The sequence below is a fragment of the Lycorma delicatula genome, chromosome 9 (assembly GCF_047948215.1).
Source record: "Lycorma delicatula isolate Av1 chromosome 9, ASM4794821v1, whole genome shotgun sequence".
NCBI lineage: Eukaryota > Metazoa > Arthropoda > Insecta > Hemiptera > Fulgoridae > Lycorma > Lycorma delicatula.
Genome location: NC_134463.1, coordinates 49,242,474 through 49,314,562, shown reverse-complemented (window position 1 = coordinate 49,314,562; position 72,089 = coordinate 49,242,474). Strand labels below are relative to the sequence as shown.

The 72,089-nt window shown below is 30.1% G+C and overlaps 1 pseudogene; it reads left to right on the top strand.

Moving 5' to 3' along the window:
* The first annotated feature begins 33,495 nt into the window (after window positions 1–33,495).
* LOC142330654 (NADH-ubiquinone oxidoreductase chain 4-like) lies at window positions 33,496–71,301 on the top strand (annotated as a pseudogene).
* The last annotated feature ends 788 nt before the right edge of the window (window positions 71,302–72,089 follow it).

The following is a 72,089-nucleotide window of genomic DNA, read 5'->3' as shown; positions in this document are numbered from 1 at the left end:
AACACGTTCAAATTGTTATCGCTCACACTCGCTGGCCATCAGCGGTATTTACACCCAGGGCTTGTCCTTCACGTAATGTATCCAATCCATCCCCTTGTTCATTCAAGCTTAATGGTTTCTATTGTCCAAACCTTCTATACACTATTCTAAAAATTCTTTCCATTGTTCATCTTTGTTGTTGTTTTGGATTTTTCTTTTTTAAATTTATTTGTTGGTCTACATCCTTCATTTTTCATTTTTTTCTTCTTCATGCGATTACGATCACTAGAACCTTCTCATGTATCTCAATACAATATTTTGTATTTTAAGAATAAATATTAGCTAGGTTCCCACAAGACACGACGGAGTTGAATTAGTTAATAGTCTTTTTATTTGCAAATAACTTTTTTTTTATTTATGATTATAATAAAGATCCCATCATGATAATTATTAACAATTTGAAAGGAAAATTACATCTTTTCAAGTATCTTCCTTAGACGAACTCTTTTACGGTATATTCCATAACAGCTTTTAGTGTCTACGGTTGTAGTATACTAATTTCTGCCCGAATATTTTGGTGTCCTTGTGAAAGTGTATGAGATTTGTTCACAAATACACTTTCTCTTAGTTGTCCTTATAAAAAGAAATCGGGAACCAAATCTGGAAACCGTGGCGGCCAATCCACTAAATATTCTGGAATTTATTCGTTCACCAAAACTTTTCCGTAAAATTTGCATTGTGGTTTCAGCTTTATGACCAGTGGTTCTTTCGTGATGAGACCACATTCCAGGTCTGTTTTACATTACACTTTTATCCAGTATTGTGGAAATTCAAATCGTAGATCGATATTTTCCAAAGGCTTTAAATATTAATTAATATATATATATTAAAATTAATATTTTATATATAAAATAATGTTGGTTAGTGGAATATTACGAAACCTTTATAGTCAGTTATTTATATCTAACAGTTATATTTAATAGAGAATCGTGTCATTAGAAATCACATGGGGTTTTTCATCCTTTTATTTTTTTAATTATAAAAATAATTTAACAAAACAAATAAACAAAATATGTTACTAAATTTAAAAAAAATTTATTTAAAAAATCTGTGGAGATAATTTTTATTTCTTTGTTATTGTTGTTATGTCCATTTAGCTTTAGTATTCTCTTCCTAAAACTTGAGAAAGGTACTGCGTACCGAAGAGCTTTTATGATTTTGTAAATAGATTTTGTGAAAATTTCATAACATATTTTGTTTATTTCTTTTGCTTTAATATATTTTCATTATGTAACGTCTTCATCTATCGAATATTTTAAAAGTAATTTATTTACATTTTAGATGTTGAGGTAGACTATATTGTCAAATAGACATTAGGTATAAATTTAAACTGTTAATAGTGAGGTTTTATTACTTTTATTCTTGTTTCATAAATAAATATATAAATTTCTCAATAAATAATGTAAAATTTCTTTAGTACGTTTTTAAAGTTCTGTATCTTCTATCATGTTTGGTTTTGTATTTGTATTTCATACGGTATGACGGATTTATTTGAAATCTTTTATTACTTATATAAATTATTTAATTCCTAAATATCTACTGATGATTGTTAAACATCGAAATGAACATTAAATTGTAGGTTTTTACATTTTGCAAACGGTTCTTAAGTAATTTATGTTGTTAATTTACTATTTTGATCGATATGTTTTTATAATTTTGTAAAAATCGACAGTAATGTGGGATTTTTACGTTGTTTAAATTTTGATAATAATTTTTAAACTCCTGTTTGTTTAACGCCAGAACTAAAAGATGTATCTCATTCGAGTTTGAATAATATTTAATACATTATTATCGTACTGTTTGTTTATCATATTATAATTATATAATTTCGTAATATAATTCAGAATTGTATTTTTGTTAAGTGCATAAATTAAGGTTATTACGCTTAGGGCGTAAATGATTATTAATGTAAATTCATAATTAAATATTTTATATTGTTCATATTTGTTAACACATTGGGTTCGGGTTGTCTTGAGCGATTTGATTTGTAAAGAATATGTTGGGAATAAAAGTTAATTTATGATTTATAAACGTATGTTTAAAAATTTCAAACAAAACACAGTATTTATATAACTCTTCCGATAAAACAATTATAATAATAGAAATTGGTACCGATTTAGGATGTTCGGCGTTCTCGCTAAGCGGTTCGTTCTTGGATGTACGCGGTTCTTGATATTGAAGATTAAACAACTATACAAAATACGGTTGAAATTTTATTAATATCACCGAATGAATTGTGTTATATACTATACTTAAATTTTTTACATTAGTTATAAATTACTGAACAAGATAATTCAAGATTTATTGTATATAGAGGGCGTTCAAAATGTCGTAATTGTTTAAAAATATAAAAACTTTTCTTTTAAAATATACATTTAGCTAAATTTGTACTATTTACATCGTATTTATTCTAAATAATTATATAAAAATATAGTATCACTATTCTTTCGTAAATGTAAAATTTTACTTTTTCTTAGTCTACGGTTCTCATCATAAAGAATTATATATTGATTAAAAACTACATCAAAAAAACTTTTTTGTGTCCATCTTCATCTTACATACAAAACTGCCTTATTCCGTCCTAACATTATTTACCAGTCACTATTTTATTTGTCATTTTTCACCAATAAATTTTTGTTTTACTTTTATTTAGTTCCACCCTCATCTGATTTCGGAGATACTGTTTGTTTAAATTATTTTAATAATATATTGCATTATAAATGACAATCTGTATATATGCATTTTCAATAATCTAACCATTTTCGTAATGTAAATTATTATAGTAGCCTAATGGTGCAAATATGTCATCATTTCTTTTACGAGCGTAAGTTTGTTTTAGCATAATAAATCAATGAATATGTACTCTTTAGAACCTTTAAAAATTTTCCAGGTTAAAATATGATAAATTTGTTGAAAAATTAGGGCTTGCAGTGAAAAATATTTCGATTTTTTTTTGTGCGAAACAAATGCTAAATGAAGCAAACTAGAATCATGATGACAGTTACAATTTATCAGTAGCTTTTTAGGTGGTGGATGGAATGTTTAACAATAAAAAAAAAAATCATTTTATTTACATACGTCGCCATATATTTGACTTATTGTTTTAAAAATTGCATTAGAAATAATGAAATGAAATTTGTATTGCGTATTTACTTCTCTGAGATATAACCATTGAATTTTTTCATGATTCAAATGAATAATATTTTTTTTTTATAATTAAATTTTATTTTCCAACTTATTAGGTCTGTAGTAAAGGTAAACTGAAAATAAATACAAAAATAAAACATTATTTATAAAAAAATTAAGTGTAATAAAAAAAGTTTTTTCTTCAAAAATATAATAACCACATGACGCTTCCAATAAATCGGACTTTCCTTTTCCGAATTAATCTCCTATATTTAATATGATTTAGGCAATTTATTAATTTATCAGTAGAATAGGCTTGAATTTTATCAACTAATATTTCGATTTTATCATAAATATAATATAGATACTAATTTTTTTTAAAAAAATAATCACTTTTATATACACAAAAATGAAATAGTTGAAAAAAATTTGCTTGGGTAGCTAATTTTTTATCTTTAAATTCTAGAAAAATAACTTAAGACAGTAGTGAGTCTTCTAAATTTGTACTTAGTGAAAATCTTTATTCTAAGAGGATTTTTATATTTAAAAAGTAATTTAAATATATTTCGTAAGACCTCATCATTTTATACTAATTACGACAGAAGTCAACAGCCTGTTAAGAGCACCTGCCTTTAAGTACCACGGTGAATTGTCATTGCTCAGTGTACCAGATTGAATTTCAGATGTGAGATGGTATTCTATCTTTTAGCCATGGCCTTTAAATTCGCCCTAGTTTTCTTTGCTTATTGACTTTTATAATGCAAAAGGAAAAAACAATTAAATAATTAATTTTTTAAATTCTGACTACGATTTAACGGATGGATAACAGATCTTTTATTTATTTTATTTTTGTAGATATTTAAGATCATGTTAAACATTGAAATTAAACGAAAATAAAATATATTCTAATAAAATTCGAATTTATATGAAAACATGAATAAATTTTATTAATAAATCTATTTAAAATTAAATAAAATACGAGTAAGTTTAGTCGCCATAGAGGAGGAGTAACCAAATTATTATAATCCTCATAAACCTTATAGACCTCCCTATTAATAAGATTATACAAATGTATAAAATTCATATTTTTTTCTAAAGTAATTACTACACGGTTTAATTATGAAGTTGGTTTGTAGCGTTTATAAAGTACATGATATTATTAAAATAAACTGATTTGAAATAAAATTTTAGAAAGAAAAAATATAAAATGTTAGTGAACGGAATAGACTTAATAAAAAAAAATTCTTGCGAAAGAAAACCGGCTTTTAGTTATTTTATTTTGTTTTTTTTTTCCACGCTCAAACACATACCCAGTTATCATAACTCTCAGAGTATTTAACGCTAGCTAAATACGCCGAACAATATCTCTAACAATAGATCCCCCTGATAAAGAAACGTCAACGTTCCAACTTGCAGCATCATAACGAACCATACTTCTAATATTTCCCACTCTGTTTTTTTTCGATTTTAAATTGAGCCTAACATCAACCAATCTTCATCATTTGCATGCGCAATGTCAGATACACAACTACAGCATATCTAAATTTGAATGAAATTGATCGAGCAGTTTTAGAGATTCTCAAGCCACAGAATTTTTTGTACATAGGTCTATAAATAAATATGTATTATATATATATATATATATATATATATATATATACAGGGTCATTCACGGGAACCGGATGATTTTAAAATAATCATAAAAAATTGAATATTTACTTTAAAAAAGTTTTATTGGTACTGAAACACTTGTTAAATCAAAGCATTTGTTACTTACTCATGAACGAAAAATTATGTCCGGCAAGTGATGTCCATTTTGGGCAATACATTGTTGTAGCCTTTCACGGTAACTGGCATCAATTCTTTGCAGCATGTCTACATCAATCTGGGTGATGTGATGACGAATTGCGATGTTTAGGTCCTCCAATGTACGCGGTTTATTGGCGTACACACTCGATTTTAGAAACCCCCACAGAAAAAAATCACAACTACTCAAGTCGGGGGACCGAGGGGGCCAAGGAATGTCGCCGAATCTGGAAACGATCCGTCCCGGAAACAAGTTACGGAGAACAGCCATCGTTGCCCTCGCTGTGTGTGCTGTAGCTCCATCCTGCTGGAATAACAGATTTTGAAAATCGATTCCCCGGTTTCAACTCAGGGATGAAAAACGTATTCAACATCGCAATGTAACGATCGGCTGTTACAGTTACGGCAGCGTCATTTTCTTCAAAAAAATATGGTCCAATAACACCGACACCATTCCTATTGTACACCAGACAGTCACCTTTGGGCTATGAAGTGGTCTCTCGTGAAGCTGATGTGGGTTTCTTTCTGCTTGTTCAAACAAAATTCTGTTTGTTGACGAAGCCATTCAGATGAAAACGTGCTTCGTCACTCATTAACAATAACAAATTTTCATTTTCTTCAAAAACGGTAAGCATTTGTCGACAAAATTGTAATCGCTGCGTGAAATCTTGCTCGTTTAACTGCTGCCGACGGCTATCTTGTAAGGATGAAAATGCAGGTCTGTATGCAGAATTCGTCTAACCGTACTTGTGCTCATTTGAAGCGCTGCTGAATGCCTCTGAATAGAGCGGCGTGGGCTTCTGACAATGGGTTCCCTTACTCGTTCGATGTTCTCCGTAGTGCTAGCAGTTCGTCGGGGACCCGCTGGTTTTTTCTTCAATATTGAACCGCTTGCTCAAAGGTTGTTTACCCATCGCAATATTGTATTACGAGAAGGGACGCTTGCATTACGATGGTTATTAAACTGACGGCGGAAATCTCGCTGAACAGCAGTTACGGATTCGTCATTTCGCACAAAACTGTCATACGCGTACAGGCGCTGGTCTAGCGTCCACGGCTCCATCTCAACGACTAAGATGTAAATGCTATCAACAAAGGAAACGTCAGACACCAGCGACGTGCCCCTCCCACCACGAACGCCGGAGTACAACCCACTTCAAAAACATCCGGTTCCCGTGAATGACCCTGTATATATATATATAAGGAAACTACAATTTAAGTGAATGATATAATTTTATTTCTCGTATCTCAAAAGGTAAAGAAAGTCACTTTCACTCTCCTTCCCGGTAAAAAAGTCTGTAAAAAACTTTACCTTGAAGTTTTTATAGTAAAAACATTTTTAACGAGAAACTAACAAAATATTTATTCCAATGTTTTCAGACGTCTTTTTCAAATTTACTGAATGACATGGTGTTCTCATTTTTTCATCAGCTGATGTTAATCCTGGTATTGTTTTTTAATTTTAATTAGCGATATATAGTTTAGAATTTGTATATATTTGAAACTGAATCTAGTTTGACTAATACAGAACATTGTACAGTCAGAACATTTTAATTTATACACCTCTGAAACATTGTGTTTATTTAATGACTAGCAGACCCGGCAATGCTTTGCTATTGCAAGATTTGAGTGTATATATATATATATATACATATATATATATATATATATATATATATATATATATATATATAGATTAATGAACACAATTGAAAGTTTGATGAAACATTAACAAAATGAAGATTATGGAACTTCACAAAATTTAACCTCCCTTTTTCCCTTTTCTCTCTTTTCATTTTCCTGTTTTAAATGGAATCGTAAAATGTTTAGTATAGCGTGTTTTGCATTAACGTCCAACAGATAGCGCTGTTTTTAAAAAAAAAAGCATGTTTGTACTTGTCACAGGTGTGACTTCTTAGGCATATTAAAAACACGCGCGTATTCGAATGCAACGTTGTGTCAAAATTTCAAAACAATTGGTGAAGAACTTTAAATTTTAATTTTTATTTGTATAGATTGTGGTCCGAGTGTAATGATTATTTTGTTTGTTCTAAAGAGTTCCTTGTATCTGGGTTCAAATTATTTTATAATTTGTATGGGTGTTTTATATTTTAAAATTAATCTCATTGTTGACCGTCATGGATAAACATTTTGTAAACTTTAAGGTTTTATTTTAAGTCAAGTTTGACCCGATTTATTGCTCCCTTGAATGAAGAGATACTTAACTGAATGGGGTCCAAACGATACTTAATTTCTTCCTGCAAGCTCACTAGGATGTCAGTTGTAATAGTTGTTGTTGATGTAAGTATTTTCTCCTGACGGTAGACAGTGTTTAAAAAATCCTCTTTTTGGAGCTTATTTTCTTCACTATTGATGCTTAAATAAAACAAAATAAGCAATATCTGAATTTTGTGGTGGCTACACGATCGGTTTTTCTCTTCTAATCTATATTTATAAAAATAAGTAAAGTTATAAAAAGAATAATACCAGTTGTTGTAGAGCGAAGAAAGTTGAAAGATTGTATTCTTCCGATATTTTCTTGTAACATTGGTTCAATAAGAAGACCATTCATAGAGAGATGCATCTGCATCTCTCTATGAATGATAATGGTAATGCTTACCATCTGGTAAGCATTAATATTCATAGAAAAATCAAGCCAGCTATATTTTAACCCTAACGGCTTCTTGATACTGACCCTGGCCATCATTATTTTATCAATGGCTATAACATTCTACAGGTGTATATATATATAATATACAAAAATCACGGCTTCCTGTATGCCCTGATTCAGAAATTTTGTATTAATATCTGAAGACTTCCAATATTATGCCAGTGATAATATTACATCATCAATCAATCACTAAGAATTGCTCTTTCGCAGTGTCTTTCTTATTAAAAAACACTTCCTTCTTCTTTTTAACCATTGATTTATAAACCTATCTGATCGAGTGGATAATCTTTCATTAAACAGTATTGATTGATTTTGTTTTAATAAGCTAGATTCCTACTGTGTTATCTACTGCTGACACCTTAATATATACTTTTCTTTTTCTGTTTAACCTGCGGAACCACCATAAGGTGGTTCCACAAGTTCATCATTCATCATTCATCATTCATCCTTCATAGGATGAATGATGATGATATGTATGAATGAAGTGTGTAGTCTTGTACAGTCTCAGGTTGACCATTCCTGGGATGTATGGTTAATTGAAACCGAACTACCAAAGAACGCCGGGTATCCACGATCTAGTATTAAATATATGAAGACCAAGCCTAAAGGGCTCGAGTCCTTTTGATCATCATTTGGGCCAATTTAATGAAAGACATATGAAAATATGTCGTTTGTTGGTAAATCAATTTCAAAAACATACGGACAAACAATTTTGAAACCACTAAAATTGTTCGAATAAATGTGATGTTTTTGTGTCTAAACGACATTATCAGTTTTTAAAACATGTAATACATTCATAAAAATTAGATGTAAAAGTAATTTTTCTGAAAATTATTTGTAAGCTATAGTACATAAAAACGGTTGATTAGATAAACGGTAGACCAGGATATTGAGAGACTAACAAACTTAAAAATTTCTTATAAGTACAATTTAATACTCTAAAAAATAGAACATAAAAGTAATAATGATAGTGAATATATGACAAACAAAAAGTAATAAAAATAAGGTCAAGATTTGTTTAAAGGCAGTTTAAATATAAAAACAGAATACAGTCTAATTTATTAAAAATATTACAATTGCCGCTAATATTAATACGCGATATTGCATTAACAAGATGAGATTAGACAAATCTAAAGTGCATACAATTCCATTTGCTGCATATATTATTACTTTTCCTGCTTACAATAGAACTAACCTACATTTTATGACTGAATTAATTACTGTCACTTTTACTACTCTTTACCAGTAACTACCGAACAACTTCCTATATGCAACCACTGTTCACATTGGAATATTGAACGTACTCTTTAATCATTTTTACCAAACGCATATACTTTAAGGTCATCACACAATCGCATCAAACAGGCCTACTCGCGGATCTACTCCAAACACGGTTTCGCAGCATTCCTCGCTTTATCTACTAACTGTTCCCGCCGGTCCTGGCAGTATTTACATCCCTTCTTTCTTTTTCTGTTTAGCCTGTGGAATCACTGTAAAGGTGTTACTTCAAAGGACGAATGAGGATGATATGTATGAATGGAAATAAAGCGCAGTCTTGTACAGTCTCAGTCGACCATTCCTTAGATGTGTGGTTAATTGATCCCAACCATCAAAGTACACCGGTATCCACGATCTACGTGTAGTATTCAAATCCGTACAAAAGTAACTGCCTTAGCCAGGATTTAAAACTTAGAACTCTCGACTTCGAAATCAGTTAATTTCCGATGGCGAGTTCACCGTTAGACCAATGCGATGGATTAATATTTACATCCTCCGGCCTGTAGAACCAGTACCCATCTCATTTCTTATCTACTGAAGAGTAATAACTATCACCGTCCATGCCCTTACGTTTTCCCATAAATTCTTATTCCCGTCCGGTAACCTTCTGACAACAGCTGTTGTCCGACCACAATAACACGTAGGTGCTGTTGTGTGTATTACAAAGAACAGATTATTAAATGGACTGTTTATCTGAGAAAGTTAAAAAGTTAAAAAATAAATGAAAGTTAAAAATTAAATTTTTGTAGTTTTGTTTTTTGTTGAATATAAGCAAGTTAATCTGTATCATATATTTTTTTAATTCTGATAATTATTCAGAATTCTAGTATTTGAAGTTATAGTAAAACATTAATAGCAACAGAAAAATTATTTGATGAAAAGTATATTGTTACTTTTAGGTTAGTTTTATTTAAAAAAATGTAAAAGATAAAATTATAGACGAATAAAGCAAAGTATACGTACACAATAATAAGAAAACAGTATAATTTTTTGAAGGAACTAAAAAATTTACAAGGCAAATTTAAAAGAAATATCTTTGCCAGGTAGCTGCTGAGTACATAAAAATATTAAATTGTTTTATTTATATCGTATGGTTTAATAATAGTAAAAAAATTATAGCTTGAAGATAGTAAAGAAAATCTTACTGTAAATAAATTTAGTGGAAGAATAAAGACTTTAAATTAACTTATATATCCCTCTTTCCATAGTTAAGAACATACTTTAAATTAGATTTGCGTAATAATTATAAATTATTTTTAAAATTCAAAAGATTAAAAGAACAACTTTTAGTTTGAGATCATGGCAAATTAGATTTCTTCAGTAATTTAATTTTTCATTTTTATTAACGGTATCAATAAACAAAATATTAAATTAAGACTTTTATTAATTTCTTTACCCGTATAAATCTTTTACACAAAGCAATTGAAAATTAACATACCCTCGAAAATCTATACATACCATAAGAGTACAAAGAAGTTTTTACCATCATATTCTTATCCTATTTTTTCCAAATTAATAATTGTAGGAATACTGCTTAGAATATTAAAGATTTATTTAAATACGAGCTTTGTACCTTAGGCACATATTTCATCGGGGAATAAATTGTGCGTCAATAGAAGTTGAAATATCTAACTCGCAAGTCATGATTGATGCTTAGTCGATTCAAGTATTGAAAAAAAAAACAATACATCAAAGAGATGAAAAGTATATTTATCAATGGCTATTCATTAGTTAGATGTACGCCATAACTTTTTATTAAAAAAATATGCTTCTGTACATCTGAATATATATACACAATGAATATATATAAAATTAAAATTCTTTCAGCCCAGTTTGCGATTTACGGTAGTTCCGTAGAACTAATAAAAATTAAGAAGATAAACTGATTTGTTTTAAACACCAGTAATATTTACATAGGCTTTTATTTAGTTTGTAACAAACAAAGACTAAAAATATTAAATGCAATAAACTCAATTCACGACTGCCGGTTTTTCGGTGCTCGTAACAATGTACCTCATAATGCTAAACGACACACCTTTAAAATCCTATTGGTTAGTTGAATTTTATCACAACCAATCATTTTCGATAAATTGTGTGGAATAAATTATTTTTATGTTTTTACAACAGGATTTTGATATCGCTTCCTACTTATACGATGGAGGTCTCACCATTTTATATATCATGGAATCAAAAATTTCATTTATGCCTTGAAATAATAGATAAAACAATTAAAAATAAATTTTCCATAGAACTTGTTTTATCATTTTTTTACTTCCTTGTACGAAGTAAATGAGGTATTATGATTGCGAAAAATTTCGGTTTACAAATTTCAGTTATATCTACAAATATTTTAAAAGAAATTGAAATGTTGTGAGCGTATGTATCCGGACAGTCGGTTTGTCTATGTATGTAATCTGCTAGTAATAATTCATGTCTTGATATAAGATATTCACTCTTAAAATCAAGGTTATTTGAATTCTGTCACAAACAATAATTTTTGATAAGCTGCATGATAAAGTGTTACAACAGAAATTAGATGTCGTTGTTTTAATGTTGGAACTGACGGGCACCTTCGGAAGGACTGCAAAAAGGAAGCTAAACTTTCTCTATGCAACACTCGCCGGTATTCACTTGGTGGTCGGGGCTGCAGGGTCAGCAGCAAAATATGAGTCTCGTCGTCTTTGCTTGTGGAGAGCCTAAGGTTGGGATACCTCGTTCATCCTCTGAAGAATTATCTAAACGGTAGTTACCGGAGGCTAAACAAGAAAAAGAAAGAAAGGAGGGTTGGTGGAGCCGCTTAGGTGTCTCACTCTCGTTGAATGGACGGGAACTGCCTTGTATCATGGGAGGGCCAAGTAAGACCGTAGTCCAGGTTGGGGATCCCTTTGGGATTCCCCATTTGAGGCGTGGCTTCAAGACCGGAGACCCGGTTGGAGATCCCTTGGGGTATCCTCATTAGAGGCATGACGTATAATTAAAAGATCGGGTCCCGACTATCTGGGGAGAACTTTAGTTCCCGACAAGATAGTTTGAGGCGATGGCATCCTCTGAAGCTGAGTAAACGCGTAATTGCGAATCCAGCTTTGCGGGAGGGGAGGATAAACCAATAATGTACTCAAAAAAAAATGTTTTTTTTAATTAGATATCACGTCCTACGTATGTAAACAGTGTTCCTCCGTCATCTGTACCTTGGAATATTAAATTTCACTTAACCGTTAAATAACTAAAAAATAATAACATAGTGCTTCTATCATGATTAATTGTTTTATATGTATGTTAAATTATTTTATTAGTTATAAAACATATTCAAATATTATGTATACATTTATGAAAAATAAAAGATTTTATTCATTCTTATTTATTAAATATTTTTAAAGTAATTAAAATATATATTGGACCTAAGATTATTGTCCATTTCGTGACTGTCAGCTAGTTTTGCAAGTAATCTAAATGTATGCATCACGAAAATGAAGATTTTATCTTGAAATCCTATCGAATGGATGAATTTTAAAACAGTTATTTTCAATAAGTTGTGCTGGATAAATGAATAATATTATATGTATTATTTAAAGGCCCGCCATCTTGTATTCAACAAGATGAGGAAAAAATTGAAAAATAAAGAGGGACGAAGGAAAAGACTTGGGATAGAAAATGATGAATACAGTAACGTCATAAGGGATCTTCCACTAGGCAGAACAAAAGACGATGATGTAGAAATGCTTAATTCTTCCCCTGTCTTACAGGGGTATCTGTAATTCATTTTTATCATTCTTACCTACAAACAATACTTGTAAAGTTTCAATAAAATTTTGCACTTCACAAAGACTAACAAGTATTTAGAAGTTATCTTGTAGCGTGTGAGCGTCTACGTATGAGTAGATTTAATAAAAATATATAAATAAGTGTATTCCTGTATTCATATATAAAAGAGTCAGTTTGTATTTTTTATCATAGATTTTTAATAATCTATTCAGTAAAGTCTTATGCACCTTCAACAAATATATATGACATTACTTTGGTTGGTAGTAAAAATGATTTAGATAGAAATAGTTTACTATTATTTTTTATTATTGTCATTAAAAACATTTTTAATTCGAAAAAGGGTTTAAAGTTTAACATAGGCTTACAAGTTTCTTACAAGAAACCTTATTTGCATAACCTACTCGTAAAGTGTGTCTCCCAGGAAGGTATTACAAAGGTAATTTTGTCTTAGTTAATTAACACTATGGATTTTCTTCCACAGGTCTTTCTTTATTAATGTTTGCACTTCCCTAATAATTTCTTCATTTTATTATGTTCTTCATACGTATCGTACTCCATCTTTTACATTAGAATTAACTATTTCATTTTTAAATATATCCTTTATATAATTTATTAGTCTAGGAAAAGAACCGATAGATATAAGAATTTAATAAATTTTACCTTTAAAATAAATGTTTGATGATGTGATTTGCTTCATTTATAATATTATTAAGCTATAAAACACAGATTTGGGTTCAAAAATTGTTTAATTATTCTGATTAGATTTGAAGTGGCATGGTACAGTTGTATTTTATTTCTAAGGGTTTTATGACGACGCTAACTTGGTTTAAGAATGACATAACTCTAATATTAGTTTATTATTAAATTTTTTATGAAGTCGTGTAATATGTAATTTAAGTATTGCATTTTTTTTATTAATTGTGATAATTGGATAGATGTACAGTTTATTTATTAAAGATAAAGGATCAATAATATTTGCAGTTAATTATTTAAAAACCAGGTTGTAAAATAAATTTTAAAATAAAATTTGATATCTGCAATCTCTATTAAAAAAACTGATGCGGACACTATCTGACTTCCTTGTACTATTATTAAATTACATATACTCATTTTTTCTGCAATTCATTTAAACTTATTTCATTTGAAAACAAGATACGATCCTTCAATTCTTTAACAAAGTGAACAGTTACACGATCGCTGAAATATTAATTTTTATTAACATCAAATATTTCTACAACTATTAATCCAACAATCTTACATGAAATATTAAGATAAAGTAAAAGTATCAGTATTATTCGTATCTTCGTCAGCTGCTGATTAACAAAAGTTTCAGATTTCTGGTGTATCGAATAAATAAAAGTTAATAATAATTAAACTATTCCGCTTAGTGAACACCTGTATAGTGGTTACAAAAGTTAATTTCGACTTTACGGTATAAAATATTCAGTTTTTATTATTGGATTATTTGGTGAATAATCAAAAATGAAAAAAATATTCATACAACAGGAAAAAGAAAGATATCATGAAGAAATATATCTCAAAAAAAAAAACAAGAAGATGAATATGAAGTAGAAGAAAATGTTAAAAACTAGGTAAGAATAAAAAAATAAATAACTATGAGGAAGAAAATGTTAAAACCAAAGAAAGAATGAAAAGATTAAGAAAAGATGATAAATATAAAAAGAAAGAAAACTCTAAGGCCAAGGAAAGAGTAAAAAAATTAAGAGTGTATGATGAATATAAAGAGAGAGAAAATTTGAAACTAGAGAACGTGACACCAATTAAAATCAGAATTACATGAAATCAAAGGGCGATTAAATGATAGTCAACAAAAAATAAATAATCGAAATTATGATCAACTCCGACACGGGGAATATTGTCCGATAGTATCAGAAGGAGGAGTAACGAACTAAGAGATAAGAATCCCGGTAAGGCATGGCATTTTCACACGCTATTTGTCATTCACTTCATTCTCTGATTGCAATATCTAACGGTAGTCCCGGGGGTAAAAAAAACTAATAACTTCTGATTTTTGTCATATATGTATCTTTTTTATTATTATTGGATAATTATTATTTACTAGCAGACCCGGCAATTCTTCGCTATTGCTATATATATATATATATATATATATATATATATATATAGAGAGAGAGAGAGAGAGAGAGAGAGAGAGAGAGTTTAAATGAACACAATTGAAAATTCGATAAAAAAATTAAAAAACTGAACTTCAAAAATTTTACCTTTCACTTATTCTCCTTCCCCTTTTCCCTTTCCAACTTCTCCCTTTCGCCCTTCTCCCTCCCCCATTCAAAGTTTCCTATTTACCCTATCCCATTTTCCCCTTTTCCCTGTTTTCCATTTTCCCCTTTTTCCCTTTTGCCCGCGCGTAAATCGGTCCATTAGATTTTTGGTCTTTAGCGGACACACATTCGAACATGCCTTTTATATATATATATATATATATATTTCGTAAATATCTCAATACCGGTCCCACCTAGCGGGTATAGTTTTTGCAAAAATATTTCTTTTCACGTAACTAATATTCATATTCTGAATATGAACCAAATCGGTCCATAAGTATAGTTTTTTTTTAAATATCTCAACCCAATTGAGCTGACGCTGACTCAATCCAGCATGACGCTGAATACAAAATTGGGGTTTTATTTTCAAATTTTAAAAAAATTTGCCTTTTATATCCCCGACCCACCCACTTGAGATGTTGACCCCAAAATTGTACCAACATAGGTACAATTTTAGGTACAATTTTGTACCAAAATTGTGTCCCATATACACTTGAGTCTTTTTATAAAATTTCATCAAAATCGGTTCATCCAGTCAAACGTTATTAAGCTTCAAACACATTAACAAACGAACATGTACATACATACGTAAGTATGAACATTATCCCCCCTTTTTTTGTTTGTTTTTGGAGGGTTCCTGGGTCATGAAACGTTGAGAAATTCAAAAATATCCATACCACATTTTTTTAACCTCCGGATCCACCGTTAGGCATTCTTCAGAGGATTAGATGAATGATTTGTAGCGTCTGTGAAAATCCTATGCCTGACCGGGTTGATCTGATGGCTAACTGGAAATCTAATCTCATGTCTAACTGGAGATCTGATGTCAGGAAAGTAAAATACTCTTAGTAATAACTTTAGCTGACACAAGTATAAAAAAGCAACACCATTCATTGAGAATAGTCACAAAAATACTGCAAACTTTATGAAGTTTTATTTTATACATATGTTTTATTGTAAAATCTCGTTCGGTTTATAATTAACAATATTAAAATTCTTTGTATTGTCATAAGCAACAAAACTCAAAACATGAGACTAATTTATTAATTGTGGTTTATTTAAAAATCCTAGATTTCTAGTACAGAAAATGTTATCCTTCATTTTTACGGGATAATATTTTATTTTATTTAATACAATTATACTATTTTTATGGTATTTTTTTAAATGCAATTTAGATTATACTGTTTTATTGTTTACGATTTATTTTATAATTTTACTATTTATAATAAATAAGTAAATCAATCATTTTATTCTGAATAGATTATTTTTATTTCTGATTTTTCTATGATGTTGCGTTAGTATTTTTATGATCTAAATAATCTCATTTCATTGAAATTTTAGTCACGGGATTCCTCATGGTCTATACATTTTCTTATTTTATTTATAATAGCAATTACTTTGTTGACGTTATTATTTAGTGTCATTCTTTAAATGGTATTACGTTTTTGTGTTTAGAATGTTATTTTAATCTTAATAAGCTTTTCTTTGACCTACTATGTGAAGAAAAGACTGTGATCTATAACATTTACTACAGTTTTACGAATAATAAAAGAAAAAATAGCATGAATTCCGAGATAAAATATTGTTTTCTTTAAGGAAAATTAGCCATTAAAGACAGACATTATGTGTCGACAGAAGGGAAAACAGAGGGCGCTGTATGAGTGTTCTGAGTTAACTTCAACGTCCATTACAGCTCGCACGTGCCTTGTTATGTAATGACTAGACTACTACGTGAGCCCTTTTGAGTCTGCCATTCAAATCAGAGCCCTTCTGTATTCCTTGCCCTCATATAGCCTATACTTAGGTTATATATACATACGTTTTCATTCTCTGTAACATTCTAGTAGTTAGGTAAATGATCTTTGTAATAAAGTTCCATACCTCTTATTACGGTAATAGTCATCTTACATTTCTTAACGACTTCTTTTTTTTTTTTAAATATAACTTTACATTTAAGTCGTTAAGATAAATTACTTAAATCGACTTAAATTCTTTAGAAACACATCACTATTAAAATTATAATTTTAAATTACTTTTATTTCTTTTTACACGATGCAGTAAAAAAAAACAACACATTATTAAGGAAACCAGAGCGCGCGCACACGCAAAGAGCTTTTATATGTAACTAGCACAGGTTGATTTATGTGTAACTAGCCATTTATAAAACTCATGCCTGTGACAATAATAAATAATAAATAAAAAATAAAGCCTGTTTAATTTATAAAAACTATTAGTGTATTTTAATTTCTTCAGAGCAATAGTTTGGTCAGTACAGGACCCAGTAATATATTTTTAGATTTCCCGTCACTGCTTCACTCGGTGAAATACGTAATCATAATTACAAAAATAAATTATCATCATCACAATTTGTTACCAAATTTCATTAAGGTTTATTCAATAGCGGTAACTTAAAAACAGGAAAAATGTAAAATGCAATCTATGTGATTTTAACTCCTCAAAATATTAAAATTCGTAAAACCTGAAAACAGTTTATAAATACTTATCTGAAGAATATTTGTAAGCTCAGATCCATTGCGCGGTCGTTTATATAGTCAGAAATGTGAAAAATTTACAATCATTGTTCGAAATATTTTTACCTTTTCTCATCCCTTTTAAGGTCCTAATTTAAAGAAAATCTAGAAATTAATTTTTAGATATTCACATGAAGATTATACCCACAAAAAATCAAGCTATCTTCATTTGATACCGAGATTAAAAAAAAATAGTAAATCTTACTGTTGCTCCATGTTAATACTTTCCAAAAATTTCAAAAAAATCCTTTCTTTGTGTACAGTTAGACCTTAAGAAGAACGTGTATAAAACTTTTCATCAATTTATCTTAAGTAGTTTTTCTGGACGTTTATTATTAACTAGTTATGACTTGTTCTTTTATGTATATAGATTAGGCGAGTGTTCCCCAAACGTTTCCGAGTTGCGACGCCCTTTTTCAATTACAATTTTTCCATGGCGCCCTACCCTAAATAAAAATATGACTACTCGTAAGAGATAAAAATAAATAAAACTCGTGTATCTTCATTATTTTTTTCATTTTATTAACATTAAATTAATAATTATAAATGTATTGGTTCAATTAGTTATGAAGCGTTTACAATATTTCCCGGTGCACAGTTTGGGAATCACTGAATTAGGCAAACTATCACAGGGTGTGTTATAAAGATATCGAAATACAATTTTGTTTTTAGATTTGATAAATAACTCATAACCCTAGAAGTTTTAAACAATGACAATTGTTTCATACAAACGTATAAAACTTTAACCATATATTATTTGTGTATCAATATAAAAGCGAATTAGGCGCCGAGTTCTGTTACGTAGACTTCACTTACCCGATTTTCAATTATTAGTTTTTTCTAACGTCATTAAGCAAGTTTTATACATTTACACAGAAAATTTGATTAAAATGTTTTCTTGTAAAGGAAATATACAAAGGGTTTATTAATTTTAAGATGAGGTAACTTCTGATCTAAAATAAAATTGAAAAATAGTTCCTATTTTGTATTTTAATATTTTAAATAAAAATCATTAAGTTATCAATAATTAAAACCGAACGGCATATTTAAAATAAAGTTCACTCGTAGAAGAAGCCAAGAAATCTATACAACCCTTTCCTGACTTGTTTTAAATAAAGAAGCTTCTGTAATAAATATGAAAATTTCGTCTACGTTCATAAAAAAAAGTATAAGCTAATATACTTTGGTATAAGCAAGGTTTCCGCTTATATTTCGGTAGAAGCGAGAACCTCTTGCCGTGGTATCTTTCATCTTTCCATCCGGAACGTAGTTGGTTCGAATTTGTTAGCCATGGCAAAATGAAAAATTGCTACAGAAAATATAATTTTATCCATAAAATATAATTATAAATATTTTTATTATTGTTTGCTGTTATTTAATATTGTTTGCTGTTATTTAATATTGTTTTTATTATTTTACGTTTGTGATTGTAAACGTTTGCTAGTCTACGCGAAAGCAAATTTTTTGTTTTAAGTAGTTTTGAGAATGAAGGTATTTCGAAATGTGTCAACTACGAATGTTAGTAAGGGCAGAAAATAACACATCAATTATGATAATCCTAGCGAAAATATAAGGTATTGTTATAATTTTTTGATTAGTAGGTTAAAATTTATCTTCAAAATTATTTCTGTGTATACACACTCGTGGTTAAAATATTTTGTTTAATTATTTTAAACAAATTACCATTATTAGGGGGTAATAATAATAATATTTACTTGTTTTGTAATAAGTTGATTATATAAATGCCAATTATACCGTTATCAATTATATTAATTAGTATTCTTACCAATAAAATAATTAATATATGTACTCACAAAACGCATGTTAAATTTCATCTACAAAGTTAATGATGTAGTAAAAACTAGACAATAATAATAATTATAATTAAATCTACTGAAAGTATAATGCACTTCCAAGTGTCCAGAAATATTAATCAGATATTGGTGTTAAACGCATAATATTATAGGTTTCCAGTACCTTAGTAAAAGTTAACTCAGTAAAGGTTTAATATTGCACAGGCTTTATGCAATATCACAGTTAAAAGGTTTCCATATTATTTTAATTTGAATACAAGTCATTCATACAGTACAGCACAAAAGATACAGTGAAATATATATTTAGATAATAATTAAAATGTTATAAAATACTTAATTAAGGTGGTGTCGGAAATAAGATAGAAAAGTAAATAACGAATCCCGGCATTTTCTCTCAAACGCTACAAAAATTGTCATTCATCTCATTCTCTGAAGCAATATCTAAACGGTGGTTCCGGAGGTAAAAAAAAAAAAAAAAAAAAAAAAAAAAAAATATGTATTACTTTGGGAAACTAATTTATAAAATATAAATGAAACATCGGACCCCCTAGGTTTCCATTATTTATACCCAAAAATTAAAATGTAAAAATGAGGATAATGTTGGTACTTACGTACATACCCATTAAAGCATACTATTTTTTCAATTTTTTAAAACCTTTTTTGGTTTGAATATTATTATTATTAAAAGTTTAAATAATAACTTTTCATTTATTTATTTACATAGCAACTACAGACTTAATACCTATTACAGAATGATATATGAATTTTGTAGCGTATGGAAAATGCCATGCCTGACCGTCATTCGAACCCGGAACCTCCCGATGAAATTCCGAGACGCTACCACTTCGCTACGGTGATCAGCAGATAATATGATTATAAATAGGATAATAATACTAGTAGTAATAATAATAGGATAATAGGCTGATAATAATATTTTATAATAAATAATATTATAATAAAATTTCATCATGCTTCACCTGCACCATAAAAAAGAAATTTTAGGTAACGTTTTATTGTTTGTACATTTTTCAGTGGACTTTTTTTTTGGTTTCTTCCATTTATCATAATAAACATTGAAAAATCAAAAAACCTTTATTTAAAGGTGATTTTAGAGGTGGGAGAGCAGAAAAGAAAAAATACCGAGTTTTTTAAACTTTGAATTTTTTGGGGGGTTTATTTAAACATTTAATTATTATTTTACAATATAATATTAATAATAATAATAATAATTAACCTAAGTTAATCCCATCATAAAAAAGAAATCTTAGGTAACTTTTTTCATGCATCATTATATTTCCACTATATAAGAATTAATAAAAAATACCAGGAATTATATAACAACCATTTTATTGTCAGCTTTTTTACTTCTATAATTATTATAATCTGTATTGCATTCTATTGCGTTCTGTTTTCGGTATCTTTGTGTTACTTAAATTTTTAATTTTTTTTCTTTTATTTTATGTATTATTTGTGCAAGTACATATTTAAAATTAACCATAGGTAGAAACAAATTGATCTGTATAGATAAAATCTTATTAATGAAGTTTATTTAAAATAATTTTTATCTGTTTTTGTAATTTGATGAAATTTGCTAATATTTTGTGGATGTTGAAAATCCTTGTTAATTTTTACCGTTAGGAAACTCATTTCAATAAATCATAGCATTTATGTGACGTGTAGAGAAGCTTCTAGAAGTAGAAAATGCGAGAATAAGAAATAGAGAGAAAATTAAAAGCATTAATCGACAAATGAATCTTTTCTTCCTCATGTACTTTGGTCATTAATCCAAAGATTGGTTTGTAGCAGTTGATCCACATTGATCGACTTTGTGCTTGCCGCTGTATAAATTGGAGTCTTGATGTTCCTCTTGATGATCTTTCCTTAATGTATCCTTTTTTTAATAGTTTTTACGATTCCTTCATGCCGCATAATATGACCAATAAGTTTTTTGATGTTTTCCAAATGTTTATTTTCTCACCTATTCTGGAAGAATCTCTTGGTTGATGGCCATGTTGATCCATGGTATTTTCAAAAGTTTTCCGATAGTTTCACATCTCCAATGCATCTAGCCTACTTTGAAAGAGCAAAGTAGAACAGAAAGTAAAGTAGGAACAGAAGACTCTTCCTTTTGTCCAGTACTTTTCTAACACAGCGATAATAACGCGAAAGCGTTTTTCGCTCAGAAAAACCCCCCCAAAAAAATGTTCCTGGAATATACCTATTCCATACATAGATCTTGAGAAACCTTCTTTTTGTTTCTAATTTGATTTCTTTTGCTGTCAGTAATTTCCACATATTATTATATGTAATTTTTGCCTTAGCAATCCTCTTAAACATCTCTCCTACTTCTTCCATCCTTAGTTATGTTATTAAATAGGTGAATTCTTTCACTTCTAATCTCTTTCCATTTAGTGATACTTTACCATTCCAGTGTCCATCTTTATTATAAGCCATAAATTTCGTTTTGTTCACATTTTTCTTCATACTATATTCTTGCTCAGAACTTGTTTCATTGTTTGCTGCAATAATTACTTTTAACTAGTTACGTTATTATTTAATGACAATAATATCATCTGAAAATTGCGTCATATTAATCCTTTCTGCTTGGATTACTATATCTTCAACTGATTAATCATTAACTTTGATGAGAACATCCTGAATACACAGATTGAAAAGTATATGAATATACTCTAGAATACATAGAATAAAGGAGAAAGATTTCATTTCTGTCTTCGATCTTACTTTCTGACATTTTGCTTGCAGCATTTCTCCTAAATTTATTATGACTATATCATTTATATATAATTACCAAATTATTCTTCTATCTTTGAAGTTAATATCGATTTATTTAAGTATTCGAAACATTTTATCTCGGGCAACTTTTTCAATTGTCTTCTCTACATCCACAAATAATTTTTTTTCCTCTTTCTCCCACCTTCTTTTAATCATTAATCTTAATGCCAGTATTGCTTCTCTTCTCTCTTTTTTCCATTCTAAATTCAAAGTGATCCTTTGTGACCACATGTTTTATCTAAAAAAAAAAATCTTCTAAATAAATTTAAAAATATAAAAATGAAATGACAACAAAAAGGATCAATAGATAGAATTTTTAGAATAGTATAAACGGTTTGGACAATAAATGTTTTGAAACCATTAAGATTATAAATAAAAATTTTATTGGCTGTTTACACATCACGAGAAACCTTTAATTGCCGTAGGTCAGTGATCAAAGACAGTCTCCGTTAATCAAACGTGCGAGAGTAAGAATGTATGAGGAGAATATTTCGTTTTTGGAAAATATACTTCTATGCAGTTACATACAAGAAGTTGTCCGGTAAGTTCGTTGTGGACAGAGGACAAAGAGTAATTATTCATTGATAAAATAAGCAAATTTCCTTTTCTAAATAGTAAAAGTAAATAATTCTTTGTTTTATGAAGTTTTTCAGTTATAAACTTTATTTTTAAAGTAATTTAGTAAATAAATTACATTTGTAAGAATTTCAACGTATGCTATCTCTCAATATTCTATGTTGAAAAGATAATACGCGGTAGCATATTTTACCAGCTCGGGAAATTAATTTCATTTTTATTAATTATTCCAACAGTAGCGCGTCTAGGTAGGGTTTATGTCAAAATCAATATGTTATGAAAATTAATTGCGGTAGACTATTTCTAACGGTGTAATAGTTTCCATTAAAGGTAATTGATTTAGTAAGCATGATTAATTCCAATGAAATTATTTCAATATGTAACATTGTATTCTACTATATTAAATTGTATTATATCAAGGCTTTAGATACATCTATGTTATTATACAAGCATAATGCTATATTACAATAACGTTTGCACTGTATTAATTCTATTGTTTACTTAAAACATCGCTCATTAGGTTTTATTAAAACCTTGACATTCTATGATACTTTTCTTACAAATTAGTTGACTTTTAGACTAAACGAGATATTATTTTAATTCGAAAATATAATTTATATAAAATTATGTATACTTTTATTGCTTGATCTTTTTTCGATTCCTTGTACGAAGTAATGCTAGTATTGTGATTGCGAAAAATTTCGGTTTTCAAATTTCAAAGGAAATATTCATTTTGACCATTCCTGAATCTATTTTGACTAGTTTCGGCGTGACGTCTGTACGTATGTATGTGTACGTACGTACGTATTTATCTAGCAAAACTGAAAAAACTAAAAAATTAGCGTTAGTATGTTGAAATTTTGGATTTAGGACTGGTTATAACATCTAGTTGTGTACCTCCCCTTTTGATTGCAATCGACTAAATCAAAAATGTCCAATAAAGCGAAAATCCCCAAAAAATAGATTTTGAACATTTTCTTAACTGCAGTACTAAGGCCTAAGTGACAGTTTTTCAACAATATATCATAAGTGGTACTTATTTTCATTATTTTCAGAGTTATAGCCAAATAAAATTTTAATTAATGAAATATTTGAATATTTGGGAAAGCACATCGATTCGAATCAGACTTCATCTTTTTTAAATTAAATATATTGATATCAATAATTATTAACGTCTGATTGTAAAAAAAATTAAGATAAGTAATAATAAAAAAATATGAGATTAATGAAATAAAATTTTATGTACTTTTCATTTTAAGAAAAATATGTATTATGTAATTTAATAGGCGTACAAGGAAGTCATGTGGTGTCCAAATCAGTTTTTTTTATTTCGATGTAAAAATGTATTTAATTTACGAAGATTTTTTTTAAAGATTTACGATTTTTTTATGAATATTCCGCAAGTCTCCCGATATCCCATGCAGTTTTCTGGATTCGGGAATCGTAGACAGCTGCGATCCGTGTTCAAGACGTGTGAGCGAGATGTAATCTTGTATCTACTCAGCTGATCATACCTGAGGCATGTGGTTAATTGAAACCCAGCCACAAAATAAGTCCGGTATCTTCGATCTAGTATTCAAATCCGAATATAAAAACTGAATTTATTAGAATTCGAACGTTTAGTGATTGAAATTTACTTTATGGGTTCCTTCATTACCAATGACCAATTGAAGTGGCCATTTTAAATTCATTTTAATTAAAATTTAAGCGATTTTATTTGAGACCATTGATGACATTTATTTTTATACTTTTTCAGAGTAATAAACATTATTATTTAATTTCTAAGTATTTGAAATATGCTTTCAGAAGATCATTTCAAATTTATAATCCTAAATCCTCTTGAGTAGTATTGTAAAGTGACATCTTAAAATGTTGAAAACCACAATTATTGTTATATATTCATTTATTTTTTATATGAAGTTGAATGTTCACCATTAGACCACCCAGTTGGGTTAGCTATATGAGCTGACCTATTTGTTAACTCGTTGCCGCAGGTGATTTAGCAGGTGTTTTCGTTGTTTAGCAGGTGATTTTCGAAGTCAGAAGGTTCAGATTTGAATACTAGAGAAAAGGATACCAGTGTACTCTGATGGTTTTTTTTTTTTGACTCTGCTCCCCTGGGCTGGTCCGACTGGTTGGTATTACGCCACCCAGGGGAGTGCCTGTTATACTCTAATGGGCCTCCCCACCTACCGGCTGTATGTCCGGCAAGGCAGGTCGGCCCACCGGTCAGGTCTTTTGAGTCTCATTTGCCCTTCTGTATCGCTACGCCATACCTTGGAAAGTCGTGACGCATCGATGGGTCTTTTACACTTGTATAGACCTATTCTCCCTCGGAGTCCCCAGTGGATCCTTGGAAATGACACACCTAAGCATGCCAGCCCTCACCACTGGGGCTATCCACCCTACCCTAATCTATTCATTCACTCAGAAGCCCAGTTTCCTCTCGTCTTCGTTTTTTACTGTTAAGATATTCCTGATAGTTCCTTCAATTCTTTTCCAATTGTCCTCACTATGTAGCATGTTACTCGTAATCTCCTCAGGTCTCATCGTTGATAAATTTGTGTTCCGTCTATTTTGTATCCATCTGATGCATTCCTTGAAGGTATGGTCTGCATCGTCCTCAATGCCGCAGTACATACAGGCCGGCGTTTGTCTTCTCCCAACTCTGTGAAGGTAATAATTAAAATTACCGTGGCCCGTAAAGTACTGCGACAAAAAGAAGTCCACCTCCCCGTGTTTCCTATTGATCCAACTCTCAAGGTCGGGGATTAGCTGTTTTGTCCTGCCAGCAGGTCCTACCTCTCTCCACCTTTCTTTCCACGTAGTTATCAGCCTACGCTTAGCCTCCTGAGTTTCCAGTCCTTGCGATATCTCTACCCTGTAATGGGCCATTAAGTCCATTGGAGGTACTGCTGCCAAAACGCAAAGTGCCTCATAGGAGACTGTTCTGTAAGCGGAAACCACTCCCAGCAACAGCCTCCTATGCGTTTTCACAAGTCTATTTTTGTTTTTCTTGATTCGTAATGAAGTCCACCATACAGGCACTGCATACAATAAAGATGATACAACTGCCGATGCTGTCACCTTTCTTTTGGACGCTCTAGGAGCCTTCTTTGTTGACATGATCATATTTAACCCTTTTATCATGTTGTCCGCTTTATTGCATATACTATTAATATGTTCAGAAAAGGCACAATTTCTCTGAAAGAGAATTGCCAGATATTTCAGGCAGCTTGTCTCCATTATTTCCTGTCCATTCACAACAATGTTCAGACGTTCTATAACTCTTCTACAAGTAAACGTGATGAACTTACATTTATTAATTGATAACATAAGTCCCTTTTCTTGCAACTATTCATGTATCTTTGCAAGCGCCATATTGGCCTTCTCCTGCACCTCTAATCCCGTCTTGCCCTGTACAAGGACTGCCAAATCATCCGCATAGGCTATTGTTTCCACACCAGGCGGATAGTCCAATTGTAGAACATCATCAAAGGTGAGGACCCACAAAAGAGGACCCAAAACCGAACCTTGGGGAACTCCACCGTATATATTGAATATCAATTCTCCTTCTTGTGAACTCACTGTACAAGTCCTTTCTGAAAGGTATTTCGCCACCTGTCTCTTCAAGTACGGGCTGATGTTTTTTGCCTGTAATGCCCCATGAATCTGACTCCACTTTACTCTGATGGTTAGTGTTCAATAAATCACACTGCTCAGGAATGATCGGCCTTAGTCTGTACAAAACTGCAACTCGTTATATATCATCCTCACCTCGAAAGGGAGATGGGGAAATTGCTTACTGTTCACTAGATTAAGAGGTTTCATTGTGAAACATAAGAAAATTAAACGAAAACATATATATATATATATATATATATATATATATATCTTCGTGTAGATATATCAATTCTAATTATCGATTGTTCAAAATTGATTTCTGATATGATTGTGTGGGTTTGTGTTACTGAGTCTAGTTTGATATCACACTAAAAGTTAGAAAGTCGTTGGTTTGAATCTATCGAATTGCTACTTGGTAAAACATAATGAAACGGTTAATTATATAATTACTTATTATATTACACATAAAAATAATATTAAGCAACTTTTTAAGTTCACAGAAAGTTCATTGTTATTAGGAAATTATTTATTTTTCTTTTTAAATGATCGTTATAAATTATCATATCTAAATGAAAAGTTTCAGGATGTTACTATGGTATGATAAAGACTTTATATATTGAAATAATTATTTATCTTTGCGAAATATAACAGCTGAAACAAAATATAACACTAAGCATGAACTTCACATCACTGTACACTGTACTGTTCTTTATATAAATATATCTCTTTCTAGCCCAACGTCAAACAAACAAATTTTCTCGTTGGGATAAATTCATTATTTTACTTTGCTTGTATTCAGTCCAAAATTAAATTTGTCGTGCATTATGTTAGTATCTAAAAAGTTTATTTATAAATAAATCCATGAGGTGAAACTCAATTCGCAGAGAATAAGTATCAATGTATAACAGGTTTCTGCTTATAAAAAAATTAATTCTTATAACATCAACATGCACTCAGTGGCTGGCTCACTGAACAGTCTGTTTAAAACACTTCTTATTTTTAACATTAACCATAAATTTAAGGAATATACGTTAAATGATATTAAGAGAAACAAAATTAATTTATATATCAAAACACATTCTTTATATTATACATGTTTTATAACAGTATTATGGTAAATTTATTATACTACATTATTCTCGTCACTCCACCAGTTTTATTCGAAATATATGTACAATATTTATCTTTATTACTAAGCAGTTGGTTTAGAGTTTAGCATATTAGTAACATCCAAGCTATGTCCACAACAAATGTGTATAACTCCGTTTCTTATTTCAAATAAGCTATAATTCAATTAAAACTGACCATTAGAATGACATATAGACATTTAAACAATCACGCGGCTCTTGTATTAATTTGTGAATATAGCTTACTAATCGGCTTAATTAGAGACAATTTTATAATTCAAGAAAACAATTACAAAATAAAAATAAATTGTTTCATTCCCGTGTACCTAGAGGGCTCGCAACCTCGCACTCTTTGTTATCCGTATGATTTAGAGAATAGTGGTAATAAATAACAATTAAAGTGTTCAGGCTTTATAAAAACCTGAAAAAACTAAATTTTTAACACAATAATACTAGCTATGGTAACCAAAGTACACACAACTTTGACTACAAAAAATTCTAAACTTATTTCTTTGCCAAGGAGCAAAAAATATAATAATGAAATAAGAGGAGTAATCTTTTTTTTCCATTAATGAATATCTTTCAGTTACAACTTTGCCATCCTTAAAGGTGAATAAATAATGAATATTTTTATTATTAATAAACCTTATTCTTCTTTTTATGGTACTAAGATATAGATATCGATTTATTTAACATAAATTTTATTCGAATATTTTTGTATATTATTGATTCAATTGATTCGAATCATTCCTTTCAAACCCCCACAATTCACTGTTCATTAATTTAATTCATTAAAGTTTGTGTATCAACCGGCAAATCTTCACATGCGTAACACTTTGGTAGGGATTGATCGAGTAGTTTTATTGTTTATTTCGAACAAATAAAAACCCTCAATTAAAAAACCCTCAAACCCTCAAATAAAAACCCTGGCAATTTCTACTAGAGAAATACCGCCATGGCTCTTGCCAGCGGTTAATACAAGTTTGGATCTGTCTCAAGGAGAAATAAAAAAGAAACCAGCAGTGATCATCCAGCAGGAATTTTTGGCAACTGTCAGTAGTTACGAAGAACATATTAGAATTTATACTGACGGTTCTAAAACCGAACATGGTGTTGGAAGCTCGATATATGTAAATGAAGAAGCCCACTTTTGGAGACTGCCAGATGTGGCCAGTGTCTACACGGCAGAACTCACTGCAATTCAGCAAGATCTTCGCTACACTGAACACTATTGCGAAGAGAGAGTGCTAATATATTCCGATTCATTAAGTGCACTCGTCGCAATTCGGAACAAGAATATTAAGGATGTCCTAATTGCAAACATCCTGTCCATTTTATACGTACTAAAACAACGAGGACAGCGATGCGTATTTGTATGGACTCCGGGGCATGCTGGTATTACAGGTAATGAAATCGCAGACGAAGCTGCCAGAAAGGCAACAGTCTGCGATGATTTGGATGCATTTTCTGTAAGAGTGCCAGATGTTAAAAACCGTCTAACAAACATAGTAAGAAGCAAGTGGAACGCTGAATGGAGGAGTTTAAATACAAAATTAAACTCAGTTAAAACTTCTCCTTATAAATGGAAAAGCGACTTTAAGTTGACTCGCCGTGAACAAGTAGCGGTGACCAGACTTAGAATCGGTCACACGCGATTAACAAATTTATATTTGTTAACCGGCGAAGTGAGACCAATGTGCGGTGTTTGTAATAAAACGCTGACAATTAAGCATCTAATAGAAGAGTATACTATATATGAGGACCTCAGAAAGAGGTTACGTCTTACAAATAATATTAGTGCTGATCTGGATAATGGAAATTAAGAAAATATAGTTGCATTTCTACACGCCAGTGGACTTCTTAAAAGTCTATAAAATGAAAGTTTAAAGCTGTGGTAAAAGATACTCTAAGCGGTAGTTTATATATATATATATATATATAAACTGCTTGTGCCGATAGTACGCCTTCCGGCGCAGGCCATACATTTTTAAAACAGTTTTCCAATTCAACAGAATATTTTAAATATTGTGGATACTGAATATATTAGATCGCTGCCGGTTTTGAATGACAGTCGACGAAATACGGTTCTCAAGGGTCTGTTATTTATACCTAGTACTGTTGAGTTTAGCACTTACGAATGGCATGGTTAAAGTCGTTCACAAGAACTAACTCATGAAAATAAACAAGAACAAATCAAACGTAATTAATTGTAGTAGAAATGAAGTATATTGACGACTGAATATAAAAATATGATGTAAATACCACATGACATCCTTATAAGACTATTAAATTACATGTACGCATTTTTTTTAAAAGGTAAAGTACATTTCATTAATAAATTCAGATAATTTTTCATGTGTTTTTTTTTTATTGTTGACTTGTATCGTAATTTTTTTTTACACAGTGATTAACAGTGTTAACTCAATATATTTAAATTAAAAAAAAGGAGGTGAATTCCTTTTCACACCGATATGCCTTGTAAGATCCAAATATTTAAATTTTATTTGGCTATAACTCTGGAACCAATGAAAACTAAGTAAAAATTATGATATATCATTGAAAAGCTCTCAATGAGGGCTTATTACTGTAGTTAAGAAAAAGGCCAAAATCGAACTATTTTTGGATTTTGGACTCATTTGGATACTTTTAGTTGAATCGATTGCAATTAAAACGAGTGGTGCACAACTAGATTTTACAACAATCCCAAATCCAAAATTTCGACATTCTACGGCTAATCGTTTTTGAGTTATGCGAGATACGGGATAAGTAAAAACAGGACGAGACAAGACTATAAAGGTAGAAGAATTTTGTTATTTCGGAAGTAGAATTACTAAAGATAAACGAAGCAAGAGCGATGTAAAATGCCGTATACCACAGGCGGAACGGGCTTTCAGTCAGAAATATAATTTGCTTACATCAAAAATTATTTAAAAGTCAGGAACACATTTCTGAATGTATATGTTTGTAGCGTAGCTTTATATGGAAGTGAAACTTGAACGATCGGAGTACCTGAGAAGAAAAGATGTAAAGTATATCTTTTTTGATGTAAAATATTATTAACAAATACAATATAAATATTTATAACACATATTTAAATAAGTACGTTTATTTAATACCCTGTAGCAAGCAATTGTTGTTAATTCATAATTATAAACATGATTATGAAGTAAGAAAGCTGTTTTTTTAGTTTACAGAATAAACAGGCGAATTGTTATATGAAGAAAATAGTATTTAATAAATATAATTTTTTTACATTTTATTTATATTTGCCTTTTAATTTTTGTTTTTTTAACCTCCGCAACCACCGTAAAATATTATTTCCCAGAATGATGTACTTCAGATGACATATGATTACAATTAAATTTTGCTGCGGACTTGAATGTACAACCCAATTGACGTCAAGGGTAGAAATCTTCTGACAGTGCCAATGGCCGGGGCCGAAGGTGTTCCCGCATTCGCAGGCCATAAATGTTTTTACTATTTTATATAATAGTAATACACTATCTATAAATTTTATTGATACTGAGAATATTAAACAGGATTAAATAGGATTAGGATATAGGAACAGGATTAAATACCAATTGACATAAACACAAACGAGATTGAAGAATTTCAAGCGATTCATATCGTTTCATATTGGTAGTAGTTAAACATGATATTATTTTGCACCTGGAGACACCAGAGAGTAAATAGGTGCAGTTGGAAGTGCGGTATAAAAAGAAAAAACATTTTATTAGCATTAAAATTCACGGAAAGTAAGTTTGTTGACGGTTCTCGTGTTATGGTTCTCATAATCTACCTACAAATGTCAAAACGATAACCAGGGAAATATAACAATTCACTACGGATCGTCGTCTTCAGGACTTTAGCCAGGCTAAACGTCAATATGTTCCCAAAAAGGAAACCGACCTTTAACATGAATATGCCCTTCATACACGTCTAGGTTTGCTGCAGAACGTCATGACCGACGAAAGCTTCTAATCGCATTCACATCCGTCATATTCACGGGTTTAATTCCCTGCCATTACTTTCACTTTATAACGCTGAAAATAAATATATGTGTATTTACATACTGAAATTTTTAGTAATCTTTGCCAATCCTTACTCACAAGAGGATAAGGTGTCGGTGGCTTATTTACTCAAAATTTTGAGATTATACCCGAATTTATTAATCTGTAAATATTTTTAATATATATACACATGTACCATATTTATATTTATTAAAACGTCGTTAATTATAGATTTTAAAATACACACCTACCATAACAACCAAGCTGTTTCTACAAGAAAATGTGTAAACCTCCATTTCCTGTTTGTGGACATCAGCATCGTTAGGTAAAAAATATTTCTTAATATCATATTGGAATATATTATCATTGACAACAAGTAATATTTAGTTATTTACAAAAGGTTATTTTATTTAGGAAATAACTAAATATTAAATTGAATATTAATTAAATTTAATAAATTTAATTTAGTATAAGTAATAATTACTAGACTAATATTTCAGAAATTTTTTTTTTCTAAATTATTTAATTTAATAAGTAAATTTTAAATTGAATTTTTTGTGCTTATGCGAATATGTTAGTTGTTAAAAAAACAGTTGTAAAATAAACAATTTTGAATTAGAAATTAATTTTTTAATAGTTTTATTAAAGAGAATTAAGATTACAAAAGAATTTATAAATAACAGGCTAAATGAGTGTTATTCATTATCGAACTTCAAAAAGGAACAAATCAAATTAAAGTATTATTGTTATATTTCTTTGTCTTCAGTCATTTGACTGGTTTGATGCAGCTCTCCAAGATTCCCTATATAGTGCCGCTCGTTTCATTTCAGTATACATCCTACATTCCTCCTTTTTTTTTTTTTGTTACAGATGAGTCTGAGAAATGCCATTTACGCACCCCCCCATAAATGGGGGAGTGTCGGACTCGCACGGGTTCGGCTAGATGTTATTAAGAGCCTATGTGTACCCGCATCCTACCGACTAAAATTCCTATCTCACTGTCTTCTCCTCCGAGATCGGTCCTGAGGTTTAAGCATTGCGCGGGCCCAGGAGGTACCTTTAGGATCCAGGGGTTCTCTGTGAATTTTACACTTCTTCCACTCTCCTGTTAATTCTTCTGTACAGAATTCTAGTTAAGATTTTTGATGCATGACTATCTAACCTATGCATGACTCTACCTCGCCTGACTCTACCTCGCCAAAATCTACCCCGCCTGAATCTAGTCGGCTTGACCCTACCCTGACAATTCCTAGCCTGATTCCAGCTGATTTACCTCGCCTTACCCTACCTGACTCCGGGAATTTTTTTCTTGACCATTTTCATCGTAATAGTAGTGGTAATGATAGTGGTGGTAATGGTTATGGTAGTGGTTGATTTGGTGATTGATGTTTTCGTGTTTGTTATACACATATCTAGTTCTTGGTAGTGGGATTGGTACGGATTTCTTGGGTGAAGTACTTGGTCTTTCGTTTAAAAATGGTGGTGGTGGTGGTGGTGGTGGTGGTGGTGGCGGCGGCGGTGGTGGTGGTGTTGTTGGAGGTTTGTCTGGTAAAATGTTTGGTCTTTGTCGTATTGGAGGTTTTTCTAGAAAAATGATTGGTCTTTTTCGTGTTGGAGGTTTGGGTGCTGCTAAAATGCTTGGTCTTTCTGGTGGTTGTGGTGGTATTGGTGGTAGTGGTGGTAGTGGTGGGAATGGTGATGGTATTGGTGAAGATAAATCTGACATTAAAATTTCTTTAGTCAATATTCGAAATGGATTATTTGTGTTATCCATTTGAATAACTGGCTGTTGTAACGTTCCCTGCAACGACTGCTGCGCCTTCATGACTTCCTGTTGAGACATCACCGATGTACTACGATGTGTTGTAATCTCCTGTGACTGTTTTATTTGTAAAACTGAAGATGTATCCTTAGAATAAAGGACTACCATTGATGTACAAGTTTTACTTTTTATTAATGTTGCTTTTGGCTGAAAAAGGAAAAAATTATAAAAAAAATTTCTAAAAAAAACAACTTATACTTCCTTATAATAAACATGTCATCAGTATTAAATCTTCTAGTTACCCGAGGTATAATTACGCCATTGACTTCTACACAATTCCATTGACTTCTGAATTAAATTCAATTATTAAATCTAACTTTATATCACAATTTTTTGTAATGCATAATGTGTGTATAAATAGTATAGTGAAATTTGTTGAGTAAATATAATTATATTATTCAGTATAGTTGGTGGCAGTATGAAAAATAGATCACCAATACTTGCTGAATGAAAGGAATATTATATTGGACATATATGCATTACTATAATACCAATATTAAAACTATGTATACGGTATGATTCATAAGGAATGAAAAAACTTTCAACACATGTTTTACTGGTGAAAATAAAGAAGAAAGTTCGTATAAACAGAGGTTCGTAAACGGATCCTTCTCGAAATAGGTTTCAGAATTTTATTTTCAGCAGTTTTCAAAAAATCTGCAGTAAAAATTAAAAGGCTGGTGTCGCCAAACATAAAATAGTGTTTGGCGACACCAGCCAAAAGTAAAATAAATTTGTTTAAATAAATAAATAAAATTTTTAACAAAACATGTACAGATTAATTCTGATTAAAATGTTTGAATTAAGTCCACAGAAACTAATCGCCCATTTTTATTTTATTTTACCCCTGAGTTGGAAAAATATAATGCTAATATTGAAGGTATTAAAAATATGAAAAGTCATGGCTCTAAATGTGAGTTGTGAAATGGAATTGGAAGGTGACTACGTGTAAAAATAAAGCTGTTAAACATTTTTTTAAAATCTTGTTTTTCTTTCAGGCCGTGAATCTTCAGAACGCCCTTCATAGTTACTGATCCTTATGTATTTAGTAATATATTGAATGTGTTAGATATACGGCTTTGAAGTAATCTTCCATAATTACGTTTTAGTGTAAATAAATTCATCATTGTTAAAAATAAAAAATATTTAATAATCGCTTTATTATAAAGTACCAATATATTATTATAATTACCAGAAAATAATTTAAAGAATTACTTAATCTTACGCTTAATTTAGAAGAGCCAAGAGGTTTTCCTTGATTTTACTGATAATAGTAGAATATTACAACGTAATTGAATCTTCATGAAGTCTGATGCTGAAGCTAACGTCATAACCCAGGAAAGAGAGGAATATTTTCTCCCTGGTTTTTTTCTCTGTCATTGAAACACCCCTTAACAACCAGTCCAGCAATCAAGCATCATTCGGTCACCTCAGGCAGCAGGCTGCCCTCCCTGTCTAGCCACCTACAGAGACATCCCACCGAGGTCTCCGGTGTCACGCCGACTTCATCCCTGGTCACGGATATCAGTATGTCCAACCCTAAACACGTCTACTAAATCCCACATATCCAATTCCAAGAATTTAAAAAGATTATTTATAAAATATCATCTTTTATAAACACAAAATCTGATGTTTTTCTTACGATACTGCTGATGTTCATTAAACTATTAAATTTCTATGATCAACAGAGTTAAGTTTTATTTGTACAGTAGAATACAAATATATTTCAGTGATTCTCAGTAGTTTACATTAAAAAAAAAACCAATCGGAAACAGTTTCAATTTTTATTATCCGAAGTAAATCCGGTCGGGATGTTATTTGCTCTTTACAGCGTTATTCATTTTCATAGAATTAGTTGGTGACACTGATGGAAAATTCGTATGGTGATGCCCTCATTTGATTTTCTATATCCTTCTTTAACAACAAACATTTAACAGATGTCTTATTTTCTCCTAACTATTTTTCCCGTTATGGCTGTTTCAATACCATAAATATTACAACCTACATAAATATTTCGAAAAGTTTTCTTCTTTTATATCAGTTATATAATTTCCTTTTTAATTTCATCACGGAATCGGCTTCCACTCCTGTAATAGTACGAGGGTTTTTCTCAAGGTCCGATCAGTCACGAAATTAAAACCACAGTTGAAATAAAAAATTTTTTGTTTGTAACAAGTACTTACATAGTTACGCTATTTCTCTACATAGTCGCCACTCCGATTTAGACATTTGTCGTAGCGTGGTCTCAACTTCCAAGTTTCTCAACTTCCATGTTTCTACGCTGGTCTGCAGCTCGATGTCTGTGACAAAACGTTGTCCTCCTAGCCAGCGTTTCATGTGAGCAAAGAGGTGAAAATCGGATGGAGCCAAGTCCGAGCTGTATGTTTGGTGATCAAACACTTCCCAACGAAAACGCTGCATACGCTTCTTTGTTACAGCTGCAGTGGGCAGCCGAGCATTGTCATGGAGAAAGACAATGCCTGATGACAACATTCCTCTCCGCTTATTCTGAATTGCCCTTAGTAGATGTTGAAGAGTCACACAGTATGAGGCTGCAGTGATGGTCGTGCCACGTTCGATGAATTGCACCAAGAGAACTCCATTCCGGTCCAAGAACACAGAAGCCATATACTTTATGTTGGAGAAGGTTCGCTTGAAATTCTTTGGTTTACTGGGAGAATGAGAATGCATCCACTGTTTGGATTGTTCTTTTGTTTCTTCAGTTTCGAAATGGACCCACGTCTCCATCCCCCGTGACAATTTTGTTCAAAAAATGTTCTCCTTCATTGTGGTAGCGCTGAAGAAACGTCAGAGAGGCGTCCATTCTCATTGTTTTGTGATGGGCGGACAGCATCTTCCGAACCCATCTCGCACACAGTTTGCGGTACTGAAGTCTCTCACTCACAACGGTGTAGAGAGCTGAACTTGAAATTTCAGGAAACGAATCACTCAATACAGAAATTGTGAACCGACGATTTTCTCGAGTTGCCTCATCCACTCGCTCAACGAGATCATCGGTTGACAGTCGTTTCCTTCCCTGACCGCCTGCATCATGAACATCTGTATGTCCTGATTTAAAGTTCCTGCACCATTGTCGCACTTTGCTGTCACTCATTTAAGTTTCACCGTACACATTACTTATTCGCGATGAATTTCAGCTGCATTACACCCCTCAGCCTGAAGAAATCGAATTACCGCACGCACTTCACACTTGGCGGGAGATGTTATTGTTGTAATGTTTCCATGCTAGCTGCGTGTTCAGAACTAAACGAGGTGACGTAGCGTGATTGAAGGGCATACTAGAGACGCTGCGCAACACTTATGTGCAAATGTTCGTCCGATTTTTAAGCGGGTTTTTATTTATCGTCCGACCGGACCTTGAAAAAAAATAACCCTCGTATATTCCACTGTTTAATATTGAACTCTTCATTAATTTCCTTTCTATCGTCTAAGATCGTTATAAATTAAATACCAAAATAAAATTCAGCTTTTTTTTAAATTTCATTTACGGGAAACACCCATTATTATTTTACACATAATGTAATAAGTAATTCAAAAAAATAAATACATAAAAAAAAGTAATTATATAATCGTAACATACTACTGGCTTATTCCCTTACTGCTCAAGCAGCAATGAAGTTAGCTGGATTTACTTCTACAACCATACTCAGAATTTAATAAAACCATTTATCGATGTATTCAATGTATCGAAAAGGTTATATACAAAGGATTCTTGAAAAAAAAAATAATTGATAAATTTCAATCATTTTTTTACTGATTTCAAATATTTTAAAAGATTTTCTGTTTTAACAACATCATCCAAAACTATATCAGTTACGTATGCTAGTTTCCACTTATGATGTAAGACTGCATAAGAGAAGAATAAAAAAAGAATACTTACTGGTTGTTTTAGATTAAGGTGAAATCTGCACAGGTGTCGTTGTTTCTGTAATTTAATTGAACTATTTTTTATGTCTTCTGATCGTTTTATTAATTCTTGTAGTTTTTTTTTTAACTCTTTGCGTTTTTTAATGTATATGTCCAAATTGCTACTATCCGCACTCAACGTAGTAGTCGCTGGAAAAAAAATAAAAAGATATTAATTAAAAAAAAAAAAAACAAGTAAAAGAATGTCCAAAAAATATTATAGTTATTAAAATATAATATGAGTGGTTAAAAGATTAGCTAGTAAAATTAATTACCAAAAATAAAAAAATTAACTTTTTTTCGTAGATTATTACTTGGGGTATCTATATATTTTTTTTAGAATTCTTATATATATATATATATATATATATTTCTATTTTAAAATGCACACAAGAAGAGTCAACATATTAACATTACAGTAGCATTTACCCGATATTCATTTTCATTTTCAATCTTATAATTAAAATAATTAAAGATTGCAAAGTTGAGTGGATAACACTCCGGCTCTACTCGTGAAAGCAGAATCTGCAGTTGCATAAATAGAAAATGACTTCTACATCAAAACTGTACATAGAAACTTGAATAAAATACTTACTATTCGACTGCAACATTTCTGCAAAAATCACGCTACCGGACTTTTCCTTTTGTGTTTTTTCCTTTTGTTTAACGATTTGATATTTTTCTGTTGGTATCACTGTGAAATAAAAACAAATATAAAAATATCATGGTAGAAAAAAATGAACAAATACTAATGATAAATACGTAAACAGAATCAAAGAAAATGTTACAAAGGAGAAATAGTATTACTGTATGCCAAATTTGAATTCAGTCAAAATCACCATTTAACATTGTATTCACGTTATTCCGGCAAGATAATATAACTTAATAAAATGTATGTTAGTAAATAGTTGCTTTCGGCTAACCCCAGAATTTTGTGAAAATTGTAAAAATACTAATAAAAAAAAATTAAATTAATTTATTCCAAAACACTTTAGAATAGTAAATATCTGTTTTTATATATTTTTCGTTTAGCCGATAAATTCTTCCGGTTTAATTTACCGGTAAGTATGTTAACTCTTAAACACAATTATGAAGTTTATATAAACATTCAGTTTGTCGTTTATGAGTATATACGAGAGCGGTCCAGAAAGTAACTTCCATTTGTGCCTATCGTGGTGATGGGGTGGGGATACGTTTCTACACTCATGAAGCTGTCGTAGCGTGCGGACTGTGATTTTTGTAGTTTGTTCGTTGTGAATTACTGAAATGTGCGCTTTAATAGAAAATCCCGTCAGTTGTGAGGTGCGTTCAGTTATTAGGTTTTTACTGGCAAAAAACCTCCAACCAGTTGAAATTCATCGGTAACTTTGTGAGGTGTACGGAAATGGAATAATGAGTGAAAGTGGAATGAAGCAGTGGTGCAGTTAGTTTAAAAATGGCTGCACCATTGTTCATGATGAGGACAGCAGTAATCGGTCTAGCCTTTTGACTGATGAAATGATGATGAATCAACGATAAAATTGGTGAAAATCGCCGCATTACGATTACGGAACCCTCGTTTCATTTCACGAATTTTACTGCGTGAAATTGTAAATTCTTGGAAACTTTACTATATATAATGGTATTTTAATTTTTTAAATTTAGTTATTTTGATAATTTTAATTTACTTACGTAACCTGTACAACTGATTTATCAAATACGATGTTCGCGATGTGAATTTTGGTTGTTTTGTTGAATCTTTTTTGTGCATCTTTATTTGTGTTTGATTTGCAAACACTTTAAAAATTTTGTAAGGTGTTCAAAATGTTGTGTCTACGAAATAATGTAACTGTATAATATAAATTTTAAAATTAAAAAGTTTCGTTCCTTAACAACGGTTTATTTTTATATTATTATTTTTATATTTGAATAATTTTTATTTCATTTAATTATGTTTCTTTTTCAAAATATTGTTTTAAAGTTATACTATACAATGCAGAAAATTTTGTTACTAAACTTTCGTCTCATTATTTATAGTAAATCATTTTCTTTCTCTTGTTGCTCCAAAAGTAGTCATTTCATAAAATTTGGGCATCAATCTAACTTTCATTGGATGGTCTCCAGTTCAGCATCTTTTCTGTTACATGTACTTATACTTCTGTGTAAATTTAATATACTATTCTATTATGTGAAAGTTCTTGGGTTTCATCTCTGTAATCGCATCATATTTAAACTTGCCATTATTAATTAGGTTACCAGTGTATAACAAAACAACCATTTCCATTACTCTCAACCTATCATAATAATTTCCATAATTCCAATAAATACATGTTTTCATTTTGTTTTTATCTTACTTTAAAACTTTACTTGTAGTAAACCCTGATGACTACGACATTCCAATCTTTATTAACCGAGTATGTATCATTTATAAATCTTTCCTCTGCTTGTACATATTTTTCGCTGATAGTATGATTTCTCATAAAATTGCTACATCTTCAATAGAGAAACATTATTATAGGCCTTACGCATGTCAATAAACCATAAGTGGGACTCTTGGTATGGCCCACTCTTGGTGTGTAGCATCCACAGTTTTTTCAAAAAACAGTGGCGCCAATTATTCGTCGCCTTTGAACCGCACACTGTACGCCTGTATTCGTGGGTGGAAGGGGGAAGCAAAGAAAATAAGCTTGTTTTTAGAAACCCAGGTCCGGTAATTCTGACGAATAACATATCCACCAAGGGGAAAGCCAGAAAAATTAGCCGTGCTATATGTTAACGTTTTAAAAATTTCACTAAAATTGATTTTAAACAAAAAAAGACTAAATTAAAAGACATCTTGTCGATTTTCACTTCTCAACGGGAAACATTCGGGTAAAATTAATTTTTAAGAAAATATTCCCTTATCAGTGATAATAAATTTTAAAAGAAAACATATTAAAATGGTTTTAAAACTACAAAGATACAACTACCATTCAAAATAAACAAATCTGTAATTTTCTAGGAAGGGATATACGTGTTTGGCTCATTTTTTTCAAGAAATAGAAGGCTTATTTAAAAAAAAGTAAAATCTATAAAATATTAGGATTTTAACGCTTTAAATGCATTGGTTAACTAGCGAAGATGGATTTAAATTTAAAATAAATTTAGACAGATATTTAAAAATTAACAAACATTTTTTTTTTTAATTAAAAAAAAGTTAATCTAGAACTGCTCTGTTTAGATGACGGTTATTTGTTAAGGAATTCATAATTAAAACTAGAAAGGCAAAAATTAATGGTTTCATTATGATATGAATAATCACACACACACACAGAGATAGAGAGTAAGAGAGAGTGAGAGAGAGAGAGAGAGAGAGAGAGAGAGAGCCGAATCTTCGTATACAAAGGTATACTTAGATTTGCTACAAAAATTTGCACATTAAAACGCTTAATTTGTTGTTTACTTGATTACTTTCTTATCGAGGCGATACTATAGTTGAAGATGATGATGGTTGCTGGAGAATGGAATAATTAATGATGTAGTCACTAATAATTTAATCAAAAGGGATAAGATTTCAGAGCTATTTTATTTTATTTACATGACATCGTAATTGTATTATATTCGTATTTATAGAAATAAAGATATTTTTTTCTTTTCAAGTTACTTTTATTCAACTCATTTTTTGTAACCAAAATTTAGTATACATATGTAACTTTTGTTTAGTTTTATCTATTGGTTTATCCGAATAAAGATTTAAATTTTTTATTACGTCCTAATTCAAATTTCATAAAATAAAACTACCCTTGCATTTGGGTTAAGTGACCAGTTTCTGGCTCACCTTTTATTCGCCCAGGGGAAATCATGTAGTATCTTGTGGGGAAAAAAGGTAGCAATAATATAAGGAAAGAGTTTCCCTAACTTTCAAAGATAATAGAAATTTCTATATCTTTTTCACCTACGTAAGCTAACTAACCAGTAAAAGAAGCAACTGCGACAGTACTTTTATTTATTTATTATTTACACATTCGTTAAAGACAACGTACAAAGAACTTTAATAATTTCAGAAAAAATTCACTCCCAAAATATTAAATTATACTAAAAATTTAACTAAAAAAAATTAATTCCAATATAAACTTAATCGTTTACTTCAGTTACTGACTGATCTTAGATAAGTAAGAACGTCTGACACTATAAATAAATGATTCTTATCCCACTCCATTGATAAAGAGAAAATAAACTTCCAGTAGTGAGGGTAAATGAAATTGGCTCATTAATAGTTAGAACTAGGCGCAGGGTCTTCAATCTGCGGTTAGGTTTCTAGCTTAGTTCCTGAGGGTGTCGTGGTAGCTGCAGGTGTCCGTTGTCTTCTTCTGAAGGCATAAACCTAAAACTACTATCTCGGGGTGAATTTACCGATGCAGATCTCCCTCGGTGCATCCTCATCGCTGGCATCTCAGCGGGGCCTGAACTGAACGCTGTGGTATGTGATCAGTTTGAGGGCGAGAAGATGTCCTCCGTTAAAGCCACTACTGGCTTGAAATGGAGGGGTTGGTGTAGCGACCGGACACGCTACGAGGCGGGATCTTCTCCCCTCGGGGGGATGGGGAATCGAGATGAATAAAATCATCGTATTTTTGACTGGTTAATATTATTAGCTAAATCCCTTTCTTTAATTAATGATATTAAATAAATGAATTAATCGGACCTTGAAAAAAAAATAACCCTCGTAAATAATCTATATAAATAAAAATGTAAATATTTGTTTGTTCAAAATCTTAAATTTCCTAAAGTTCTTCACCGATTGCTTTGAAATTTTGACACAATGTTGCATTCAAATACTGGCGTGTTTTTGTATACCTACTATTAAAATATTTAAGACGTCACACCTGTGACAAGTAAAATCATGCTTTTTTTTAAAAACAGAGCTATATGTTGTACGTAAAATTAACACACGCTATACTAAATATTTTGACTCAATTTCAATGTTTATGATATGTGTGCCCGCTATAGACTAAAAAACTACTGGACCGATTTATGTGCGGGGAAAAGGGAAAAATCCGAAAAGGTATAACTGCAAGAAGAGTAAATGGAAAAAAGAACAAAGGAGAATAAGGGAAAATAATATGGAAAGGGAAAGGTGAAAAAGAAAACTGGAATGGTGAAACAGAGTAGGAGGAAAGGGAAATTAGGGAAACAGAAATGAGGGAAGTAAAAAGAATGCGGAAGGGAAAGGGAATATGGTGAAAATGAAAATGGGAAAAGGGAGAAAGAGTGAAAGGGAAAGGTTAAATTGTTTGGAGTTGTATAATGTTCATTTTGTCCATGTTTTATCAAACTTTCAATTGTGTTCATTTAATCTGTATATATACTCAAATCTAGCAATAGCGAAGCATTGTCGGGTTTGCTAGGAATTGTAATAAATAAATAAAAATACAATACAAATATGGCTTTGCATATATGTTGACTTAGATGATATGAGTCTGTTGAGTAATGTGTGGATCATACTTATGCAGTCAGAAATCTAGTAGCATGTTTACGAGAGGTTGAGTGGTTTGATGTGTTACAAATGAAAGTGTATGTAATTTATAATTTTTTGTGTACCCAGAAAATAAGTGTTTAGTTTTACAATTAGTGAAGTAGATTTTTTACTTTACTTATATTCAGTCACACAGTCATTGGCGGCTCGCATATAAGCACTGTAGAACTGCAACACCTCTTATTTCCACTCTTATTATCGAAAACATTTAATATAATGAATCTTTTTTGTTTTAATTCTTTCTTTATACTTGTTCAATATATAATCCTTAAGCTTAATGTCAGTAGCCATCCCCCAGTTTATGATAAAAATACAAAAATATGGAAATGTGTGCTTCACAGTTCCAGCGGCGTAGTGTTTGACTCTTGTGCGCAAGCGTACATAAAAAATTCCGCGCGAAGCTTTGTTGGAGAGAGTGCACTGTCGCTCTCACAGTGCCGACCATGTCGTGCTAGTGGAAGGTAGTTTTTTTACTCTGCCTACGTATGGAACGTTCCTTGTTTGTTCACTTTTCTAGTTTAGCGTTATAAGGAATATGAAAATGAATTAGTTGTTTTTTAAGTAGTGATCAGAAGATGGTAAGGGCTCTATGATTGCCAAATCTGACCAGAAACACACCGGAAGGGCGAAACTGAAGGTAATTAGTAAAAATAATTACAGCTTGTTTCTGTGTACATAGAAATTTAAATTAAGCACCATTGGACTGTATTTTTAAGAGGATATTTTATGACTGTTATTACTAAACAAATTGTCTGTATTGACATTTTATTATTTATACGGTTAAACCGAATACGGTTTTTAAGCACGAACTTAAAAACCACATTCTTTCCATATTCTTGAATGTAATGTGTATCACAATCACGTGTAACATGTTTTTGAATGTGATTAATTGTAGAATTAGATCATTATCCTGCTTCCAACTATTTTATTTGATTAACTTCTTTTCGGTTTTTTATTTTTATTTTACAGAAAACTTTAACCATGGCCTTGAAAATTCCTAGAAAAATGTTTTCTGGAGCAGAACTAAATGTTTTCTGGAGCTAAGTTTAGCTTTGAACCGCCACTGCACACAGTTTAATTCCAGGTGCATTGTGTTAGCATGTAAATCGATCGTGTGTTAAAATACATGAAGTGAAATACAATCTGTTTTGAATACGTATCAATGTAAAACAAAATACCTCATATAAAGAAACACAAATTTTATAACACCCACATGCACTCAGTGAACAGTCTATGTAATTTCTTATTTGCAACATGAACATTATATTTATGGAACACGTGTTAAATGATTTAATTTTAGAATCATTTAACAAATTTTTTAAATTTGTAATTATAAGAAAAATTTCTTTAACTTTAACTTTAAATTTCTTTATGTGATTTGTAACAATTGGTACAATTTTATTATGTTAAATTTTTCTATTCATCGAAGCAGTTATGTAAATTCTCAAGTATTATGGTTTTCTAACAGAATTCTCTACAATAAAATTGGCTTACAATCCGGTATCCCTAATGTTAAACTGTTCATGTATTTATATACTATTTATTTTAGTACTGCTTTTATTAACTAAGCTATTGCCCATCTTTTACGAGTATTCACATATTTTAGAATAATAATTCATAATGATATTATATTAACAAGTGTATAAAAAAAATGTGTTAAATTCTTTGTTAAACCGAAAATATTATCAGGTTTCTTTCTCTTTTTTATGATTTTCCGTCAAATTAGAGCGATTTCAAATTTATGTAAAATTACATCTATTTCATTCTAAAATATGTCTGAAAAAAAATGTTTGAAAACAATCTGGATGTCAGCATCGTTTAGAGTAAAAATATTTCTTGAAATCCGTTGCACATTATACGTATGAAAAATAAAGACCTAGTTATATAATAAAGGTTATTAAATAATCTATAGCCAACTATTAATATTATGTTCAATACTAATTAGCTACTAAATTTTTATTGAGGAAATTTGTTTGATATTATGTTTTTATAGAATAAACAGAATTGTGGTATAAAAAAAAATTATTTTTACTTACCAAGTATTGCGTTATCAGTTATCATATCTATTACTAGGTACAATTCGGTACAAGGCAAACCAAGCGCTTAGAACAATAGATGAATGGATGGAGGATAACAAATTAGAAATAGCTCCTAATAAATCCTGTTGCCTGGTCCTCTCGGGTAGAAGACCATTAAGAAGTGTGAATCTAAATATCAGAGGACAGAGAATTGATGAAGTAAAAGAAACAAAATACTTGGGGGTACTTCTGGACAAAAGTTTAAGGTTCAGCAAGCATATTGATATGATTTGTGGGAGAGTTACTCCTGCTGTAAAGGGATTAAGAGGATTATTTCAAAACCACGGCACACCTAAAATGGTTATTCGAAGATTGATAACCGCGGCTATCACTTCGGGGGTACTGTATGCGGCTCCCATATGGGGGGTGGCAATGAACATACAGCGAAATAAAAAGAAGTTGAGAAGTGTCCATAGACTGGCATTGCTGCGTGTAGCTGCTAGTTACTGTACGGTATCGTATTACGCGCTGTGCGTACTGACCGGGGTCCTACCCATAGACCTTCAGATAAAAGCCAGAACCCTCAGACACAGCGGTATGTCGAAAGAAGAGATGGAAGGGATTATAGAACAAGAATGGCAAGAAGAGTGGGCAGGGTCCAGAGTGGGAGAATGGACCAGACGCCTAATCCCTAATATTAAAACCTGGAATAACAATAGACTCGGAGATGTCAATTTTTACATGACACAATTACTGACGGGGCACGGCTCTTTCGGTCAATATCTGTATAGGATCGGGAAGAGAGCCACCCCGCAGTGCATCTATTGTCCAGAGAACGCCGATGCCGAACATACGTTGTTCATATGTCCAAGATGGGCCGTTAACAGAGGTCAAATAGTAATTAATGGTCTTACACCAGAAAATCTCATAAACTGGTTGGGGTACAACAATGAGAACTGGGAATGGTTCCGCAGGTTCGCCGGGGAGGTCCTGCGGGCCAAAGAGGATGAAGACAGAAGAATGGGAGTATAAACAGTAGGGTAGGGCGGACAGTCACTCCATGGAGGGCCTGTACGCTTGGTGTGCGGGTACCTGAGAAGGGGGTGAACTCCAGGGGAGTTTGAGTTTGGGTTAAAATAAAAGACCAAGTCCCGGTCGGCGGGGTCGTCCCTGCGGGAGCCTAGGCTCTTTGTGGGGTCGGCGCTGTCGATTAGAGGCCAAAGACGTAAAGACCGAGTCCCGGTTCCCTGCTGAGGCGCTGGGGGACGGCATAGCCGGACCTTGGCTCTAAAGCGGGGGATTAGAGGCAGGCAATGTAAAACAAAAGATCCGAGACCGGGGAGGCCAACCTGCCGTGCCGGACGTATAGCCGGCGGGTGGGGGACGCCTCCTTTGAGAGTAAAAGGACACTCTCCCCGACTGAGTATACTTAATTGGATATCCGGTCGGGGAGAGTAGGGAAAAAAAAAAAAAGGTACAATTCGTTATACTTGCCTACTTCCAATCTATATAAAATATAACAAAAATGAATTTTAGTTATTATATTTAAATATTACTTTTTCAAGATATCTGCTCAGAAATTAAAATAATTGTTACTGTTTAACCCCAATTTTTATTTATTATTTATTTTTTATTTCACTTATCATACAATTTACGTCAATTATTGTGCATAATTTTGAAACTTCAAAAATATTACTTAATTACTTCAAAGTTAATAATGCCATCAGGTTCGTTTAAGATTCGTCCTTTGTAATACTGCCCGTTGATATACCGAAAAAGATGTTGTGAGAAGAATTACCGGATCAGAGTAGAACCGTGGAAAAATGTAAGAACGGATGAAAATTCTCACGATTCAAAACGGGTCCGGTCCTGCAGGTCAGAAGGATAAGGATATAAATACCCCAGGAAAGACGAGTTGAAATCAGTTCGGAATGGAATGGAATGGAATGCAAAGTTGGCGGGAGTTTGTTTCTCCCTACAGATCGCAGAACCTGGACAGAGTCCCTTGCTGCTGGATGATTCTAATCGGGTGTGTTTTTAAAAGGTTTATTTTAAATGACGGGTCTAATTTTTCAAGTTTTGTTTTGTTTATTATTTAGTATTTTAAGGATGGATTTAATTATTTAATTGCATTCGAAATCAGTTCTAAGCGAGGAGTTATTACGGAAGTTTGAAGCCAGAGTATCTGTTACGAGGATCAGGGAAAGAATGAATAATAGTAGGTGTGTACAGGTTCGAAGTGATGAAGGTGACGTCAGAAGCATTCCACTGGGCCAGTGATGAATGAAGGAAATTGTTTAGGGAGTTCCTGTAGACAATTAGTGAAAAGGAGAAAGTATTAAATTCATTTATTAACTATAGGGTAGTTTTATTGTGAAGGTATGCGCAGAGAACGGTATTGAATGACTTTATACTTGTCTTATTACATACCAGTCGTTCTGAACAGTCAGTGGAATTCTGGTTTTTATGATTCCCAACCTGTAAATAAATCCTGACTTTGTTTTAAATTTTATTTCGTTTGTAATCATTTTTTATTATTATTATCTGCATGATTATTTATTATTATTGTTTCTTGTTGGTGTAATCACTATTATTTTTATTGTCGATTATTACATTATTATTATTATTATAATATTAATTTTTATTATTGCTGAGTTGTATTATTTGATTTTTGTTCTATATAATTAAAGTATATACAGTAAGTATGTAAACATTAAGTTGTCACTCTCTCTCAGTATCCTGATCAAGCCGCGAACACAGAACATAATGTTATATGATTTTATTTAAAAGAAATATATACTTTTTGTAAGAAAACTTATTCTTAATGTTATACATGCTGTATAAAAATATTGTTAGCAAATTTATTCCGTTGCATTATTCTATTCACTCAATCAATTTTATTCGAAATATATATATATATATATATATATACCATATTTTTCTTTATTAATAAGCAGTTGGTTTTAGATTTGAAAACATCAATACACCCGTACCATAACACCCTGGCTGTGTCCGCAACAAAATGTGTAAAACTCCGTTTGTTTTCCAAGAAAACTGACCTTTACAGTGACATAAATAAATCATGCGGCTTGTATAAATTTTTGAATATGGCTTGTTTTCTATTATTACGGTTTCTATAATCGCATTGTTTATAACAAAATGGTGTCAAAAGGTTTTGCCTAATGTCGATCAGTTCTTATATTTTTACTATTTATTTTCTTTCTGTTTTATTAACTAAGATGAATCATATGTTTCATGAATATTCGCTTAAGATAGAGTAGCATTCATTATGATAATAAATTATCAAATTTATGATAATATGTTAAATTTCTTTTAAGACGATTTAATTGACTGGTTTCTCCACATTTCTTTGACTACGTGAAATTAGAACGATTTAAAGTTATGTAATAGTATAAGGTTTTTGGTCTGAAAATAAATCGCAAAAATTAGTAAAGAAAACATTGTAAATTAATAACTAATACTTTACCTATTGTGTAACTGTCCACTTTATTATAGAATTGGAGGATCGTATCTCACTTTCAAATGAAATAAGTTTAGATGCAGTGCAGAAAAAAATGTTTGTATGTAAATCATTGGAGGCTGAACAGGAAAAAGAAGAAGTTCATCTAGACAAAACACATATGTATTATTTTTTGTCGCACTGCTTTTACCCTTATATCTCAGGATTGACCCTTTAATATATTTATTTTTCTTATTTTAACATTTATTGAGAAAGGGAGTCCGACAAGGATGTTCCCTATCTCCGTTACTTTTTAATCTTTACATGGAACTAGCAGTTAATGAGGTTAAAGAACAATTTAGATTCGGAGTAACAGTACAAGGTGAAAAGATTAAGATGCTACGATTTGCTGATGATATAGTAATTCTAGCCGGGAGTAAAAAGGATTTAGAAGAAACAATGAACGGCATAGATGAAGTCCTACGCAAGAACTATCGCATGAAAATAAACAAGAACAAAACAAAAGTAACGAAATGTATTAGAAATAACAAAGATGGACCGCTGAATGTGAAAATAGGAGGAGAAAAGATTATGGAGGTAGAAGAATTTTGTTATTTGGGAAGTAGAATTACTAAAGATGGACGAAGCAGGAGCGATATAAAATGCCGAATAGCACAAGCTAAACGAGCCTTCAGTAAGAAATATAAGTTGTTTACATCAAAAATTAATTTAAATGTCAGGAAAAGATTTTTGAAAGTGTATGTTTGGAGTGTCGCTTTATATGGAAGTGAAACTTGGACAATCGAAGTATCTGAGAAGAAAAGGTTAGAAGCTTTTGAAATGTGGTGCTATAGGAGAATGTTAAAAATCAGATGGGTGGATAAACTGACAAATGAGGAGGTATTGCGGCAAATAGATGAAGAAAGAAGCATTTGGAAAAATATAGTTAAAAGAAGAGACAGACTTATAGGCCACATACTAAGGCATCCTGGAATAGTCGCTTTAATATTGGAAGGACAGGTAGAAGGAAAAAATTGTGTAGGCAGGCCACGTTTGGAATATGTAAAACAAATTGTTAGGGATGTAGGGTGTAGAGGGTATACTGAAATGAAACGACTAGCACTAGATAGGGAATCTTGGAGAGCTGCATCAAACCAGTCAAATGACTGAAGACAAAAAAAAAAAAAAAAAAAAAATTTATTGAAGGGGAAAACTGTACCTAAGAAAATTTGTTAAACTTAGCCTATTTAATGAATATTTTTAGAAAAGTTTTTCTTAAAATGTATTCCCCACCTTTAAAAATATATAATCTGATTTTTTTTTAATGTTTCATGAAGATAATAATCTTTTTAGGTTAAACTGTAGATGCGTGTATGAATACGAATGAGTTGATCTATACAAAATCATTAATCAGTTATACCCATCTGGATAAAATCTCCCTGAGATCAATAAAATTGTTAATTGAAAAAAAAAATTTACCATCTAGTTTTTAATTTATTATTTTTATTTTCATTCTATTTTTTTCTGTTTAAAATCTGCAGTTTTTTCCAACTATTTTTTGTCGTGATTACGAAGAATTTTTGTTTAAAAAACTGTATTAAAATAAAAAAATTATTATCTTTGATAACTAATGAAAAAAGTTTTATTAAGTTTACAGAAAAAAAGTATAAATAAATTTACTTTCTTAATATTTATGCTTTACTATGAATGAATAATTTATCGTTGAATAGCCTGTATTAAAAAACAACAAAAAAACGTGTGAATAAAAAAATGCATAACAAAGAGTCAAAATATTACATTTTTTCTTGAATGAAAAATATGTTTGGAAAAAATCTTTTGTCTTTACATTTTATTGGAAATCTTGTACTAAAGTAGATTTAACCTATAAATTCATTGGCCTTCCATTTTTTACATTACAAAAAAATGAAGGAGAGAAAATAGAAATATTAGATGTTACTTAAGAAAATCACTTTTAAAGAAAAAATTATCAATAAGACTGTAATAAAGATGATGAAAAAGAAAATTATTATACAAAGAAATTTTATCAAAAAGAAGAAATTTAATAATATTAGATTAGTCCAACTCTGGGTGTTGTGCCTAAGCTCTACGAAGTAGTAATGAAATGAAAGGTTCGTTGAAATGTAATATTGAATTTAAAAATGCACGAAGGCAATACTGGTACAAGAAGAGTCAAAGAGAGATTTTCATTATAAAATACGTACTGTTTGTAAAAGTAAAAACTGCTTTTAAAAAGGAGAAAGAGTGGTTCTCATTTTTGGTCTGATATGGATTTGCCGTAGTTCATGTTTACAATACTCCTCTCTTTTCAGTGTTTCTTAGCTGTAAGATCTAGGTCAAGGAGGTTAAAAAAACATTTTTCTGTGATGTCAAACAGTCTAAATCTTTCTTCTGTTTTTAATATATACATAATTTTTTACACCATCAATGAAATTTTCTCACGATGAAATGAAACTTTTTATCAACTGACCTGTAATTATTTAGCTATTACTCTTTCATCATATAAATATTTAAACAAAAAAAGTACTTTAAAAATTCTATTACATAATGAACGAGTTATATGGTGGTTTAATGCTGTTTTTGAATACCGACTTCAGTAGACTGGTCTAAAAAACAGAGTTGTATCTACTAAACCATAAATACCAGACGTAAATCAGTTTTCAGAATGAATTATTAATGGTCATCTAGCTAAAAATCGCAAAGAAGAAGGGAGGAAGGAAGGTGGAATTGACCATAAAACGGAAATATGTGTAAAGAAATACGAATATCTACTACTATTGACTGCAAAAAAAGAATAAAAAAACTCGTTAAAATTAATGCTTTGTGGCTTTCTCTGAACTAGGAGTTAATCCCGTCAATAATTTCTACAAATATTAAATATTTTTACTTAGTATCAAATATATACAATAGAACACGTTTTTTTCTCTTCAGAGAAAAAAACTAAATTCCTGAAGGATAACCCTCACCAATCCCAAAAATTATGACCAAGAATCCTGTAACCTATAAAGTTATATAGGTTATAACAGAGATCTAAAAGATATTTTCCTGCACATCAATTATATTCTTAATTTAAACTATATATTTTATTTATACAAATATTTATGGTGTTTTATTTAAGAATGAAAAATATGTTAAAGGAGTTGCAGGATATTTAAATTGATTTTTTCAAAATATATTTTTTTTATCTTTGGTTAGAGTTTTCCTTGACAGTTATGTTTTCTGTAAAAATATAGGCATCTCTCCTACACTGAGTTGAAAACAGAGAAAATAATTATTAAAATAAATATTGAAAATGTATATAATAACAGTTATAGATGTAGTACAGGTTTTGCCAGAAGATTCCCATGATATAATGTTATAAAATTAATTGAGGAAGTTATGAACAATGTCTAGTACGGGAAGTACAAAACTTATTTGAATATTAAGTCCCAAGAAATTTATGATTGGGATATTATACAGATTTGTATATGTGCGGGTAAGAATATTCTGAAAAGTTTGAAATAATATTTTTATTTTTCATTTTTTTTAATTCTCTTTTAAATAAAATAAAAGTCCGCAATATTAGTTTTCTTTCAAATTAGTTTAATCTCTCCAAATTTTAAACATTTCTCGTCAATTTTATTTCAATTAGGCATTTCTGGTACCGATTAGCAATACTATAGTGTTGCTAAGTAAAGTTATTACTAAAGTAAGTTATTACTCACTTATTCAATTTCTTATTTGATCACCAAACATTCAAACCCACTGTTTGTCCAACTTACCTTTAGCTTTTTTTTTTAAAATATCAGTAATTTTATGTATAGAAAAAATCTGATGTGGGCACACATGACTTCCTTGTACGCCTATTAAATTAGATACACATTTTTTTAAATGAAAAGTACACAAAATTTTATTTCGTTAATAACTTCTGATAATTTTTCTTGTTTTTTTATTGTTATTAATAGAATTATTATTTATAGTAATTTTTTTTACATGCGGAGATTAATAATTATTAATAAATAAAGATATTTAAATTAAAAAAAAGGAGATTCGAACCGATGTGCCTTCCCCTTGGAAGATCCAAATATTTCATTAATTCAAATTTTATTTGGATATAATTCTGGAACCAATGAAAATAAGTACCACTTATGATATATTGAAAAGCTCTCAGTCAGGGCTTATTACTGTTGTTAAAAAAAAGTCATAATCCAAATATTTTGTATTTTGGGCTTTTTTAAACATTTTTGGTTAAGTCGATTGTTATCGAAGGGGGAGGTGCACCAGTAGGCGTTACAAAAGTCCTAAATCCAAAATTTCAACATCTTAATCGTTTTTTAGTTATGCGAGATACATACGTACGTACAGACGTCACGGAGAAAATAGTCAAAGTGGATTTAGGAATGGTCAAAATGGATATTTCCGTTGAAATTTGAAAACCGAAATTTTTCGCTATCCATAATACTTCCTTTACTTCGTACAAGGAAGTAAAAAATAAGTTGAGAAAGATTTTTGAGAATCCGCATTTGAATGTTGAATTTTTTCTCGTCTTTTTTTTTAATTGCTGTAATTAATGTAATTGTTGTTAGTGTTATTTTTGTTACTGTTAATTTGACATGTGTAATAAAAAAGGTAAATTTCTTTAACTAGTAATTATTCAAAATCTCAGCCAGGAAAATAAAAATTGTTTTAAAGCATTTAAAAAAAAGAATTAGTATAAATCAGTAAATGCCACTCTATAAACATTAATTGAAAAATCATGGAATTTAAATGATATTTCTTTGTGAAGTATGATCAATAAAGTTAATCACGGAAATTATGAAAAATTTAATCTATCGGAACATTTAAAGTAAAATAAAATAATTATATTTATCATTTAATAATTATAATTATTTTGCATGCAAGAATTAGCAACGCTACATGTTTATGATTTTATAGCAATAAACCGACTAAAATCTCAAGTCCCACTTCTAGAGCTTTTAACCCTTGAAATTTATAGTAATGACAATAAATAAACACATCTTACTACCTCAAGCAATAGAATGGATATGCTTGTTTACTTTTGTCAACCCAACAACCCTTAGCAATGAACATATGTTCCCGTAAATCGTACATATATGTCTTTTGCAGCTAAGAAGTGAAAGTATAGGCTGGCATACGCAACTGTAGATTGCTTTATATTACGTCAGAAAATCCTAGCTTAAAATTATTACCACTTTACCTTTAATTTATATTATAAGATGTTTCAAAATATCTCTGTAATATAAATTACAAACTTCAATCCCGTTTTAAATCGATTAGTTAAATTAATTCACTACTAAAAATTAAATGATTGTATACAAAACACCGTAATGAAAAATTAAATGTTCATTTAGGTTATTATTATTAATTTTTATTTTAAATCTTACTCGTTTAATTATGTTTTCTACATTCAAACAAGTTGATATTACTTGATATTACCAGTTTTGGTTGTAAATTTCATATTTCGTATGATGGAATAAGGTTATCTAATTTTAAACTGAAATTAAAATTTAATTAATATAGCAAAGTTAATTGTGAATTTATATTACTTTAATCTCTTAACTCTCCGTGGCTTTACGAAATCATTTCGTATGACGCGTCGTCGTTTGAAAACTTGATGTAATTTAAAAATGATTAAAACGTTACGAATTTTCATTTTAATTAATGTTTGTCTAGATTTTAAATTTAATTTTTAGAAAATTACTACCATATTAAATTTAAAAAAATAGATTTATATTTGAAGTAAATATATTTAAATATATGTGTAATGTTTGTCCTAGGCTGGATTAATAATTACTAATATAAATATTAAATGGTATAAAGAGTTTAGTTTGAATTGTTGAGGCGTAGTTGAGACGTATTAATACAAGCGTTACGGGATAATTTTTAATATTATTTTATATCTATTTAAATTATATAGATTTATTTCCATATATATTATTAATATTTAATAATAAATTACTTCACTAAAAGTAGAATTCTTAATTTATGGTATAAATTTTTACTTTGACTTAATTTTGTTTTACATTGCTATGGACTACAAAGCAAAAGCGGTGTTACAAACGGAATAAAAAATCGTTTTTCATGTTTTTCTGATTATATTATTATTTAGATAACATAAGAAAAGAAAAATACTTTTTAGAAAGCAGATGACCTAAAAAAAGTGACGTATAATAAATCAATAAATAAAATAGGTATAAATATCGGTAAAAAAAATTTAAATTCTTCTTTTTTTTTAATTTTTATACCTTAAAACATTTAAACAAAATTTCTATAAATAAATAAAGTTAAATAAATCGTAAATAATACGCAAAAAAAATATTTTTCCCAGTGCTCCCAAATCCAAAAAATCATTTTTTGTCAGACGGAAGTTTGTGTGGATGTATGTATATTGGCCTGTATTAAGTGTTGTAACTCTGGACCCCGTTGACCGATTTTCTTCAAACTTGGTATATAGGTACTACCTTAGAAAAAATTAAATAAATTTTGCACAAAAATTGAAAAAAAGGATGAGAGTGTTTTGCTCGAAATAAAATTTCAAATCTTTACTGGTGCACTTCAACAAAATATTTTTTCTTACAACGCTGAAGTTTTTTAATCAAGATCACTAATTATCAAAAATTGTTATTTAATATTCATCCCTCCTCAAAAAATTACATTAAATGTTTTTTTTCTATTCTTGCAACATTATTTTGTTATTTATAATAACAACCTAATTTTTCAATATTTTATTTATTATATTAAAAAAATTAAATACTGAAAACAGAATGGTAAAAATAGTACAGGTTATTAAGCATATGATACATACTGACGTTGTATGTACATCTCCAGTACAGGATTTTTTTTTCTTTTTTTTTTTTTTGTAAAAGGGGGTTAAGTGAAGAGAGAATGATATGGCGCGGCGCCCAGAGTCTAAGCAGCCAAGCACACTGCATCATCGGCATCATAGCAGTAGCGCATTAGGGTGGGGCTACAGAGTGGAGTTGGAATAGCAGAAGCTGCATGCTCTCCAGTTATCGATCTTTTACAATGTCATCATTACCCTAATGTACTACTTCTATTATTAATAATAATATTATTATGATTGTTATTATTAATACATTATTTCTTCAGCTGTTTTCCTCTCTCCAAACTGTTCTTTTTTATGTGAAAAAATATTATATATATTTATTTATATATGACAATTTGACACACAATAAACAATTCTACCATTAATTAGTAGTAATCTTTTTAATATTCACATTTCCCCCTTATAGATAGTTCTGTAGCTGATGTTAAAGTTATTTTTAAGTTATTCTTTGCGCGTTATTTTTAACTTTTATTTAAATGGATTGTAAGATTAATATTTAATCTAATACTTTTCTCGATTATAGTTTTATCTATTTCAGTTTACCTTGACTTTTATATACATGTAGAAATGGAATGCTTTTTATATATATTTTAAATACGTTAATTTATATTCTTGACAGCTAGCAATTTTTTTAGAATAATGCATTTTTTACACAGAATTGTTTTTATTCGATTAATAGTTATAGTACGATTAAATACGAACAAAAAATGGAATATATATAAAAAGAAGAAAAAGTAGAATTCCTGTGAAGGATAGAAAAAATTTTAATGTAGAAGCAGCAATGAAATATCAAAATATTCGAAAAAATAACGGACACAATGAACAAGCGAAAAGTAATTTTTTTTGTACGTTCTTACAGTCAGTAAAAATAAACAAATATTTGATTTCTTCTATTAAAAAAAAAAAACTGAATAAACAAATTAAAAAAGGACTTAAAATTTAATAATATAATAGAAAAGGTTATTTAAGTACAGTTGTTACCTTTATAACCCAAATTACGATGAAAAAAGAATTACCAAAAATAAAGACCAAGAAAGAAAATCTAAAAATAAAATGGGTGTAAGAACGCAAAGAAAAATATGTAGATAAAATGAAGTTGTAAATATACAAAGAGAAAAACAGCAAAGAAGAAAGAAATGAATTTGGAATGGTATCCAAAGTGCCATAAATCGGAAAAAACAAAACTTTTACTGCTCATGAAGACCGACATTTTGTTTATTCAATTTGGTTTTAATACTTTAATATTTATTTAATTTGATTTAATATTGCTAACAATAAATACCACAGATAAAGAAACATCAATTTCTTGCAGCATCATAACGAAATCACAACTTGCAGCATCATAACGAAATCACGCTTCTAACTTTCCCCGCTCAAATGTTTTCGATTTTAAATCGAGTGTAACTTAAGAACGATTCAATTAATCTTCATCAAATTTTTACATGCACAAATTCGGATACATTGCTACAGTATAAAACTAAATTTTAATGAAATTGATATATTAGTTTTCGAGATTTTTGAGTTACAGAATATTATTCATTAATGATATTTGTGTATTGCTTACACGTCAAAACGTAAAAGAATTGCAATTTCACCCTCCATTCCCATCGTGCGACTGAAAGGAATATCGTACATACAGTCGGTAAAAATCATGAAATATCTGTTATAACTAACAATTTTTTATTAATCTGTTGCTTAGATCTTATTACAAAACAGTGTTGTAAGCGGTAATCATATTTTCGTCTTGTATTGGCTAAGGCAAGGTAATATATTTTGTAAAAAAATAACTTATTCTTATATTTTTACTAGTTTTTTGGTAGTATTTTACCATATTATATATCCAATTCGACAATGAAGCTAAAACGAATCTAAATCGTCAGATGTGATTTTTATTTGTAACGTTTTATCGGCAGTATTTCGATCAGCTGGTCGTGAATCTCAACTGGCAACTTAAGAGCTGCAATAACGTTTTTGCTAAACAAATTCAGTACCCAACTCTTCGAGAAATCATTTTTATCTTCCGGAAAATACGCCGCCAACTGAAATTTTAGCTCACACAAATGCATCTTCATACTATCATCCAAACTGTTATGAATAATAGTGTATTTTTCATCCATATATTTTTTTCATGATCGGAAGTGAGTGGAAACGAATTAAAAATGTTTACTTTTTAAGGCAATAATCCAGATATCAAGCTTCTTCATGGAAGCATGACTTTGCCACTAATAAAATCTTTTTTTACATCCTTGTAAATTCACATACAAGTCGTTTAAGTGCGAAAATACATTGGCTAAGTAAGCCAGCAGCAATATAAATTTATTATTCTGTAAAAACATTGAGATTGGTATATTTCATCCTGGAAAAATATTAATAATTCATTTCGCAATTTACGTAACCGGATTAACACTTTCCTCCGCGATAAAAATTTGACTTCTGCATGGAAAAGAAGAGATTTTTTTTCATTTCGCCGTTTAATCGCATAGTTTAGTAAACAGTCTATGGTCGATAATAAAATTGAAATTGGCTTGATTTACAAATAGAAGTTTGTTGTAATATATAATTTTCTTTTGAAAAATTTCAAGGGTTTGTTTATTTGATCCAATTCTTTAGTTTCCAAATGTCGAATTAATTTTGATGGCTTCATGTTTTAATCGGAGAGGACTTTAAAGCAAACAATGCACTTTGCCATTCCATCCGTAGAGGTAAAACCATAATTTAAATAACTATCATTGTACAATCTTCTCTTTTAACAAATCGATTTATGGATGTAGATTGGTCATTTAGTTTTTCACAAATTTATTCGTTTTTCATAAGAATCTACTTGAAAAAAAAGAAAACGGTTCACCGTTTGATCGCATACTAAAAAACCGAAACATCAATTATTTTCAATGAAACTATACTTTTATAAACTTAAATAAAAGCACCACACGCACGCTTCGCATTCGAAATTAAACTGACGTTCTGCAATCCCTTACGCCTCTCGCCTCTATTATACTGCTGAGAGCACAACACTTTCAAACTTCTCAAATGCATTTTTGAACATGATACTCTAACAGCAAATATTATGCAAGCAGGCCAAATTACAAGGAACACGTAGACATTAAGTTGTAACCCGTAAATTGCTAATGTTTGTATACTTCATATGTGCATGTTCATACCCGTCGCTATCAACAGAGCTAAATAGTTTTAACAAAGTTTCATTGGATTGTGTTTACGGGGTCACGAAATATTCATTAAATTTTTTTTATTTTTTAGGAGTCGTTGATTTTTTTTTTTTTTAACTTCAGAACCACTGTTAAGTACTGCTTCAGAGGATGAGATGAATGACTTGTAGCGTGTGTGAAAATGCCATGCATGACCAGGATTTGAACCCGGGACCTCCGGATGAAAGGCCGAGACTCGCGTCACGGAGGCCAACAGGCGGTCGTAGATTTAAAAAATTTGAGAGTCACTGATACAAACGTATCTTTGGTATAACGTAAATTTGGTATACAAACGTATGTTTGTATATCAATAATTAATTATCAGATATATTGCGGAGGAAATCAATGGTATGCAACATAAGACCGAGACCCGACTACCTGGGTGGACCTAGTGTAGTACCGAGGTAGTTTGAGGCGAAGGCATCCATCGGAGCTGAGTTTATAGATAATTGCGGATTCGGCTCCGGGGAGCGGGGAGATTACAAATGAAAAATAAAAATTATCAGATAGCCTATGTAGTTTCTTTTTTTAGATACTGTTTAATTATTAATGAAATATTATTTAAATAAAAGTATCAAGATTTATAAAATATAAATTATAAAACTAAAAAGAGGGTAATAATCCCTTTTTTTTATCTATGATAATTTCTATATATATTTTTTTTAAACTTCTTGTTGCATGAATGAAATAGAATTTACAAACAATATATATATATATATATAACAACAAGTAACTGAGTTGTAACTTTATTACTTATTATGCATATTTTTTAACGTGGTATTTAATTATCACTATAATAATTTTAATCGAACCAAATAAAAATTTCTTCTACTGACGAATACTCTTTCACAAAATTTGTCAATAGTTAAATTACGGTTAAGTCATTGTTCAAGCAAATGTTTTCGTAAATGTGAAATAATGATTTTTAGCATTATCTCACATCTAACAATATATTCTTATGATGCTAAAAAGAATTGTCATTTATTCTTAAAAAATAATACCCACATCTACCAAACCAGATAAAAGAACTGTTGTCGAATAGCTCAACAAAATACTTCGACTTACGAGACAGTGTCTATTACGATTTCACTGCAATTTATAATAATTTACAAAATGCTTTTCACCAATTTATTTAAAATTAAATAAAAATATTGTCTTTTGCAGAAACAGCATTATTCAGATGATTAATTTCTAAATTAAAATAATTAAAAAAAATTTGTATATTCTGCATCTCGTTCAAATTTACGAGTATAAATATACTAGCAGACTCGGCAATGCTATTGCTGTGTATATGTATATATATATAGATATAGATATATATATAGAGAGAGAGAGAGAGTGGAAGAGAGAGAGTTTAAATGAACACAAGTGAAAATTTGATAAAAACATTAAAAAACTGAACTTCACAAATTTTACCTTTCTGTTATTCTCCTTCGCCTTTTCAGTTTCCAACTTCTCCCTTTCACCCTTCTCCCTCACCCATCTCCCAGTTTCCTTTTTACCCTTTCCCGTTTTCCCCATTTTTCTCTCACCTTTTCCCCTTTTTACCTTTTGCCCGCGCGTAAATCGGTCCATTAATTTTTTGGTCTTTAGCGGACACACATACGAACATACCTTTTATATATATATATATATATATATATATATAATAAAAAAGTCTGTTTGTATATTTGTTTGTTTCGTAAATATCTGATACCGATACCACCTAGCGGTTATAGTTTTTGTAAAAATATTTCTTTTAACGTAATTAATATTAAAATTCTGAATATGAACCAAATCGTTCCATAAATATATATTTTTTTAAATAACTCAACGCCAGCGCCATCTAGTGGGTTCATTTTTCGCAGAGATAATTCTTTCCATGTAAGTAACACGTATTCTGAATATGAGGTAAATCGGACCATAAATACAATTTTTCGAAATATCTCGACGCCAGCGCCACCTTAACTTTCTTTTTACCTGTTTAGCCTCCGGTAACTACCGTTTAGATAATTCTTCAGAGGATGATATGTATGAGTGTAAATGAAGTGTAGTCTTGTACATTCTCAGTTCGACCATTCCTGAGATGCGTGGTTAATTGAAACCTAACCACCAAAGAACACCGGTATCCACGATCTAGTATTCAAATCCGTGTAAAAATATCTGGCTTTACTAGGACTTGAACGCTGTAACTCTCGACTTCCAAATCAGCTGATTTGGGAAGACGACGCCAGCGCCACCTAGCTGGTCCAAACGTATTTAGAAATCTTCCCTGGCATGCGTCCAACCATTCCCCAAAGTTTCATCGCGATCAGATTATCGGTTTACGAAGACATAAGAGACATACAGAAAGACAAACATTCATTTTTATATATATAGATAATGAAAAGTTTTCATTAACGGTTTCTGAATTATAGTTATTTTGAATATTTAGTATCTCATAGATTTACCATAACATTATTTCATATTTTAATATATTAAATAATTATGAAATTTTTTATGCTACTTTGATAAAAGTTTTGTTATAGTTTCTCTTGATTCAATCGGAAAAATGTCAGAGCAATTCCATTTTTATCAGTAAAGTACAATACGTGAACTGAAAGTTTGCCCCTCGCCAACTGCTGAATCTAGTACAGCAGTCATTGATATTGAACGAATATGTTGTTTTTTGCATTTTATACTCGTATACAAATGTGTCTTGTTATTAGTAATCTGATATCATCTGATTAGATAGTAAAACAAACCTCGCTCACCCGTCCCGCCTAAGCCATACGAAAAAATTAGGTTGCAATAACAGGGTGAATAAATTTAGCACCCTTGGTGCTGTATCTTAGCGTATATCTACCTATTCTTCATTAATCTATATAACGTATTATTTATTTATTATGTACTGATCAAAGTAAAAAAATGTATTTATTATAATATTTTGTTAGTTGTTTTTCCACCCGATTCATTTGTCAACAGAGCTGCTAGATATTGTGCGCGTATAATAATATTTATTTTGGTATAGTAAATATCATTTACTATATAACAGTTATATAACTATATAACAGTTAAGTTTCCTTCTTTTTTTATCGGTATAATTAAAAAAAATAAAAAAAATAAAATAATGAAACTTATTTGTAAATATATCTATAATATGATACGGTACAGTAAATCAAAGACATTATTAAATAAAACAGATATCAGTACAATATTTTGTTCAGATTCTTTTTTCTTTGTTTTATGTGTGTATGTGCATGTACGCTTGTGTATGATTGAAAAATAAGTTATTGATAGACAATATGTTACACGTTAAATGTTTATATCTCTTCACAGTTTATCAGCATTTTTTTTTTTTTTTTTTTTACCTACAAGGTGTAAAATCTAGACTACTCTTGTTTGAAATGCATCATTTTCGAATCTAAATGTATAATTCAAAACATGAGTTCTATTTCTATATAACCCGACCTTATTAATTGATGAATTTCAGAAACATAATATGACAGACGGACATCGTATAATATTTTATAGGTCATCTTAATTATTTACCTCTTAATTATTTAGAAAATACGGTATTACTTTCGGTTGCATAGTAGAAGAGGGGTTGAAAATAAATTCCCTTTAAATTTTGAAGTATCAGAAATACGAAAATACCATTAGTTAATTTTGGTTTCCTTACATATATTTTTTTTTGTAGGCTCATGTATAAAATTTTGTAGCTAGAAAATTTCCAAAACTGTAACATCAATTTCATTGAGATTTAGATATTTCGTATTAGTGTATCTGAAGTTGTGCATGTGGAAATTTTATGAAGATCGGTTGAGTCTTTCTTGAGTTGCCTTCAGTTTAATGTCGAAAACATTTGAGCGGGCCAAGTTAGAAGCGTAGTTCGTAACGATGCTGCAAGTTGGAACTTTGACGTTTCTTTATCTGTGGTATCTATTGTCACAAATGTTTTTTTGTAAAATTCTAGATTGGAACGATTTAATAATTTTTTCAAAAGAAAACAAAATAGAATGACGAAAAGTATAAGTTTTAATTTAGGGTAAATTTACTTTATATTTACAATTGCGATAAATAAAAGTAATCATATTAAATGATGATCTTAACTTAGTCAAGTGAAGGAAGAAAACGTTTTGATCAGTTATTCAATTGCAAATATTTTTTAATACTTTTTATGTATTTATTTTTAATAATTGATTTTGTTTCTAGAATCGATTTTCCAATACTGAAATAATTCTTAATTCGATTAAAAAATATAATATAAAATTATTCTGTTAAGGTTGATCTATTTTTTTTTTTAATAAAAATTAAATTCCTAAAACTCTTTATCATGTTTTGTTGACGTTAAGTACTTTTTTCGAGAATTAAATTAGCAGTTTAACGCAGTTATATTAAACCAAATCAAAAAAAAGAAGAATTTTGTGACCTAATTTTTTTTTGTTTTATAACCATTTCCTGAAAATAACTAGAAATATAAATCTGGGATCTGATTTATTTAATTTATCAGGTCAAATTTCCTTCTTGATTTTCAAGAATTTCAGTAGAACTTCATTTTAGTCTTGAAGCAGAATCAGGGCGTAATTTTTCACAAACTCTTTAATTCGAAAACGAAAAGTTTCCGAAATGCTTATTTGAAATTTTGGTAATTTTTCGTCTCTCCTCTCTCAAAAATTTGTAAGGTTTTCACCTGGAAATAACTCAAAATAGAAGGAAATATTGATACTAACAATAACCAGGTTGGAGAAATAACCCGATACTAAATTAACAAGCTATTTTATACCGGTCATTTTAAACATTCTTCATATTAACATATTTAAAATATAAGCATTATCTGTATATATAAAACTGAATGTTTATCTGTCTGTATGTTTCTTATGCCTTCCTAAACTGTTCATCCGATTGCGATGAAACTTTGGTCAGTTGTTGTGGCCACGCTTGCGAAGGTTTCTAAATTAGTTTGGACCCGCTAGGTAGCGCTGAGGTCGATATATTTCGAAAAATTATATTTATGGTCCGATTTGGCTCATATTCAGAATATTTCTTACTTACATGGAAAGAAATGCCTCTGCAAAAAATGGACCCGCTAGATGGCGCTGGGGTTGAGATATTTGGAAAAATTGTATTTATGGTCCGATTTGGTTCATATTCAGAATATACATTAGTTATGTGAAAAGACAAATTTTTGCAAAAAACTATAACCGCTAGGTAACGCTGGTGTCGAAATATTTACGAAACAAACAAATATACAAACAGGCTTTCTTCTTCTATATATATATATGAAAGGTAATGTTCGCATGTATGTCCGCTATAAATAAAAACTGCTGGACCTATTTACATGCTGGAAAAAGGGAAAAATCAGAAAAGTGAAAAAGTAGGTAAAAGGGGAAAAGGGAAATAGGGACAAAAGGGAAAAAGAGATAAAGCGAAAGCTTAAATTTTGTGATGTAAAAAGTTTTATCAAATTTTCCATTGTGTTCATTTAATATATATATATATATATATATATATATATACACTCAAAGCTAGCAATAGCGAAGCATTGCCGGGTCTGGTAGTTGCTTATAATTATAGATACAAAATATAAGTATAATATAACCTAACTTAACTTATGCTCGCTTCGCTCCCTAACCTTGACTAATTAACAGTAAGTTTTGATTATTTAAATAAATAATTGCAGTAATTAGTGAATTTATTATTTAAATAATACTCAAAACATTATTGTTAATTAGTCAAGGATATCGAGCGTAGGTTAAGTTAGGTAAAATTATATTTTTAAAATAAATAAATATAAATGGTTATAAAAATGGTAATATGAATGGTTATATAATTGGTTATATAATGGTAATATGAATGGTTATAATGGTTACTGGGTTATTTCTCCAATCTGGTTATTGTTAACATCAATATTTCTTGCTATTTTGAGTTATTTCCAGATGAAAAACTTGCAAATATGGTGACGAACTGCCTGGTAGCCGGTATTATAATTTTTTGCTTATCTATTGATTTGCCATATATATACAAAAAAGTTTCAAAATATCCTTGTGTAAAACTATTTTTCTAGAAAACAAAGAAGAAAAATGTGTCATTTGAATGAAATTATAAAGAAGTCTTGTTTTGTGTTATAATACAGTATTTGTCGTTTGCTATTTTTTTACCGTGTCAACATTAGTCTCCAGTGAAGTACAATCAAAACATATTTTACTCAGTCTGACGTGATACTGAAATTTTATTTAAATAATAAAAAAAATTAGTATCCTGATATAAAATAAATATTTTATTAATTAAAATAAATAAATTACAGTATATTATTATAAAAGAAAATATTTCAGATTTTGTTTTATAGAAAAAGCTAAATTGTAATCTTAGTTAAATTTATTTTATATTTATGATAGTAAAAATTAACAAAAAATATTTATAATATTATTCAATTTAGAAATCTATAACTAAATTGTCATTTGGATTGTTATATAATTATCACAGGAGATATTGAGGAATTAGGTTTTTAATATAAATAAATTCTGAAAATTGGTTAAAAACCATCTGAGAAACTTTTATGTTTAGATAGTTAGCCAGTAATTTACTTGTTTCCTTTTTACTTGAAAGAAAAAAAAGGTAAATGTATTATGTCATAATTAGTGTTTTTCACCCTTTTATCGCCCACAATTTTTAAAAATTTTGGACTGAAAACTTTATCGAATTCGATTTTGTACCGATTTTTTTCCATTAAAAGGAATTTTATAAAAATGTATTACTACAGCAACTACCTACAAATTTGTTTGTGCTCTCTTTTCCTCTTGTGGCTCAATAAACCATAGAAGTTATACATTGCACAAACATATAATAATTAGAGTTGTTCGGAAATTTCTCAGCCTGTGGCACAATGTTGGCTCATTTACTAACAAATGATTATGATATTTATTAATTATTATCCTTTCCATGACATATTACGAAGTTTCAAACGTGTCGTTTGGTTGCTTGCTTATGGCAATCGAATAAAATAAACAACATTTAACATTTAAAAAAAAAAAAAATGAAAATAAAATAAAAAAGTTCGAACTGTTATAAAATAATTTGTTTTAAAATGTTATGATGGACATAGGAAATGGTTATATCCCACTTTAAAGGATTTTTCCTTTCATTTTTGATGGTAAGAAATTGGGCTATTGGATTTAAATGTATTCGTACATCCATTCAAAGTGATGAATGCTTGGGACGCCCAAAACAGCTACGATCAATGAAATCTACCCAAAATCCCGTTTTAAGCGATGGCCAATTGAAGGTACGCGTTCTTCCTGAAATCACAAACATCTCGATAGGCAGTTGTTCACTACATTTTTTTTTAAATATTAAAATGCTTTCTACTCTATAGGTATCACACATTTGTTAACAGTTGACTAAACACTAAAGTCTAACACTTCTGGAATGTATATAGATTTATAGAAATGCGATTTTTCTGAATTTCTTCGAAGTTTTATAACAGTATCCAATATTACAGCTCATAAACCAAACAGTGGTGGGAGAAGGTATAAGTGCATCAGAAAGCAAAAACGGTTCCATCTGGTGATGGTTTGCGATTCTGATGGTGTGGTATTCATATACTATGATTTAGCCAGGACTATCAACAGTGTTACTGTTAGGGAAGTATTACCCTTCTTTAATAGACCAGTTGAAGGGTTTTATTCAAGCTAAACTTCCACATCTGACCAAAAATTTGCTCTTTCAGCACTATAATGCGCTTTCATACCCGTCTCGCTCGGGTTGTTGGTGCAAAACTCCATAATTTATGCTTCGAAGTTCTTCTATATGCATTATATTTGATGGGTTTAGGCTATAGTGAAAACTTCTTTATCCCAAATATGAGGAAATGGTTTGTTGGACAAAGATTCACTTCGAATGATGAGGTTAAAACTGAGACAATAAATTAGTTTGCTTAATTGGACAAATAGCATTTTACTGAGGTAATGGTAAAGATGGAAAGTTTTTTATCTAAATGTATTGAATTGCTAGCTGATTATGCCGGAAAAATCTCTGATAAATCTTGTGTTTTCATTGTTAGGCCGAGAACTTGACATATTATTTCCTTAAGTACTATGACGATTTAAATTTTTCATCTCTTAAAAAGTTAAAGGATTTTTGAATACACAGTATATTTTGTGGTTATAGATATTCATTCGAAGAAAAAAATTTCTTTATTCTATTTGATTTTTTTTTCAACATTAATTTTCATTTGATGCAAAGAATTCAACGGAAGTGTAATTACGTTTTTGTATTATTTTACACATCGTTCATTCCAATGATGTAATAATTATTTTATTATTCATTAAACCTATTTAGATATTAAATAGAGATATACTAAATTCGATATTTGAAATTTATTTTATACCATCCATTAATCTGCGGTTTTAATTTTGTCGTTATTGTTATAAAGCTTTATAACTTATTTTATATCATGACATTACAGTTATTAAAGTACGATAGTTAATTATTTTTAAGTAGCTAAATCTTCTTGAATTATAAAATTAAATTATTTTAATTAAAACCTAAGAATAAATATATTGAATTCACTAATAATAATTTTAATAAATCTTTTAATTACTCGAGTTCTACTCTCTTACACCAACAGGAATAAAAAAAATCCTTAACTTACACTGATTTAATCAAAAGAAGCCTACCTATAATTAATTTGTACATATAAAATTAAAATAGCATTCTGATATATACAGTATGTATCACGAAGTTTTTCCGAGATTTTCATAACCGCTCTACACATCAAAATAATGGAAAAAGTTCATATAAAAATATGTCCCAAAATGTTTCGTTTGCGAGTTACGGTTAGTGAAAGATTTCGTTCGGATTTCAGCTAGCCCGTTGAAATGAGGTCGTAATGAAATTTTTAGGGCGTTAAATAACAAGCATCTTATAGTCTTTAACCTGAAAAATCGAATAAAATAGGTTCCAGAATCTTATCCGCAACAGAATATAAGAAATAGTTGAATGAAAACCAATATATTGGGGTAAAAAACCTCTTTTTTACGTTTGACGTATAATAAACTTTGTTAAATGGGTAAAGAACACGTAAAACTCTTAAACAAGACTTGTAGAGAATTCAATTGAATTCAGAACATGGAGTAAGATAACTTGACAAAATTAGAAAAATTCAAATTTTATTTAGAAACAGTACACTAGACCAAAGTGAATTTTACGTACCGTTTTTAATAAATGTTCTAAATTGAGCCCGCCATTCTCAACACACGTCTTGGTACGCTGCTTTTGTTGCTCAGCCGCACCCATAACGGGACAATTAGTTCCTCACAAGAATATATGAATTTTTGTTGTCTTAAATATTTTCATCATTCCCAGGCGTAAAAATCTAAAGGTGTTAGATCAGGCGTTCTTGGTGGCCAGAGATTTAGTCCTCCATGACCTATCCATTTCTCAGGGAAATGATGTTTTTAAGTGAGTGGAAACGGCAAAAGAGAAGTGGGGAGGCGCGCGATCGTGCTGGAAATATACTTTGCGTATATAGAGGAAGATATTCAAGTAGCTGCAAAAATTATTTTGAAGAAAGTGCAAGTAGACCTCACGTTTTTAAGCGGCCGGGTAATGGTCCAAACAGCTGATTGTGAAGAAGGCAACACAATACATTGACCCTAATCTGTGTTGAAAATTGCCTTTCACCGTTTCATGAGGATTTACTTCTACCCGTGTAAGTTCTTTGCGTATGTTGTTGACGCCATCTAATGTGAAATTTGCATCGTTGGTAAAAAAATACTTGTGCAGTTGTCGATTTTTATTCCACCAGTTGCAGAACTCCAAGCGAGGTGGACCGTCTCCTGGTTGTAGTTATTTAACTGATTGTTTATGAAAAGGATAAAAATTGTTTTGTTTAAGTGTCTAAACCATCAAATGCGAAACTCCGATCTAACAGCTGTAACATTACCATTACATACATCCAAAATGAATAACAAATCAGCGTATTCCTCAATTGTAAATAAGTATGGCATTACGTCAATGGCAACCCGATCACGTTCAAACTAAGATTCGCGGTTTATCTTCACTATAGACAGCATAGTTCACGGTACCCGATATAGCTTAATGTATCTTACGGCATGATTTGAACACTAACATAGTATTGTGCGTTGTTGATCAGCTGTTGTTATTTTATAACAAATTTTGAAATAGTAATTTTTCAAATAATTTATTGTATTTCTGTTATAAATAAAACAATTATTATCTTAGTAATTTTTATTTATTTATCTTTGGTTTACAATTGTTCTATAATTTCCTAGGTTTTTTTTTATTTTTTAACAGTAAACTTTGTTTTTACAAATTTTTCATGTCATCAAAAAAGAATTTGGTTATTGTTTACATTAAATAAGTACTTTTCTGACTAATGTTGTAATGTACTGTTTTTAAATAAAATTCGAATTTTTCTAAGTTTTGTTTTATTCAACTAATTTTCCATCCTGTTGTTCGTAATTAAATTCTCTACAAATTTTGTTTAAAGTTTTATGTGTTTATTTGGATTTCACCTCAGATTTCTCAAAAGCTTCTGCAGATACGATTCTGTGACTTATTTTATTCGACTTTTCAGGTCAAAATTCATTAGAAATCATTAATTTTGCTCCCTAATTAACGTCCTAAAAATTTCAGTATTACCTCATTTCAACGGGGCAACTGAAACCGAGCGAAATCTTTCACTAGCCATAACTCGCAAACGAAGAAGTTTAGGACATACGTTTTTTTAAGAACTTTTTTCATTATTTTCATGTCTAGAATAGATTATGAGAGTCCCGGGAGAACTTCGTGATACACTCTGTATATTAAAAACAAAGATTCATTAAATTCCACATCTGGGATTTAGTTTAATCCAGCTATTAGTCTGTGTTTTTATATATATATAAATAATATATTACTTTTATCAAGTCTACCTATAAAATTAGTTATTTGTTCTATAATCAGAATTCATTGTATTTACGTATTAAAGTTATCTCGGTTTCACAGTAAAAAGTTAACCTGAGCAACTAGATAACACTATAAGTTCATTGTTGCACTCGTTTAGTTAGAGAACACCCTCTACAAAACCAGTCAACAATCCCTTTTGGGACCACAACTACATGCCAATGTAAATAACTAATGATAATAGTGGTATTATTAGTACTACATTGTTTTTAATACAATAATAACGAATCTTTTTTTTATAGAACCTGCGCTACTTAAGTTTATTTTTTGTCTTGTAACAATAAAATTTTGGTGTGTATTTTTCATTCTGTTTTATTTTACTTTTTTTCTATCTCATGAAGAATTCTTTATTTTATTATAGCCTTAAATATGATTATGATATTATATTCTCAATATTAATGTGAAAATTAATTCAATTAAAGAATTTGTATTATTTTAAGATGTACAGAGTGTCCCGAGAGCCAATCTTAAGGTACTCTGATTCAAGACTTTAAAATAAATAAAAACGTTCATATCGAAAATGTTGTATCTCGCTTTACTTTCCCTCTGTCCGCTATTTTCTAGTTTTTTAATAAAAATTTATTCCTTAAGAGAAGGTTGGGTTATTTTAATGAAATTTCAAATACATGTGCTTAATAAGTTTTCTTAGAGAAAATAACGTGTTCCGAATACCCGAATAAAAATTTAATGGATAACTGTAACAAGATATTGATTAAACTATAGCAACCTTAACTTTAAAAATGCTGACTATAAGTTTATTCAGCAACTCCGACTAAAAAATATAAACAATTTCTACTAGTAGTCAGAAATTTTGCAATAAGACGTTTTTATGGTGGAATTTATTTACGCATTTTCAAGCTTTCTTCGTAAAATTATTTATCAACAAATTTAACAAATACATAAATATTTATTTATACGAAAATTAATTTTTAGGTATCCAAATTATCGAATTATAACTGTTTTAGAAGTACAACTGTTGCTATCAGCATATGATAAGTATGACTGTAATCCTTACAGTCTGTAAGGATTTTATATAGACTGTTTTCCTTTTTACATTTTGCATCTATAAATCCTCAAAATTAACTTGAAATGAAATTACTTTCTAGTAAAGATGAGTACAGTATATTAAGTGTTTATAATTAGTACCCTAATTAGATAAAGCTAGCGCGGGATTTTTAAAAATTTTTTATACTCTCTTTGGTTCTTTTCCCTTTTTATTTAGAATTTTTTATTTAAATAGTTTTTATGGTTATTTTAATTATTTATTTTTTGATTTTTTACTGAATAATTATTTAATGTTTATTATTTTCTTTTCTTTTTTGATTAAGTTTCCTTTATTTGGGTTTCATTTATGGTTGCCTAGGGCTCATGTTGAGGCGCCTACTTCGGGTTCTATGATTTTAGCTGGTGTAATATTAAAGTTGGGTGGTTATGGATTTATTCGTTGTTTAGGTTATATTTATTATTTTTTATTTAATTATGGTTATTTTTTTGTTAGTATTTGTTTATTTGGCTGTTTTTTTGTAAGAATATTTTGTATAATTCAAAGAGATTTAAAGGTGCTTGTTGCTTATTCTTCTGTTTGTCACATAAGTTTGGTTATTTGTGGATTATTTACTATATCTGGTCTTGGATTTATTGGTTCATTATCTTTTATAGTTGCTCACGCCTTTCTTTCATCTGGTCTTTTTTTTTTAATTGGTATTATTTATGATCGGTTAGGTAGCCGAAGATTTTTTATTGTTAGGGGGTTACTTAACTATTTGCCTTCACTTAGTTTCTTTTGATTTTTGTTTTGTGTTATAAATATATCTTGTCCTCCCAGATTGAATTTATTTTCTGAAATTTGTTTAATTATTTCTATTTTAAGATGAAGATTTTTTTCAGTTATTTTTTTGATGTTTATTTTATTTTTTTCTGCTTGTTATAGAGTGATAATTTTTTCTTTAACTCAGCATGGTTTATATTCTGGTGATTTAATTTTAATTAATTCTTGTTGTGTTCGTGAATTTTATGTTCTTCTTCTTCTTCATTGTTTTCCTATTTTTTATATAATGTTTGACTTATTTTTTTTTTTTATTTTGCTTATTTATTTTAATTTAAAATTTTGATTTGTGATGTCAAAGATCTTTTTGAGGATAGGCTATGTTTTTCTGCTACAATCTTTTTTTTTTTTTTTTTTTTTTTTTTTTTTGTTTGAGTATGATCTTGTTTTTTTTTTGAGTGATTATTTTTTTTTTTAATTCTTTTTCTATAAGTTTAATTTTTTTTTGATTGAATTTCTTGTTTTTTTATGTCTTTTGTATTTTTAATTAGAGGTTGTGTTTTATTTTATAGTTTAGGTTATATGAGTGGTGACTTAAATTTAATTCGTTTTTACTATCTGGTTTTTATATTTATTTTAAGTATGATTTTTTTAATTTTAATACCTGATTTTATTTGTTTATTGTTGGGTTGAGATGGTTTGGGACTGGTATCTTATTGTTTAGTTATTTATTATCAAAATAGAGTTTCTTTGTATTCTGGTCTTATTACTTTGTTAATGAATCGTATTGGAGATGTATTTTTAATTTTGTGTTTGGGTTTATTTATAAATTTTGGTTCTTTTCATTATATTTTTTATATTAATTTTTTTTAATAATGATTTTATTATTTTGGTTTATTTAGTTTTATTTGCTTCTTTTACTAAAAGTGCTCAGTTTCCATTTTGTGTTTGGTTACCTTCAGCTATAGCAGCCCCTACTCCTGTGTCTTCTTTGGTTCATTCTTCTACTTTAGTAACTTCCGGTGTTTATTTAATTATTCGGTTTAATTATTTTATTTTGTGATACTTATTTTTTAATAATTATTTCTTTGGTTACGATAGTTTTATCTGGATTTGCTGCTTGTTTAAAAAAAGATTTAAAAAAGATTA